Source organism: Beta vulgaris, chromosome 7 (assembly GCF_026745355.1).
Source record: "Beta vulgaris subsp. vulgaris cultivar EL10 chromosome 7, EL10.2, whole genome shotgun sequence".
In the NCBI taxonomy this organism is placed as follows: domain Eukaryota; kingdom Viridiplantae; phylum Streptophyta; class Magnoliopsida; order Caryophyllales; family Amaranthaceae; genus Beta; species Beta vulgaris.
The window spans coordinates 25,285,404-25,357,492 of record NC_079208.1 but is presented as its reverse complement, the minus strand read 5'-3'; the positions used below and the strand labels follow the sequence as shown (position 1 = coordinate 25,357,492).

The 72,089-nt window shown below is 39.0% G+C and overlaps 2 protein-coding genes across 2 annotated transcripts; both read right to left on the bottom strand.

Moving 5' to 3' along the window:
- Positions 1-25,898: 25,898 nt before the first annotated feature.
- LOC104899047 (monothiol glutaredoxin-S1) lies at positions 25,899-26,587 on the bottom strand. The gene has a single exon (XM_010686179.3). It carries the CDS (start codon positions 26,500-26,502, stop codon positions 26,194-26,196), a length of 309 nt encoding a protein of 102 aa, XP_010684481.1. The 5' UTR covers positions 26,503-26,587; the 3' UTR covers positions 25,899-26,193.
- A 32,989-nt stretch (positions 26,588-59,576) lies between these two features.
- Positions 59,577-68,461, bottom strand: LOC130589506 (uncharacterized). The gene is made up of 5 exons (XM_057390772.1): positions 68,157-68,461; positions 61,942-62,262; positions 61,761-61,860; positions 61,465-61,687; positions 59,577-59,644 (listed from the first exon to the last, which is right to left on the bottom strand). Exons 1-5 carry the CDS (start codon positions 68,459-68,461, stop codon positions 59,577-59,579), a joined length of 1,017 nt encoding a protein of 338 aa, XP_057246755.1.
- Between the last annotated feature and the right edge of the window lie 3,628 nt (positions 68,462-72,089).

The window sequence follows — 72,089 nt, the reverse complement described above, 5'->3', positions numbered from 1 at the left end:
TTACCTCATTTGATACAGTCTTGGGGTTTGGTACTTGAATGTATTTATTCTCTTAATTAATTCCTAAAGATCTCAAAACATTATTGCTAATATCAAAAGGAATCTGCTCAATCAACACAACTCACGTTTGACAAAGTTATATTGTAAGTCTTCGTTTATGTTATTGGAAGCATCTTATTATGAGACTAATAATGTCTACTTTTGCGTAGAGCTAACAAAAGCTAATCTCTCTTGAAAACCCGGGCCAAACCTTAACACGATTACCCTGCTTACTTAAACAATTAAGTCAGGGCTGAAATTTTCCACTGAAAATTAACCTATTTTTCAAAACCATTTATATAGAAAATTCCAATACATCAACAAATTTGAGATTTACTGAAAGTAAAAAGATAGGTGTGATATGAATTAGAAGTGTTATTTATGTAGAGTTCTAGTTCTGTTAGAATTCTATGTAAATTAGGGTTTTAATTACATTAGTCCTTTATTTTAATTAAGTGTTTAAGTGATAAAGGAATCATATTATACTTAGGAGTCTAATTCCTTATCATTGAGTTTTATTAATTATCTAGGCGTGTAGAATATTCTAGTCTACTTAGCATATTCTAGTTTTAATTAGCATATTCTAGTTTAGTGTTTGAAAATAGTAGAAACTCTTGTATCATATATATAGGGGTCGTGATTTTCAATAATACAGAAATATAGAGATTGATAAGATTAGAGTTTTAATTTTCTTTGTGAAAATTTTCGGACTTCTTTGTGATTTCCAAACCTTGAAATAATTACTTCGTGTTTGAGATTTAAGATTGATTGCTTAATTACTTTGTGTTTGAGAGTGAATCAAGACCCAATTCATGAGTTACTTTGTGTTTGATCGAATTGTTCTATCCTTAATACTTAAAGAAAACCCTAAAGATCCAGTCTTTCTTTCAAGATTCTTAGATTTCCATAAAACTCGACTAAAGTACATACACACTCATATCAAAGTGGTATCAGAGCTGGTCGAAAAAAATTCAAAAAAACTTGCAGTTTTTTCTTCCAGATTCAAACAGTTTCCAGGTGCATTTTGTTTATTTTCGTTCTCCTAGTTGGAAACGAATTTTTGGGTTATTCTTAAGCCTAAACTGGACTACTACATGTCTAGTTTACTGTCCAAAACTTTCGTAGGTATTGAAGATCGTTTCGTATAGTTTCGGGACGGTTTTTGTTCATTGGTCTGTTTTCGATTGAATCTGGCACGGTTGGGATAAAGTGGTCGTTGTGGTTGATATACTTGGAGTTTTTGAGTGAAATTTTGGTCGACTGCTAAAAACATATAGGACTACATCCTGACAAAATTTCATTGAATTTGGAGTTATATTTTATGAATTTTCGATCTTTAAATTGCATGGGTATGATTGACAGTTTTTGATGGACTATTTTGACACAAAATTATGGATGATTGGTATAGAACTATTAAAGCCATTAATAAAATTAGTCTTGAAGAGTTTATTGATATTTTAGTAGATCTCTTGACTTATTCTAAGCTAACAAAGACGGAAAGAGGCATTTATGAAAATGAATGGGCTATTCGAAGGCATGTCCAAAGAATCGAAGCAAGAAAAAAGGAACATGAGAGGCAACAAAAGGAAAAAGAAAACTTGGCTACCCTCATGGCGACACTTCAAGATTTGAATGATTTGGTTCAACTTCAAGAGAAACGACATGAAGAAAAACAACAACTTCTTATTGTTGAGGATGAAGAAAAGATCGAAACTTTTTCTTGTCTTGAGGATAAAGATTTGAACTTTGAAGTTTCTCATGAGGAAGCGGTGGTACTTAATGTTGATTTGCAAAGATATGAGCCTTTAGTTAATATTTCATTTACTTTGGTGCCTAGGGCTGCTGATGATTGTGGTTTTCCCAAAGTTTTACATGTTTTTTTTAGGAAAGATGAATTGCAACTAAGGAAAAATCAAGATTTAAAAAGCCAAAAATTTTGTGCAGCAGAAGAGGGTGATGAACGACGCCATATATTCATGGTGTATATTGTTGTACGCTTGATTTGGATGATTTCATGGATCACAATAAACTTGAGGCCAAGTTTTTTCGAAGAAGGGGAGTATTGATATGAATTAGAAGCGTTATTTATGTAGAGTTCTAGTTCTGTTAGAATTCTATGTAAATTAGGGTTTTAATTACATTAGTCCTTTATTTTAATTAAGTGTTTAAGTGATAAAGGAATCCTATTATACTTAGGAGTCTAATTCCTTATCATTGAGTTTTATTAATTATCTAGGCGTGTAGAATATTCTAGTCTACTTAGCATATTCTAGTTTTAATTAGCATATTCTAGTTTAGTGTTTGAAAATAGTAGAAACTCTTGTATCATATATATATAGGGGTCGTGATTTTCAATAATACAGAAATATAGAGATTGATAAGATTAGAGTTTTAATTTTCTTTGTGAAAATTTTCGGACTTCTTTGTGATTTCCAAACCTTGAATCAATTACTTCGTGTTTGAGATTTAAGATTGATTGCTTAATTACTTTGTGTTTGAGAGTGAATCAAGACCCAATTCGTGAGTTACTTTGTGTTTGATAGAATTGTTATATCCTTAATACTTAAAGAAAACTCTAAAGATCCAGTCTTTCTTTCAAGATTCTTAGATTGTTTTAAAACTCGACTAAAGTACATACACATTCATATCAAGGTCATACTTAATTCTAAATATTTAATCATGTATACTATTTGTAATGGTGTAGTAGTAGTTTAGTTAAAGCTACTCTAAGTTAAGTATTCAAGGTTTGAGCAACTCAAACTACAACTTAATTAACAAGTTCTTGACAAAGATATAATGATATATATAGAGAGAAAGAGTATAAGAAGAGAATACAAAGAATAAAAGGAGATCAGAGGTTTATTGATTAAATTTCTGAATTAATCTCAATTACATAGCTTAGGCTTATTTCTAGAAAATTAGCTCAACTAACTTAACTGATTTTCCCGCCTAACATACTATTGAGATTGTTATAACTGAGGCCTTGTTTGGTTGTATATAGGAAGTCATACTTCCTCGGGAGTTATTTTTTCCATGTATTTGAAATTCCTAGGAAGTGTAAAATTGTGTTTGGTTGATAATGGGAAGTAGAACTTCCTATGAGAAGCTCTACTTACCTAGGGGGACCTAGGTAAGTAACTTCCTCTATTTTGGAGGAAGTAGAACTGATAGAAATTAGGGAAGAGTGGTGGACTAATTCATGAAATAGTTTCTTTTATTCATTGCTTGAAGATGAGTTACATCACCTCTTGGGTATTTATAGACCCAACATTACATCATCTAGATTTTTCTACTAAGTTCCACTAATTAGATATTTAACTTAGATTTTTCTAGACTTTGATATTTCTAACACACACTAAAATATTCTAAACTTAGATTTTTTTTACATAGATATTTTACAAGATTTTTCTAGACAAATCTAAGACATGTATATAAGATTTTTCCTTACATTACATGACCTATCTAGAATTTTCTAGATTAACTTTCATCACTCCCCCTTAATCTTGAAAATTCTTATACTTCAATTTATTCTTCCGTTGATGCCCTTGTCATCAACAATCTCCGATCTTGATTTTTCTTTTTGTCTTTGTGTTGGTACTCTTGTCACCAACTTTAGCTTGTCTTCCTTTTTTATTATTTTTTCTTATTGCTACTCGTGTTACCATCTTCCTTACTCTTTCTTACTGATGCTCCTGTCACCAGCAATTCTGCTCCTTGAAATTGTCTCTTTTTTTGAATATTTTTGGTGCTCATGTCACCAAATATTTCTGCTAATGCACTCAACTTCTTTTATCTTGCTTCAACCTGGAAACTGTTTCTCAAAATCTTCTGCTATCTATGTAGCTTCTTTTACAATCATTCCTTCCCTCTGAACAAGATATTACACTTGAGCTATATTATTGTGCTTTACAAACCTAGCCATGGACGAGGATGGAATATGAGCTATTGCTGAAAGAACACCCCTAAACGCTTTCAATTGAGAGACATGAAAGATAGGATGAACATGAACATTTTCAGGGAGTTTGAGCTTTTAAAGCTACTTGATCAACCACACCAATAATCTGAAAGGGCCCAAAGTATATGGAAGATAACTTCTCATTGTTATGCACTTTGAAAGACTTCTGCTTATAGGATTGTGATTTCAGCCAGACCCAAGTACCCACTATAAAGCTCCTTTCACTCCTATGTTTATCTGCCTGCACCTTTTGCCTATGCTGAGCCCGTTTAAGGTGAAATTGTAACATCTTTATCATGGCTTTAGTTTCTCCAGGAAGATAGGGCCTATATAAGGGGGAATGGCTAATTATATACTATATCATAAGGGGTTGTATGGATTGAAGTGTGCTAATTCGTATTGTACCACCACTCAGCAAGTGGAAGCCATAAAGACTAGTCTTTAGGAGTCTCCCACACATACCCCTCAAGAAACTCTCCAAACACTTATTGACAATCTCAGTTTGATCATTAGTTTTGGGATGGTAAGCTGATGAAAGCGATAGGGAAGTTCCCTGAATAGGGAAGATGGCCTGCCAAAATTGACTGATGAAAATGGAATCACTGTCACTTACAATAGTCTTGGGGCAACCATGGAATCTAAATACTGAATCCAAGTATACTTGAGCAACATCCATGGCACTGTAAGGGTGTTTAAGGGACATAAAATATCCATATATATTTACTCAGTCTATCAACTACCACTAGAATAACCTCTATACACCAAGATTTGGGCAATCCTGTGATAAAATCCATGGATATATCAACCTATACTTCCCGAGGAAATGGAAGAGGGTGCAATAATCCAGGAGGAGCCACAATTTTCAGTTGGTATTTATATTACTTCAGTTACTGTAAAAAGTTTTCATTTACGCAAATGTATTCCAACCAGACTTATTATTTTCAGTTAACTCTACAAAGTATTCAACTGGTATTTATATTGTTTCAGTTACTGTTTAAATATTTTCATTTACAGAAATGTATTCCAATAACACAGTATTTTCAGTTAGAGTTTTACAGTTTTCAGTTGGTCTTTATAGTATTTCAGATACCTCTTTAACTTTTTCATTTAAACAAATGTATTCCAATCAAACTTATTCTTTTCAGTTAGTGTTTTTCACGAGAAGTTGTGTCAGTCTTCACCTTCTTCGACTTCGAACTGCATTAGAGTTACATCAACAACAACAACATCAGAAAAACACAACAACACACTAAAAATTTGAAAAAAAAATCGGCGAAAAATCCAACCACATTATACCTAGAAACTTCATCTCTGATCCTCTTAACCATATTTACGATGTAGTATGTTAAATCAATTTCCGACACTAATCAAATATAGAATTTCGAACAAAAATGGAGTAAATTAGAAGAGAAGAAAAGCAAAAAATAGAGAGCAAAAGTAGAAATAAGAAGAAATTTCGAAAGAAGAAGAAAGATTGAAATAAGAACAATGAAGAACGAAAGAAGTTTAAAAGCCGTATAAAAACCTGACTGTTCCGTTAAACAAAAACAAAGAAAAAAAAACCAAAAAATCCTGCGCGCGTCTCTTATAAGTGAAACTTTTGGGCTCAGCCCGTCCGACCAAATACATTGTGTTAGACGGTCTGACCCAATAATTTCACTAATTGGAATTGGACATACGAGATAACATTCCCCATAAATGATCAAATTTAATTAATCATTGTTTCATGAATCTTAAGTAGAATTTATGTTAACTCTCCTTAGTTAATTCTAAGAGAGATACCTATTGTAATTGTAGTGGTTGTTTGATAACGATTATTATCATTGTGGAGGTAAATGAAGATAGATAATCATAAAGTTTGTAGAAGAATATAAACTATATATTATTATGCAAGAGTATGAGCTAAGTGTAAGTGGTTTAGTAACTCTCGTTAGCTAATCCTAATTGAGAGACTTTTGTCATTGTGATGAATATGCTATTGAATATGATTGTGGTTATAAGTTTTATGATTGGAAATTGAGTTAAACATAAATGCATAAATGTAGTGAGTTCGAAATACGTATGAAGGTACTATTATTAAATGAGTATAGTTCTCTAAAGTAAAGTCTGTTAGTGTTATTGGCTGTTCAAAAGATGATAAGAATTACTACTAATATTAGATGAATTCTAACAATGCCCCATGGACTGTGAACCTTGGGGGCCCCACAGGAATTCCTGCCCATTGCTCCGTGAGGCGATAATCGGGCGATATATCAGATAATGTGAAACCTGTGGATGACTGATGAAATTAGCGAAAAAATGTACTCCGGACTAGTCGCGATTATTGGCCAAATGTAAAGCGAATGGTTGGGTGATGACCCCCACTGTCGAAGTGTAAGCTTTGTCTCCTCCACCGCGTTCTCTTTCCCACGTGTTAAAAGAAAGTTATCTCAGATTATGAAAGTTCTTTCGATATTGGATTCCCGATAAGGAATCGTATAATGGTAAGGTGTTTCAATATTGGATTTCCGATAAGGAATCATATTAGGTAAGTAATGAATTTTTATTCAATATTTGAATATAAATATCAATATTGGTTCCCCGTTAAGGAAGCATATCATGGTAAGTTATACTGATATTGGATTCTTGATAAGGAATCATATATTGATATTGGATTCCCGATAAGGAATCATGTCATGGAGTGTTGTCATGTTATTTAATTCCTAATTAGAAATTTTTTAATTTGTAGAAGTATAAGAAAATGATTGATATAGTATATGAGAATATAAGTTGGATTTCTAATAAGAAATCAATTCAAGGAATTAAGTTATGTAACCTAGATTTGGTTAACTTAGATTCCTCATAAGTAATTGTAATATGTTCAAAGCTTATTAAATGAAGCTATATGAAATACGTCTATGCTTTATTTGAATTATATGAACGATGGTGTACTATGAAGTGAATTGAATAATGGTGTACTATGAAGTGAACTGAATAATGGTATTGCATATATGTGTCGAAGAAGACTAATTATATACTTTTTTTATACTTGTATGATTAATTTGAGCATGATGAATGTTGAGTCGTTTTCAAGTAAAAGCCACTAGAGCATGTGTTGAGCTTATTTACGGGTTTAGTACTCAACTTTGCTGATGTGTGTATGTCGTTTTGTCATTTCTATGGCCCGTCACTTGGTGGTGGCAGTATCATAAATGTTTCAGGTTGAAGCTGTGAGTTAATCTTTTTAGAGTTGAAGGTAATATGATATGGAAGAATAACTGTAACGTTATATTTGATTCCATTGTGAGGACGCTTGACTTTGTAATAGTTAGTTACAATCTTTTGTTTTAATTCTTTATATTTAAGAGTTGTTAGTGCGCCTGATTCTCTGTGGGGTGTTGCTCCGCAAAAGCGTTGAGGTTGTTGAGTTCGGGGATTTGGAAATGTTTTATTTATTGAAATTGTAATAGGTTCATATTATTTCTCGCTTTAGAGTTGTCCTATTTTCAAGGGAAACTCTGCCAAATTTTCTATAGAAATTTATGAGAATAGAGTTTGAGAATCAGGGCATTGTTGTAATAGTTAATTAATTTGAATAGAGTTGGGAATTAACTTCCACACTCTCCGACGTAGTTCGATGAGTGTGATGGTAGTAGTTCAGTGAGGTGATGGTAATAGTTCGGGTTATCTCGACCAGAGTCTCTTTCATTGTGCTTAATCCTCTATAAGCTGGTCGGGATAATTCTGGTTATTACAATTCCTCCTCCTATTTATAGGGTAATGTTAAAAGGTTTTACAACTTGCTATAAATAAAAAACAAGACATGCTCATGCATCATGGAAATACCTTACGATTGAATCTCCACTTAGTAAAAGTATACTTTACAATAATTTCGATCATAATGATAGACAAAGCTTTGAATCATATAACCACCACAAATCATTAAAGATACTAATACACATAAGCATAAACTTAGTTCTTAACCTTCGACACCTATGAAGCCTTGGTGTCCATATTTATTCATAAGCGTTCCAAGTCAAGCCTTAGACTTGGTGAAGCGGCCGAACCTCTAGCTTATATAGGTAAATCTTTACTGTTTCGGTTAAAAACTTGTATTAGGTGGGATGGATCGAGATTAGGATTAATGAGGGTCGGATGCTCAGAGACAGCTGAGAGACCTGCAAAGGACGAGAGTTAGACTACCCCGGGGGTGGATCCGGGATCGCCCCTCCGACGATCAAGTCAGTTGATGTGTATTAATTGGGATTTATAGAGTGGATTGTCTAGAATTCCTTACCTTAATAAATGGGGATCTGCCAAGTATTTATAGGTGTTGAAATGTGTGAAGAATGTCTCTGCCATGCTGGCACGAAATTTAAGGCAGGTGGGTCCCACTAGAAGGCTTCCACACTGGCAGCAAGCATTGGAGCCTTGGAGCATGTAGTGGCCCACCTGGAAATATTGGGCCTAAACATTAGCCCCACACGAAATATGTGGGAGGGACCACTGTCGATGCCATGTGTTTTGCGGAAATTACCCGGACGCCCTTGATGGCCAGGTTACTGCGTGTTCCGTTCGGGTGGAAAGGGCTTGGCTTGAGGCCACCCAGGGGCCAACGATCCCGAGGTTACTCGATGAAGTTAAGAGACCTCGCTCGAGATTACTGAGGGGCCAATGAGCCCCAGGTAACTCGAGGAAGTTAAGAGACCTCGCTCGAGATTACCCAGGGCTAATGAGCCCCAGGTAACTCGAGGAAGTTAAGAGGCCTTGTTCGAGATTACCCAGGGGCTAATGGGCGCCAGGTAACTCGAGGAAGTTAAGAGACCTCGCTCGAGATTACCCAGGGGCTAATGAGCCCAGGTAACTCGAGAAAGTTAAGAGACCTCGCTCGAGATTACCCAGGGCTAATGAGCCCCAGGCAACTCGAGGAAGTTAAGAGACCTCGCTCGAGATTACCCAGGGGCTAATGAGCCCTAGGTAACTCGAGGAAGTTAAGAGACCTCGTTCGAGATTACCCAGGGGCTAATGAGCCCCAGGTAACTCGAGGAAGTTAAGAGACCTCGCTCGAGATTACCTAGGGGCTAATGAGCCCCAGGTAACTCGAGAAAGTTAAGAGACCTCGCTCGAGATTACCCAGGGGCTAATGAGCCCCAGGAAACTCGAGGAAGTTAAGAGACCTCGCTCGAGATTACCAGGGGCTAATGAGCCCCATGCAACTCGAGGAAGTTAAGAGACCTCGCTCGAGATTACCCAGCGGCTAATGAGCCCCAGGTAACTCGGGGAAGTTAATAGACCTCGCTCGAGATTACCTAGGGGCTAATGAGCCCCAGGTAACTCGAGGAAGTTTAGAGGCGTCGCTCGAGGTTACCCAGGGGCTGATGGGCCTTTAATAACTCGAGGAAGTTCTGAGACCTCACCCGAGGTTACTTGGGAGCCGATAAATCCCAGATAACTCGGGGAAGCGATCTCGCTCGAGGTTACCCAGGGGCCCCTTGTTCACTCGAGGGATATGACACCGTAGCGCTTGACAGGTGTTGATCTCAGTGGCGGCGGTGGCCGAGATATCCCCCACTCGATCTGGGTGAGGTGCCTAGAAGTGGGTCTTCGACCTCCATCTGGGCGTGCATTGCCCAGGGAGTTAGCTCCGGTGAGTAGAGGTTTTCATGATGGTGCAGCCACACTCCAACACTGGATTCAGCTAGGTTCCAGTCAAGCCTTGTGGGAGCTAGGGGAGACTGGACCAAGAGGCTGGCGTTTATTGGGCTTTTTAATAGGCCCAATGACGTGGCATCCTGAGGTGTCCCTGAGCCCGTCGGGATACCAACCGTCCTTTTCATGAAATCTATATAAACGAGGGTAAGTACTTTATTTTGTCTCATTTGTGTGCTCTAATCCTTTTGAGATTTCGCCTTTCTTTTTGTACGATCTCGAGAACCCTGAAGGTCGGTTGCTTTTCTTCGAGTCGGGGACAAATCTCGAGAGTACTTCCTTATTTAAGGTACGATCTTCTTTCCTTTGCTTTTCTTTTCTTTCTTATGGACCATTCTGGATGGAGCTCCTTGTTGGATGATACTAGGGTCTTACTAGATGGAGCCCCCCCTGTTAGAACCCTTATTCGATGGGTTTTTGATTGGAGGAGTCCCCGTGGTGTCCGCGGCCTTCGAGTGTCCGGATCCTACTCAGGTCCTCGACGCTCTACTGTACTCGAGTGTCGGTGCGTCCGTAGTTTCCGATGGAGTGAAGGAGTTATATAACCCCCTCACTCCGTTACGATTGCTCGACCCCGGGCCGTTAGGAGTTAATTAGATGACCTTCTCGATAACCAGATTGTTCGAGTGATGGAGGGGACCAGTGAGAGCAACTTTCTCACCGCGAGCATGAGCGGCCGAGACGAGGAGGCGGTGGACCTTCCCAGGGGGCATAGCCCATTTCCACCTTCGAGGGCCGTTTATGGACTTTATATCGGAAAACCTCCGGTTCCTCGAGAGCTCTTTCTTCATCAAACATCCCTACGCCCTTTACATACCAGAACCCACAGAGACTGTCTGCACCCCGCCGACGGGTTGCATCGCGTTGTATAAGGCGCACCTCGAGCTAGGGCTGAGATTTTCTTTGGACCCTTTTATAGTCGAGATGCTGTCCTCCTATTGCCTGGCCCTATGTCAGCTGATGCCCAACAGTGTGGGCTCGATGGTGGGGTTTTTGGCTATTTGTAAGATGATGGACGTCCAACCTTCCTTAGTTCTCTGGAGGAATATGATGAAGCTCGTCATCATGTCCGCTACCTCGAATGGAGAAGGTTGGTGGAGATTCCAGGTTCGCTACCCTTACAAAGTTGTTGGGGCTATGCCCACGAACCAACAGTTCTTCCGTACTGAATTTATGTACGTGTATCGAGCTGAACAGTGGGACTTTCCTGTGGTCCCCCTACTCGAAGGCCCCAATTTATGGCTGAACAGATGTGTGCCTCGAATGACTGAAGATAAGGCTAGGGTAGCCATTTACTGTCAACGTGTTACCGTGGTCGAGAGGGGTGACATGAAGCAAGTTCCTCAATTTGGAATCCCGCTGCGGAGGATCTGAGCAACGAGCATTTCTTGTCAGCGATGGGATTGAGCCCGGCCTATGCCCAAGGTAGGGACTTTGTATGCTTAAGGCACTCGACCACCATTCCTTGTTTTCTGAAATGATTCTGACTGTGCTTATTTATTTTGCAGTTATAGGCCGTCGAGAGCTGAGTGACGAGATGTAGAAGAGATTAATTGCCAATCAGAGGGTTCAGGAATAACTCAAGTTGAAGTTATCGAAGGGCGATACCAAGGTTTCTCGAGCCCCAAAGGTAAACTTTACTTCTATAAGCGATCGCGTTTTGTACACTTAATTCCTCCTAACTTCTTCCCTTTTTTCAAAATCCCTCGAAGAGGCCGAAGGTCCGCCCCCTACCAAGTCGGCTATTGTGGTCGAAGACGACGATAAGAGGGATGTGGTCGCGGATGTCCTTCCTCAACCATCAGGGGATACCCCGAAATCTAAGGGGAAGTCGGTTGAGACAGTGGAAGAGTTCCCTATCTCAAAGAAGAGGAAGGCGTCGGAGCCCGAGGCTGACACTCGGGACTTCACGCAGAATTCCACCATCGAGAAGGCCGCTCTTTTTGACTCGGTGGTTAAGAGATTTATCTCGAAGCCGGACCTGAAGGTGATCCGGGATCTTACCGAGGAAGAAGCGGTCGAGCAGCTCCATTCTTCCTGGATTGACGTAAGTTAGCTCCTTCTTGGTTTATTTGCTATGCCACGATACATCACTAACATCTCTTTCTTTTAGCACTCGATTTGTATGGTGATAATGAGCCATTGTCATACTGCTGGCTTTCGCAAGCTTCGAGCGGGGTTGAAGCAACAAACTGAGCTGGCTGTCGAACGGGGCAAAGAAATCAAGGGGCACAACAAAGGCTTCAAGGAGGAGAGGGAGCTTAGGGCTAAGGATAAGGCCGTTTTGGAGTAGAGGATCCGGGACCTGGCGAGCCAACAGGACAGTAACCTGCGCAATTGGGACCAGATCATCGAGGAGTGGAAGACCTCGAAGGCCGGTCTGGAGTTTGCAGCGGACATGGGCCTGGAGGCATCCGAGGTAGCTGCTCGAGAGGCCTTGGAGAGGTTCCAAGATGCCTTTAGGAGGGTATACCCCCAGGCTGACTGGTCTTCGATCGAGGCGGAATATAATGCCTCTGTTAATGCGACCTTTCACGAGGGTGGTGATTCTGACCCCGCACTCGAGGCGGATGACGCCATCGACATCGACGATATTCTTGGGGAGGAACTCCAGCAGGTCGAAGACCCCTTAGCCTCTGGGGAGCCCACTGTTCAAGGAGAGGAAGTACTTGAGGAAATCTCGAATGATCGAGCGGACTCGAGTTACAGCTCTTCTGAGAGTGGGGATGTCGAGGCGGTGTCTGAGACCTCGGAGAGTGACGCCTCGAGGAGTTCTACCTAGCCTCTTGTATTTAACAGCTCTTTTGCTTTTTGTTTTATTTGTACTTAGTTGTGCCTTGCGCGGCATTTAGGTTGCCGTTTTTTGGTAGAAATGAAGATTCATTTTTAGCTGAGCCCTGGGTGGCTTTTCTGATGTACTTTGCACTTAATGGAAATGAAGATTCATTTTTTTGCTCATTTCCTTGTGTCTTGTTTTTATGCCGTTCGATATTGTACGCCTGTCGAGATTTGAGAGCCTTTATGGTCGAACCAGAAAACCAACGAATAGTGCGAGCGTGGGGCGCGTGAGGCCTTCTTCTTGGCCTTGCCACGTGGGAGCCCATTAGGGGTGAGCAATTAATGCCTTTTTGGAAAATTGTAATCGGTTCTGCCTATAAGTACGGACAATTAGCCCTGCAGATTTCATAACTATGTCTTCTTTTCTTCTCTCTCTAAACTTGATCTCTATCTCTTTGTTAACTTTGACCAACGATGTCTCAGCCTTTGATAACTGACGAGGCCCTTCGAGCGGCCTAACGTCGAAAGCTGGCCAAGGCCGGCTTGAGCTCGTCCTCGACCTCGGGGTCGGCCACGGGGGCCCCTTTGGTGATACTCGAGGCTGATCCCCCCGTCGGGAGGGGAAGCAACTTCCTTCTTTCTTGGCTCCTAAGCTTGAGCCAAAGGAGGTTAAGGCCGAGGCCCCAGCTTCGGTCAATATCGAAGATCCCCATGCCCCTTCAGCACCTGTTACCTCGAGTGCTGTCATAGTCGCGACGGCCTCGAAGAGAAAGCCTTGGCCTGACGAGGCTATGAGGTTACCCTTTTCTGCCCTCTCGAGGGCCGAAATGGCTGCGAGGTTTGACAAAGCCTCGGAGCATCTGGTGACAGAGCTGGACAAAAGGGCGTGCCTGACGCCCGATGGTAAGGAGGTCGAGGCTGTAAAGGCAACCATGACCGAGGTATGGTGACTTTCTTTGTTTATACTACTCAGAATATTTTAGCTTTTGATATTCTACTTGCTAACGTCTTCTTTTTATCAGCTGTCGATCAGGGTGCTAGCCCTGGTTCGAAGGTCTGTTCTTGGGATAGATGCTGGGTCCGTCTAGGGAAAGATGTCTTGGGATGAGAGAAACACTCTCGTCAATCGACTGCGGGTGGCCGAGATGCGACTCTCGGAAGCCCAGGACTCGATGGCCGGGTCCCTTAAGGCTTTCGAGGAGAAGAAAGGGGAGCTCGAGCAGTCTCTTGCAGATGCCATCGCGCAGAGGGACTCTGCCAGTAGGAAGCAAAGGGCGGCTGCTAAGGACTGCAAGAAGGCTGATCAGCGAGTCGAGAAGGCTCGAAAGAGCGCCGAGGAGGCTATTGGCAAGGCTCGGGAGTGCCGGAGGGCCGTGGTTCAGGACTACAAGGACTCCGACGAGGGGAGAGCCTTCCTCGAGGACGCCTCTCGGCAAGCCTCTGAGATAGGTTAGGCCGAGGCTCTCCGCAAGGTGCGGTTGGTCGTCGAGAGGCTTGCCCCCGGTCTTTCCTGGACCGAAGTCGAGGAAGGTGTCAAGGCACTTTCCCAGGAGGAAGGGTCTGGTGAGGCAGGCCAGGCTGAGGACCAAGTTCCTCCCCCCGCCGATCTCGAGGGGTGAACCGTGGCTCTTCTCCCCGTTTTCACGGCTTCAGCAGCTCGAGGGGTGGAACCTGGCCCTTCTCCTCTTCTTCACGGCTTCAGCAGCTCGAGGGGTGGACCGTGGCCCTTCTCCTTTTCTTCATGCTTTTACTTTTTCCGTATCTTCTTTCTAGGCTTTTCTTATGTCTCCTACTAGGGTAAACATTATACCCTTAGGCTTTCTTGTTTGATCTAAGTTTTTCTTGAATTTGTATTGTAGCGACTTCGATAGCTTGTACTATGATTAATGGAACAAAACTTCCGACTATTTGGTGCTCATTTTATTTGTTTATCCCTTCGAGCTTTTATGCCTTACATTTTGCTTCGGAATTAATGATGTGCCTGAGTAATCTTGAGGCCTTTTTAGTTTATACTTACTATATAAAAGATGAGTGAGCTCGAAGCACTTTATATAACAAGTAATTCACAAAAGGCAATCTGTTATAAATAATGGCCAAAAAGACAAAAGGAAAGTGACTTGCGATGTTTACAACGATCGACATGCTTTTCAGTGCCTTACAAAATGATTACAAGAGTGTCCATATGGTATGCCCCCAAGCTCGAGGGATAAACCATCTAGACATAAAATTTTCGAAGGTTGTCCGCGTTCCAGGGTCGAGGAAGGGGACGCCCATCTTGATCTTCGAGGCGGTAGGTGCCTGGACGGACTATCGAGGTCACGCGATATGGCCCTTCCCAGTTGGGCTGCAGTTTTCCCAAGCTAGGCTGTCGCCCCGTGGACTCGAACTTCCGGAGCACCCAGTCATTGACCTGAAAGGGTCTATGCTTGACTCGACGGTTGAACAACCGGGTGAGCTTGAGCTTATAGGAGATGACCTTAAGGAGGGATGTTGCTCGAGTCTCAGGAAGGAGATTGAGGTCAATCTTCTTTCTTCTTCGTCGTTGATATCTTGATCATAAAACGTGATCCGGGGTGATGGAATGCCCAACTCGACCGGTAGGACAGCCTCGCTTCCATATACTAAGTTGAAAGGCGAGTGGCTTGTTGCTTCCCTAACAGTTGTCCTGGTGGACCAGAGAATTCCAGGCAGGTCATCGATTCACGAGCCTTTTACTCCTTCGAGCATCGTTTTGAGCCCTTTCAAGACCACTTTGTTAGCCGATTTAGCCTGCCCGTTGGTCTGAGGTCGACTAACGGCGGAAAACCTGGTTTCACTCCCACATCTCGAACAGTAGTCGCGAGTAGGGCCACTGTCAAACTATCGGCCATTGTCTAATATAAGTATTCGAGGGACCCCAAACCGAGTGATCAAGTGTTGCCAGATGATTTGTTGAACTTGCTTGTCAGTGATGGAAGCCAAAGGTGCCGCGTCGACCCACTTGGTGAAGTAATCGACAACGACCAGTAGTAATCTTCGCTGCCTTGATGCTGGAGGGAAGAGTCCTAGGAGGTCCATACCCCACATGTCGAAAGGCAAGGGGGCTTGGATAGTGGTCAAGGTGCTTGCAGCTTGATGGGGTAAGTTGGCGTGCATTTGGCATTCTTTGCATTTTTGAACCATAGCTGAGGCATCCTCCCTCATGGTAGGCCAGTAATACCCTGCTCGAAGTGCCTTGGCGGCAATGGTTCGTGTCCCTTGGTGGCTTCCACATGCCCCTCGATGAGTCTCTCGAAGAACGTAGTCCCCCTCTTTGGGGGTGAGACAACGGAGGAGGGGGTGAGTGAATGATTTCTCATATAACTGCCCTTCGTGATAGGCGAACCAACATGCTCGCCTTTGAACTCGCTCTGCCTCGAGCTCATCTTCAGGGAGGACACCATCTCGAATGAACGCTATGATTTTGTCCATCCAAGTATGACTTTTGTTGAGAGTGGTCACTCCTCAATTGATGCTGGGCGCCTTCAGGACTTCCCACATTATGGGTTGAGGCGAGAGATCTTCTGCCGAACTCGCCAATCTTGACAAGGCGTCTGCTTGTTGGTTCTCTGATCGAGGGATGTGAGTTATAGTGAAGAGGGATAAGCTGGAAATTTCTTCTTTCACCTTCGTTAGATACATCCTCATACTGTCTTCCTTCGCCTCGAACTCCCCTGTTACTTGTCCAACGATTAATTGGGAGTCAGAGTGGGCCTTGAGTTCTCGAGCACCGGCCGTTTTGCAAAGCTGGATGCCTAAGAGCAGCGCTTCGTACTTGGCCTCGTTATTTGAGGCGGCAAAGTCAAACTTAACCGCATACTCAGTTCTCTTGGCCTGCGGATCGAGGATCAGGAGCCTAGCGCCACATCCCACTTTAGATGACGAACTATCGACGAAGGGGTTCCAGAATCCCTTTTCGATAGGCTCAGGCCGGGAGGTGTACTATACTATGAAATCAGCGAGGGCTTGAGCTTTTATGGCGCGTCGGGGCTCGAATTCTATTCCAAAGTCCGATATTTGGTTGGCCCAATCCGTAACCCTGCTCGACTGATTCTTCCCTTCGATCACCTTTCGTATCGGCTGGCTTGTGAGAACTTTAATAGGGTGAGCCTGGAAGTAAGGCTTAAGCTTCCGAGTTTTAAGAACCAGGGCAAAAATCATTTTCTCGATTGGGGGATACCTGGACTCTGTGCCTCGGAAGGCGTGACTCACGAAGTATACCGGGTGCTGATTCCTCTCGCGTTCGGCCACAAGGACCGCACTAATAGCGTGCTCAGATACCGCGAGGTACACGAAGAGTGTTTCTCCTGGTAAAGGTGAAACTAACTTGGGAAGACTTGCTAGATGATTTTTGAGTTGTTGGAATACCTGTTCCGCTAAAGCATTCCATTCGAATGTTGACTGTTTTAGAGCTCGAAAGAAATGGAGGCTCTTGTCGGCGGATCGAGAGAGAAAACTCCCTAAGGCCGCCATGCAGCCGGTTAGGCGCTAGACTTCTTTAACAATTCGAGGACTTTTCATCTCGATAATGGCCTGAATTTTGTCGGGGTTGGCCTCAATCCCTCTTTCATCGACAAGAAAGCCTAGGCACTTTCCTCCCCTTACACCGATGACACACTTCTTCGGATTCAGCTTCATGTTGTGGGTGCGCAGGGTGGAAAATGTTTCCCTTAAGTCGGAGAAGTGATCTTCTTCTTTCTTGTTTTTGACGATCATATCGTCGACATAGACCTCGACATTCCGTCCGATCTGCTTTTCGAACATCTAGTTCACAAAACGCTGGTAGGTGGCCCCGACATTCTTGAGGCTGAAAGGCATTACTTTGTCGCAATATACCCCTGAGCTTGTGGTGAAGGCGGTATGGACATGGTCTTCTGCGGCCATCGGGATCTGATGATACCCCGCATTTGCATCCATGAAGCTAAACAATGCATGGCCGGCTGTCAAGTCAACTAGCCTGTCGATCTTGGGCAGGGGGAAATCATCTTTTCGGAAGGCCTTGTTGAGGTCTATGAAATCGACGCACATCCTCCAGGCTCCGAGTTGCTTTCGGACCAGGACCATGTTGGCTAACCACTCGGTATATTGACACTCCTGGATGAAACCGGCGGCTAGCAACTTTTGCACCTCTTAGGAGGCCGCCGCATTCCTTTCGGCCCCTTGGTGCCTCAGTTTTTTGTTTGATCGGCCTATATCCTTCTCGAATGTTGAGCCGATGAACCATAAGCTTAGGGTCGATTCCGGGAATCTCGTCGACAGTATAAGCGAAGACATCTTGAAATTCCTTTATGACTTCGAGGATTTGATCCCTAATTCCCTCGGGGACCTGCTTGCCTATTCAGACCATGCGGCTTAACTCACTATCGATGCACACCTCTTCATCTCGATCTGCAGGACGAGGCCTCTCGTACCGCATTGGGTTATCGGCCATGTAGAGTCCCATCACGGGAAGAGGCTCCTCTGGCTCAGGGTACTTTTTTTTTCGGGAGATGCCCTCGTTACTACTTTTCAAACTGTTGACGTAGCATTCTCGGGCGGACTTCTTGTCGCCGAACAATCGAGCGACCTTCCCGTCATCCCCCTCGAACTGCAGGAGCAGTTGGTACGTCGAGATGACGGCCATTACTTTGTAGAGTGTGGGGCACCCTATGATCACATTATAAGGAAGGCTGGTGTCGACCACTAGGTAGTCGACGATGACATTCCGACCTGCCCCCTTCTCCCCCATTCGTGTGGGCAGTTTGACCGAGCCGAGGCGGTGAACGGATTGTCCCCCAAATCCCACCAGCGGCTGGTCGATGGGGGCAAGGTCCTTTTCTTCGTATTTCTCTTTCCTTAAGCAGTCCATAGTGATGATATCCGCAGAGCTCCCGCTATCAATCAGAACTCGACCGACCCGCAGATTGGCTATCTCCATTTCGACAACCAAAGGGTCGTCATGCGGGGTTTGTATGGGTCGATGGCTCTCTTTAAAGGTCATAGTCGGGCATACTGCGGAAGAGGTCGCATCACTCACGTGCTTCACGGTGTAGAGGTGTTTTTTGCGAGAGCGGCTGGTTAAGTCGCCCGAGGAGAACCCTCCCGCAATGACGTTAACACACCCCGCAGTCTCATCACTTCGAGTCTGCTTTTCTTGGCGGGGTTCGACTTTCTTCTCATTTGGGTCCTTCAGATATCGGTTCAATTTCCCTTCGTCGGCTAGCTTGTCTAGCGCTCTCTTTAGTTCTCGGCAGTCACGTGTAGTGTGACCACAGTCGTGATGGAACACACACCAGAGCCTTTTATCTCGCTTGTTGACGGATGTCTGGATGGGATTAAGCTTTGGCAGGGGATACTTCCCTTTGATATCCAGATAGATCTCTCTTTGATTCAAGTTATAACGGGGGTCATTTTAGTTGTTTTCCAATCGAGGCTTCTTGTCTTTTTCTTTTTGAGGGACATCCCTGGGGTTGTCCGCTCGAAGGGTGTATTCGTGCTTTCTCTTTCCGGAGCTAGGCTCCTCATGCGTTTTGTATATATCGGAGGCCTGAATGAACTTTTGAGCAAGATTCATGGCTTCTGAAAACGACGAGGCCTCGCTTTCCGCGAGCTTCAGTTTGAACCTGCTCGATGGATATAACCCGGACATGAGGGCGGTGAATGCGACGCTGTCCTGTAGATCGGAAACTTTTAGCGACTCTTCGTTGAATCTCTTGATGTAGTCGGCCAGGTCCTCTTCCCTCCGTTGTCTAATCGACATGAGATGGATGCTGGTCTTCCGATGTCTTCTACCAGCGATGAAGTTCTGCTTGAAAGCTGCCTCGAGGGCAGTGAAGCTCGATATGCTCCCGGAGGGAAGTTCGGTGAACCAGGTTAAAGCCAACCCCTTTAAAGTGGTCGGGAAGAATTTGCATCATGCCGCCTCACTACTGGTCTGAACACTCATTTGCGCTTTGAAAGCTGCCAGGTGGTCGATGGGGTCTGTCGTTCCATCATAATGGTCGATGGGGGGAACCTTAGTCTTTCGAGGGGTGAGGGCTCTCATGATGCTCTCCCCGAAGGGCGTTGAGAACCATAGGTTTCCCATTTGGACTTCTGACTCTTGGCTGGATTCGGAGCTCGACGCCCGCTGTCTATGACCGCATCGATGTCGAGGTTCCTTCTCCTTGCGAGGCTCTCTCTGCTCCTTAGGTTCCCTCTCTCGAGGTTCCCTCTCTCGAGGTTCCCTCTGTTCCCGGGTAAGGCTGGGAGGCGTATTCCTCTCCCTAGACTGTGCTCGCTTTTCGTTCAAGACTTCTCGAGCGTCACGGTTACCATTCCTGAGATGGTGCTCGTTGATCACGTGTCGTGCGCCCCCCTGTTGGGGGCGACCTGAGTCGCTCGTCGAGACACTCGTGGCGAGTTCGGCGGATCGAGGGCTATAACATGAGGTTGATCGAGGTTTCCTACTCGATTATGGTCAATTACCAGTCGAGGCATGGGAGGCAGAGGGGGCCTGTTCGAGGTCCCTTCTCCTCCTACTTGGAAGTTCAGTATCAAAGCTCAGAGGCCGCGCTCAAAATTGTCGCTGAGGCGGTCGGCTAGTTACTGAAGGTCCTACTGAGTGACCGGGTTAGGGCTGGTCTTCTCAAATTGTGGGGGGCCCGCTGGGGTTGGAGCTGTCCTAACTCGAGGCGCCCCAAGGTTAACTGCACTTGCAGCCTCTCGAGGGTTAAGCTCCTCGAGGATGTGCTGGTTGCGGGCCGAGAGAATAAGAGCCTGTCAAGGGTTCTCCGCCGTCTCGTCGGCCACCTCGTAGGACGGCGCTCTCGAGTGATGAGAGGGGACGGGAGTCCTTTATCAGCTCGATGTCCCCATAGACGGCGCCAACCTGTTTCGGGTAAAAAATTGTATTAGGTGGCATGGACCGAGATTAGGATTAATGAGGGCCGGATGCTCGGAGACTGCTGGGAGACCTGCACAGGACGAGAGTTAGACTACCCCGGGGGTGGATCCGGGATCGCCCCTCCGACGATCAAGTCAGTTGATGTGTATTAATTGAGATTTGTGGAGTGGATTGTCTAGAATTCCTTACCTTAATAAATGGGGATCTGCCCAGTATTTATAGGCGTTGAAATGTGTGAAGAATGTATCTGGGCGTGAAATTTAAGGCAGGTGGGTCCCACTAGAAGGCTTTCACGCTGGCAGGAAGCCTTGGAGCCTTGGAGCATGTAGTGGCCTACCAGACAATATTGGGCCGAAACATTTACGAACATGCTTCTACAATTGAGCACTTATCAAAGATTTATTAAGAAATTCATTCAACCTCTTCACATTGTAGAATCAAGCACTAACCTTGGATGTGTTAAACAAGTGCTTCCAACCTTTTGGAGAAGTACTATCCTCATGGAATTCGAGAGCTAACGTTGTATTAGATTTAAAATTGAGTTTTCCTTAACCATATGTTTTCCAATAGGCTTAAGACCTATCCCTTTGTTCATTTTGTTCACTAGCTCCCTTGGCAACCGTTTAGTAAATGTTCAAACTAGACCGAAGAAAATCAATAGTTATACAACCATTCCTTATCATTTCCCGCACATAGCTATGTCTAACTCCAATGTGCCTTGACTTGCCATTGTAGATTTCACTATAAGCTTTTTGTTATGGTTGTTGCACCATAATGAATAACAAAAGGTGACATAAGTTTGACCCACAAATCAACCTCCCTCAACACATTTCTTAGCCATTTCGCTTCTTGACAACAAGATGCCAATGCAATGAATTCCGATGACATAGTTGAATCTGTTATATATGTTTACTTCTTGGATGCCCATGAAATATCACCTCCTCCAAGAAGAAACTCACATACGCTTGTGGATGAATAATCTTCCGTATTGGAAATACAAGTAGCATCCGAGTAACCTTATAGAATATAAGGTTCTCCTTTGTAAGTTATGGCATAATCCTAGTTTTTATTCAAATACCTAAGCACTCTTCTCAATGCTTGACAATACGACATCCTAGGATTACTAGTATACCCACTAAGCTTACCAATAACAAAAGCTATATCCGGGTGAGTGCTAGTGATAACATACATCAAGCTTCCAATTAAACTTGTATACTCCAATTGTGAAATAGGAGTACCAATACTCGGAACCAAGTGAACAATAGGATCCATGGAGTAGCAAAATGAGTCGATTTCGATTCATTAAACCTCTTGATCATTTTCTCAATGAAATGAGATTCTGATAGAGAAATTAACCCTTTACCTCTCATTATTCTAATACCTAGAATAAAATCCGCTTCACCCAAATCTTTCATTGAGAAGCTAGAAGAGAGAAAAGTTTTGGTCTTTTCACTTGTTTCCAAATCAGTCCCAAAGATAAGCATATCATCAACATATAAGCAAATTATAAGTCCATTACTGTTATTATCAAATTTACTCTATACACACTTATCAGACTGATTTATTTTGAAACCACTAGACAAAATGACCTCATCAAATTTTTGATGCCATTGCTTAGGTGCTTGCTTAAGACATTACAAATATCTAACTAGTTTGCAAACCTTAGTCACTTATCCTTTGACTATAAAACCTTCAGGTTGTTTCATGTACACTTCCTCCTCCAATTCAACATTAAATAAGGCAGTTTTGACATCCATTTTGTGAATTCTAGACCATGCCAGTGCTATGAAAAGTCTAACGGTAGCTATCCTAGCAACCAGAGCATAAGTGTTCAAATAATCGATACCATATCTTTACCTAAAACCTTGGACCACTAACCGGTCCTTATGTTTTAGTATGTTCCATCGATCTTCCTTTTTTCTTACGAAAATCCACTTACAACCTAGTGGTTTGCAACCGGGAGGTAAATTAGCTAAAATCCAAGTATGATATCCCATTATTGAATCCATTTCATCATTCACAGCCTCTTTCCAAAAGGCAGAATCGTAAGACTTCATAGCCTCATCAAAGCACCTAGGATCCTCCTCCACATTGTAGCAATATGAATTTTGAGTCACAATTGACTCTCTTGACCCTTCAACTAATTATAGTTGAAAATCCGGTCCAAAATATTTCTCTTTTCTAATTCTTTTACTGTTTCTAATTTCCGGTATTTTAGTATCATGATTATTGTTAATGTTAATTATCCACAACATTGAAACTAGTACTAGGTATCATGTCCTTTGGTCTTGGAATCGATGAGAATCGAATCTCATTAAATATTGCACCTTGACTCTATCACGATGGAATAGAGACAAAGTCATTGGGCTCAATGACATAAACCTATAGGCTTTGCTATGTCCGCATAGCCTAAAAATGCAATCAATTCCTTTTTCACCTAAAGTTTTCCATTTAGGTTCCGTCAATTTGACAATTCCCTACAACCCCATACCTTAAGGTAATTGAGATTAGGCTTTTTATTACACCAAAGTTCATAAGGGGTAGTCTTATTCCTTTTATTAGGAATTCAATTTAATATATAACATGCAGTTATAATTGTATCACCCCAAAAACCGTCATTAGACCCGAATTACAAAGCATGGTGTTAACCATTTCTTTTAGAACCTTACTTTTCCTTTCCGCTATACCATTACTTTGAGGTGAGTATAATGCATTTTTTCATGAATTACACCAATGGAACTAAAATACTGGATTATAGTATTCACCCCCCTATCCGTCGAAGTCTTTTAACTTTTATTAAGTTGAAGTTCCACTTCATTTAAAGTCTTAAACTTTTCTAGTACTTCATCTTTAGTAAATAATAAATATATGTAACAAAACCTTTAATAATCATTAATAAAAGTCATTATAAATTTTTATTTCCCAAAGAAGGTGAATAATGAAAGTCACACAAGTCACTATGCACCAATTCTAGCAATACCGTTTGTCTACTCAAACTAAGATAAAGATCCTTTGTAATGTTATTTAGCATGCATGTTTTACACTTCTCTAACTTTAAATCGAAAGAAGGTATTAAACCTAGTTTAGGCATATCATATTATCTACGATAGTTTACATGACATAATCGATTGTGCCATACAGAAGAATCATCAAGCATGTAAATAAAACAAGTATCACTTGCATGAATACTAAATTTAAACATAACATTACAATAATATCTTTGTCCTACATAAATACCACCATTAGAAACAATAAACTTGTCCGATTTAAATACTACTTTAAAACCAAATTCATTCAAGAGACCTCCGACACTAGATTCTTCCTAACTTCCGGTACATAAATAACATCCCAAAGAGTTAAAGTCTTTCTCGAGGTTAGCAACAATTCTACTTGGCCTATGCCCTTTGCCTTCACCGTAGAATCATTCCCCATATACAAGATTAGATCATAATCCAATTCTTCCAAAGACTGGAAGAAGTGCCCATTATTGCATACATGTCTAGAGGCCCCCGAATCTATCCACCAAGAGTCATCAACCTTGGTTTTGACCAACACTAGGTTGTTCATTCTTTTTCTTCTTCTTCTTCTTCTTAGAAGGACAATCCCTCTTGAAATGAGGTCCATTAGATACCCAACAAGTGAGGGCCTTCCTCTGTTTGTTTGCAACATTGGTTTTTGAGTTGTTATTATTGGATTTCTTGGTCCCACTAGACCCACCAACCTCTACCATATTCACAATAGACTTAAGAACACTAGTAGTAGAATCCTTAACCCCATCTTGATATCCGTTCCTCAATAAGAAGATGAGTTCCTAATTGCTCCATGGACATATCCTCGTTCCTATATTTCATGGAATGCTTAGTGTCTTTGCAAGAATGTGGTCATTTATCAATGATTGAGGCAAAGGCAATGTCCTCATCCATCACATATCATATGATCTAATTTGGTTCAAAATATGTTGAATTTCATGAAATTGCTCTATAATAGGCCTATCATTAGTCATTTTAAATGAATTAAAATTACTAACAAGAAATTTCTTACTTGAAGCATCTTCCGAAATATACTTGGCCTCAAGAGCATCCCAAAGTTCCTATGCACTCTTAGCATACTAGTAAAGATCAAACAAAGTGTAGGTAAGAGAGTTGAGGATGTGACCTCGGCAAATGTAGTCATCATTCTGCCACTTTGTTTTCTTCCTTGTAGTCTCCAAGGTCTCTTCCTCTCCATCTTGTGGGAACGGTAGCATGGGTGTTGTAAGAACGTACACCACGTTCAAAGTTGTCAACAAGAAATATATCTTCTTTTGCCATCTCCGATTACCCACCCCCTTCGAACTTGTCCAACTTTTGTAAATTCATACTCATGTCCGAAAAGAAGAAAAATTAAAACTAATAGATTATCATATGTATGATGAACAAGGGAACCAGATATACCACTCCAAGGCACAAAAACTACGCTTTCATATAGTTTAATGTCGTCCCTCTAGGATCAACGGGTTAATACGAAATAACTAATGAGATACAATGGAGAAAACAATTCACAAGATGATATTCTATGTGAATCAACAAGAACTTTTGTGTTTATTGTTTGTGAAGAACACTAGAGAGAAAACATTGAAGTTTCTCTAAAGCAAAGAAAGTTTTGTGATATATCAAAAATGATTTTTCCACGCGTCATATGAATTATAAAGGTAGTATTTATATTACCTTCTTAGATTAGAGTAATCATTGTCTTAATATCCTTTTAGTCCTTTGCTTAAAATTCCCAAACGTCATTAAAAGGATAGCGTGCACAATACAACGGCTATAAACCGTTCACCCAAGTTTTCACGCTCCAAAACAGTAAGCATGTCGCGAGCCGCGACACAGATTGCGAGCCACGATTGCACGTTGGTCGCGACCCTCGACGGATATCACGACCATTGACGGCACCCGGGTCGCGACCTGTGATGGATGTCGTGACCAGTGACGACCATCCTGTTTCGCTTGAAATCTTAGCATACTAGACCTCCTCCTCTGCTAGTATAAAACCATATGAACGTATGAACCCATTTCATTATAAATGTTCCAACATAAGAGTGGCCTTGTGTGCATGGTGTCGCAATCTATAGTGCTTGAGGTACACTTATATATATATTTTGTAGTTGTTTCTGACTCTGAGAGTATTTGTTCACTTGAAGGTCTAGAACTAAGATGTCAAAGTAAGTGCAGCTTTTTTTTTTTTTGTAGGGATTGTAAGTTCAACTTCTAGCAAAGTAAAAGCAGATTTGTTTATCTCCCTGAAGTCAAAACCCTCACATATAGAGACAATTGAGGAAATATTTTTTCCCTTTTCGAGATTAAAAAAAAATTGCACTAAAAAAATAGGGTGACAATCCTAAAGGGGAATGAAGATCCATACTTGCAGCCCTGAGGAGGATTCTATGTAAGGATATATATATATATAAATATATATATATTTTTTAAGGTAAGGAGAATTTTCTTTTAAGGAAGGGGGAAATTGGGGATCTTTTTTGTAAGGGATAAGAATCGAACCCCTGTCACAAGGGTGGAAGGAGGACCTTACAACCACTAGGCTAACCTTGATTCTCAACTCTATGTAACGATATGGTTACATGCAACAGAACTATATTATTCTAATACTCATTTTTGAAGTCACATACTCTTTGCTTATGATACCTGTTTCAAATGTCCGGCATTATTTTATACTCATAATAATATATTACATTATGCTCATCAGCTACAAAACTGATTCCAACCCTGATCTGAGGACTGAACTAAATACAGGATTAAGAAGCTCTTTTTAAGTGGAGAAAGTGGGGGGAAAAGGCAGCTGTTAATAGATGGTAATTTCATACCCATATGGCCTTGGCTTCCCTTAGCATTGGCACTAGTCTTCCTTGCACTTGTAGGCTGATGATTTCTTTAGCCCCACCAACATACCTCTGGCCTATAAACAATGCAGGAACACTAGGTGCTTGCCCAAGTCTTTGCAATGCTTTCTCAATTTCGTTTCCGTCTGCAGTTTCATCGAGCTCATATACTGTTGCATTTGCTCCATAGCTGCTGATAAGTTGTTTCATTGAGTGGGACATACAGCAGGAAGTTCTGCTGAATATCACCACTGGCTTTTCTTCTACTAAGTGACGTAAAATCTCCATATTTAGAGACTTAAATCTTGGGCTTTGTTTTTCGGTGGAAGAGGTTTATGAAGTTTGAAATGTAGCTTCTTTTCAAACTTGTGGATGGTTTTAAGTTTTTTTGTCTTGAGAAAATCGAGTTGATACACCCATGTATTTATACTGCTCGAGTCTTTAGCCAAATTCCTTACATAGCTACCTCTTAGCGAAAGGATAGCAGGGTATTATCCTGTAATAAAATTATTAAGCCTTGTTATTCCCTAATGTGGACACCTCGACATTACTATGGGTAATCATATGCTCACCTTTTTACCAAGTTGATTTATAGGCATATCTAAGCATCTCACAGTAAGGAGCACTGGTGAATAAGCACGGTTTTAAGACCCAAGAAATTTGCATTATGCATCCAACATAGGTTCCCTATTTTCTTCCATATCCTTTCTCAAAAACGTTAAAGCCTAAACAAGCGTGAGATAAATAAAGGAGGAATAAAAGAAATGTTAATGTATGAGTACTACCCAAGTCCGCTGTCGGCCACAATGGTAAGTCCGACAGAGAGTGTCTTAGGACGCGACCTCATAAAAAGGGAAATAAGCGTACCTTAATATCTGATCAAGACTACTGTCGTGGCCATCAGAAAGGACAAAAAGCAACGAATCTTCCCTCTGACAAACTCATCACAGTCATACACGTGCCAAAGGATTACCTATTCTGTCGGGTGAATAGTACATCTATAAATATTTTGATTGTCATCCTATACAAGTTCTGACTAATAACCCATTAGACAAGGCTTTGCAGAAAATGGATACGTCAGACCATTTACTGAAATTGGCCGTCGAGTTGTCAGAATATGATATCCAATATAAGCCGCGAACCGCCATCAAGGCACAAACAGTGGCGGGTTTCATAACAGAGGCGTATGAAGAAGAAGAAGTAGATGAGAAAGAAGCATGGTTGCTCGAAATTGATGGATCTTCAGCAACAAGTGGGGCAGGTGACGGGATCATGGTGACTATCCCGAATTGGAACATATATGAGTATGCGGTTAAGTTTGCATTCCCGACATCAAATAATGAATCAAAATATGAAGCAGCTATTGTCGGACTAGAAATGTGCATAGCAGGGGATGCAATAAACGTATCTCTGAAGACGGACTCGCAGCTGGTAAGTGGTCAGCTTATAGAAGAGTTTGAGATAAAAGCAAACATGCAAAAGTATGTCGAAAAAACCAAAGAAGTAATTGCTTAGTTGGAACACTTTGAAGTTCAAGCCATCACAGGGCCGAGAACACAAAAGCAGATGCATTGTCAAAACTCGCTAGCTCAAATTTATTTAACATTGAAAGAACTGTGGTAGTCGACATCCTAAAAGAGAAGCACATTGTCGAGAGAACAGTTGTCGTCAACAGTATTAATCAACAAGGAGAACGGGAGCGCTCCCTGCAGACCAGATGTTCGCTAAGAACTAAAGTGGCTAGCAAACTGGTATATAATATACCAGAACTAATTGTACAAGAAGTTGTTCAACCTACCCTTGCTAAAGTGTGCAACAGCAACGGAGGCCACGAGGATAGTGGAAGAAATATATGAAGGGGTTTGCGGAAATCACATAGGAGGGAAGGCTCTAGCGTTGAAAGAACTGAGAGCTGGCTTTTACTGGCCAAGCATGCTGGCGGACGCCCAAAGCTTTGTGAAAAGATGTGATGAATTTCTGAAGATTGCTCCGGTGATAAACAGACCTGCAAATGACTTACAACCCATTTTATGTCCGATACCATTCGCCCAATAGGGAATGGACATGATGGGACCATTCACAACCGCGACTGAAGGTAGGCGGTTCCTTATCGTTGGAATTGATTATTTCACGAAATGGATAGAGGCCGAGCCGACAGTGAAGATAAAAGCAAATCAGATACGAAAATTCATCTAGCAAAACATCATGACTAGATTTGGTATCCATATCGGCATCGTTTTTTACCATGGCGTATAGTGTGACTGCCGGCCGATACAAGACTTCAGGGTCAAGTTTGCATGCTCAGCAGTATGCCATCCTCAGAGCAACGGTCAAGTCGAGGCCGCTAACAAACAAATCCTGAACGCTCTAAAGAAGAAGTAGACGAGTTCAAAGGCAGGTGGACCGAGATGGTACCGACATTACTGTGGGCGAACAGAACAATAGAGAGGGAAGCAACAGGGGAAAGCCCTTTCAAGTTGGCCTTTGATGTAGAAGCGGTGCTACCGGTAGAGGTAGGGCTACCCTCTTACCGGATTAAGCACCAGATCGTAGAGAAAACGATCAAGCACTAAGGGAACATTTGGATTTCCTCCCTGAAATAAGGCTAATGACGAAACTAAAAGTAGCGATGTATAAGGACAGAATCAGTGCCTACAACAAAAGAATCCTGGAAAGACCGTTATAGGTTGGTCACTTTATACTGAGAAGAACGACCGTCATGGGAAAAGCTCATGCAGAAGGAAAGCTGAGGCTTACTAGGAAGGCCCTTATGTTATAAGCCAAAAAGCTCGCTCCGGGTTCCTACATTTTGAATAATATGGATGACAAGGAGCTAAAGAGCTGCTGGAATGCTAGCGTCTTAAAGAAATATTATGTGTAATATAATTGGCCGAGAGCCACGATTGTCATTTAAATAATACAAGTAGCCGTAAGCGTTCCATATATTTTATTTACGTATTGAAGTCGTATTTCTGTTAAATTGGACAACGACCATATAACAGGCCAAGTGCAAATAAAGCCAAAATGACAGCCTCTAAAGACGCTAACGGTCATATAACAGGCCAAGTGCAAATAAAGCCAAATGACAGGCTCTAAGCACGCTAACGACCATATACAGGCCATGTGCAAACACAGCTAAATAACAACCCCTAAGCACAATAACGGCCATATAACAGGCCTAGTGCAAATAGCAAAATGATAGGCTTTAAACATACTAATGGCCATATAACAGGCCTAAGATGATGACGGTCATATGACAGGCCTAAGACAATCAATACCTGGATAAATGCAAAAAAGTTGTTATCATAAAATTGCAATAATTACTAATGGATCGACATTGTGTCTCGGACAACACTAGTCGCAATAAAAAGAAAAAGCAACATTAAATTACGGATTACTGCATGGCAGCCAACTACAGGCAAAAATGTAGGCAGCCAGTAAAAGAAGGCACTTATAAATTCATAGCAAAAAATTACAATTAAAAAGTGTTTACATGCTATCAATGGCTGAATTCTAAAAATTACAAAGGAGAATTCCAAAGCTATTAGAAGCTACAGAGGAGCCTGGAGATGACCGCCAAAACCATCAAGAGGATGGCGCTTCTTCATCCCCAGTGACAGGAATAATGTTGACAATGACATCCTGAAAGCAGATGTAGGGCTCGCCATCGAGAGGACGCAGGTGAGCGCCTTTAGTAAAAGTAGTCTCCATCTGCTCCCAGTCAAAAGATGGATGGGAATGGCAGACACATCACTTCGCGGCCACCCACCCGCCATCATATCTCTCCCCGAGGAGCCCAATAAACTCCTCGGACCTCTTGAAATCTACCAAGGTAAGACAGTCGACATCAGACTTTACCTTTTCTACAGCAGTAGTCGCCTCTTCCTTAGCAGCCTTTAGAGCCAGCTCGAGCTCTTCTCTTTTCTTCTCGGCCTCCTCCAACTGGCCGACTTTTACACGCAGATGCACCACCTCTTTGTCAATCTCGGCCTTGGCCGCCTTCTCAGCAGTCAAGTCCGTTTGTAGCTGGTGGCATGAGCAACAGTAGCATCGCGATCAGCCTGAAGATCTCTTGCTAGTCGTCCAAAGCTCTCGACCACACATTGATACTCGATGTACTGCACTATTAGCTCCACAACAGAGTTGTTGGCCTACAAAAAAGGGAGAAGAGAGAGAGAAAAAAGAGAAGTATCACTTACGACTGCCAAGTCATGAGCAACTTGGGCCGCGGGGGCCACAAGCTTGTCAGCCGGACAATCTATGGGTAATTGGAGTCCTTTGAATAGATGGTACCCCAGAGTGCCGCCATTAGCAGGGATGTCTACATAGAGAGACTCGTCTTCTCTCACATCCCAATTTGGTCGGTATAGTTGATCGGGAGTAGTTGGGGGGCGAGAGAAGACAACCTTAATGGCGGCACATAGGGGTACCTCCTTCGTCTCAATCCATTCTCGGACCCGAGAATAAATTCCCGGACCCATATCCGAGAGAAAAATAGGAGCACGGACAATCTCATAGATCCTCTAGCGCCAGGATGAGCCGGATCCAAGTGTTGTCCCAATGCTGCTTATAGCAACATCAAGTGGAGATGTCCGGGGAATGACAGGAGTGGACTACCGGACATGAGAGCTAACCCGAACTTCAGGACCGGTAGCAGGCACCTCAGATGTAGAACTAACTTCTACAGTTTGTCGTTTTTGAAGGCCCTTCGCCTCAGCTTCCCGACGACGCCTTTAATTGGTACTATCGCCGCCCTGTTGACCGACACCTGGACGGCCGACCGGGAGGGAGTCTGATCCCCCTGACCTTGCATCCGCCCAACACGTCGAACAACTCGGCCAACGGTACGACCACTGCGACTGGCATCGCGGTCAGCACCTCGTGGACCAGCAGTGAGGCCATGAACGGTGTCGTAGTCGAAATTGGCTCTTCTGGAGTCTTAGACATTGGTTTTAAGTTCTCGTCTAAGCCCAACTCCTCGAGATCCAAGCTGCACGCACCTATAAAAACGAGTCAATCAAAAACAGATCAACATCAATGGTAAAAAACAAAATGATTAAACATTCACAAAGTCCTATGTCGGACCAAAAGTCAGGTTACACACCTTCTGGGTGAGTCCGGCACAAGAAAAGTGCAGACAGAAGCTCGTTGCCGAGATTGTCCTTGGTGTGTGGAATCCAAGTACAAGGAATCAGTGTCTCGGACTCTTCATTACCCTTAACTTCTGGCTCAAACTCGAAATAGTGCCGCGGAGAGGGAAGTTGGCCAGGACCTTTAGCCAATAAAAAGTTGGCTGACATCCTTTCAACCCCTTCCTCATATTCTGGGTCTTCAATTTGTCTTTCCATTTGGCGTCCCTCCTGAGAAAAGGTCCACATTCTCTTTAGCGGGGTACTTTGAACCCCTTCCTCGTATTCTCTTTAGCATTGCAACCAGTCATAGCTGTCATGCGCCTACGAACTTGGCCACCCCTGGCATTAGGAGTAGGGGTGTTATTAGGCTGAGTACCGTCTTGCAACATTTGGATAAAAGATGCTACAATTTGTAGCTGCTTAGGGGAGAATTGACTGAGTTGATTCAGGTTGAATGATCCGCCACCAGTGTTGACCTGAGATACATTGTTCTCAGGGGTTTGCTGCTCGTTATTGTTCCTGGTCCCTCTAGTTGAGAGCTGAGGTGCACCGATAGGTCCGGTAATAGCTGGCTGAGTAGACCCTTGTACAGTTTCGAATCCTTGTGGACCACGTCCGTCATTGCTTGCTCTTTCCATGTTAGCATTCACAAAGATGGGAAGTCCCCTCCTTCCAGCGCCAAGTTGTTTCGGTTGTGAAACGGTTGACGACCTCAAGGGATGTTCACCAAAGATCTGGGAAGTAGAGTCCCTTAGTGAATAGCTGCACAACAAGCAAACGTGAGCTACCTTCGGGGTGGTTGAGGAAACCTCGTCCGACGCTCAAGTCAGTGTTTGTCCAACTAGGATTTAGAAAGAGAAATGAGAGAGAGAAGTTATTTTTAGTATGAAAGAGAAGGTACATGCAAAATAGTACTAGTGGGGTATTTATAGAAGTACTATTCCTCTGACATGGTGTGTAATCCTTTTGACACGTGTATGGCTGTGACGCACTTAACAGGTGGGAAGATTCCCCTGCTTTTGTCTTATTAGGCGACCGCCAACATTCTCGGACTGCAAAGGTGAATTGACTTGCTAGAGATGTGGATGAGACTTGTCTCGCTCTCGTCCTAATTAATGTTCACGGACTCGCCATGTTGGTCCGCCAACGTACTTGGGTTATACCCATACATGTGGTACTCCTAAATCAGGTTTTATAGTGCATTTATTCCCCAAAATTCATTGAAGCGGCAATAAAACTGTTTATATCTCCTATGTTGGTTTGATTTCAGCTATGTGCATATATTTGGCTAAAACTTTTAAATACAGGAACATTTTGTATTTCCCTTTCACGTTAAGTTCATATATATGCACATTTGTGCTGACTCGTTTGCTATCTCTTATCAAAGTTGGATATGCATGATTTCTCTTGCATTTCCATCTCTTTTTGTGAATAGTGTCAAACGCTTCACCATAATTATGGTTTACCTTTACGTAAAAACATGGTATAGTAAAGGAAGACCTAAATTTGATATACTTTCTCCCGAGTGTCGAAATCAATTTGATTTTTTTAAATAACTTTTTATGTTGACAGGATTTTCCTGGGAAAAGTAGATATATGCCACAACTAGGAAAAAACTTGCAAACATGACTGCTTCACACATTCTGATTACTTATTAAGAAGGTGATCTGCATCAAAGGTGTTTCAAAATATTATGGTGCGTAATATATATTCTTGACACCAGAACAAAAAAAGGGTAGAACACACACTCATCTTAATGAACTTATTTTTTTGCTTGCTATCATGTAAGATATAGTGAACTTCAATAACTTAAGCGAAGTACACCCTAACATATAAGTGAAGAAGCGATACTCCACTTCGTATGTAGTAGATGCTTCAATAGTGGTAAGTCGTAAACGTTTTTTATCAGTTTGGAATAGTGTAAGGTTCCGAATACTTCCAATATATCTTGTCTTTTTTTTTGTCTTTTTTATTTCCATTTAATTTTTTTTGATGAATGTTCTTGTAGCCTTTCATTAGTCCTTATTCTTTTCTAATCATTTTTAGTTTCTTGTTTTTATTATCTTTGGATTTGGACCAACCAAACGTACCATTACTCTATTGGTAGTGTAAACACACTCTAGTTCAGATGTAACAATGTTATAGAACAAGCTAACTATTAGTGCAATCTGCATGTTATTAGTAAACTAACTTGCAATTCTGAGGGAAAAGATGTATTACAATGAATAGTCGTAGCTAGAAAGTTGAAGGAGAATGATCCTGATAGGTGAAATGGATTATTCCCTCATCATGGCTCCAGGAATAATCTTTATGGGGAAAAATAAATCTGAAATGACTAGCATCCTATAGCTTACCGACCTGAAAATGGATGATTCTCTTAGAAACTAAGATCCAGTGATTGATGCCAGTATGAAATGGTAGGAATAAAAATATTACCTACAGAATTGTGAAGTCATCTAAGGAATCAAAATTTTGAACAATCTGCGTTAATGTCATTAAGGTTTTGGCATTGTTGTTGTTGTAAACAAGGTTTCCCCATCTCCCCTTATATATAGTTAGAAGATGGAAAAGGTTTCGGTGCTGCATCATATATAAATATGTAAGCCAGTTAGGAAACCATTGTTAAAGACTAGTTGGTTTTTGGATGTAGCTTTTAGTAGAAATGCATTGCTTATCTTTATCAAACTAAATTACATTGTACACCTTGATAAATTCGGAACTCAGGACTCGCAACAATTTGATCTATAATCGTTACTTGAGCTATGAGTATTAACCCTCTGATAGGCTGGGAATGAAGCGCAGCAAGAATAGGAGAAAAGAGGAAAAAAGAGCACACAAAACAGATACGAAGGAAAAAGTTGGGATCCTTTTATCTAAAGTCTTGAAATTTGACACATTTAATTCCTTTTAGATTCATGGTAATAGTAACACGATCAGCTTTTGATAGAGCTAAGGGACATATTACTTTAGGGACAACTACCCTCCTCTTCACTAGGAAAATAATCAAAATATATGCAGGAAGAGAATATTCTGGCTAAGAGTGATTTGACAGTACATTTACAATTTACATGGACCGAAAGAAAACAAAGATATTCTATTCTTTACTGATCCATGAAGTGAGAGTGCAGGGTCTGTTTTCCGCATCACAGAAAGATTTTTTATTTTATGCCCTATATTGAGTATATTAATATGTGGAGATTGATGTAGTTAATGATCCACAATCTCTGTTTTCCGCATCACAAAAAGTTGAGCATGCATATTGCATATCTTTTGTATGAAAGTCCACTTATGCATCATATTCTTCAGTTTGATGTGGCAGCTTGGTATTAGAGTAAATATATGTAAATATATTTTCTATCCTTGTTTAGAGTAATGTATCTATGTTAAATATGTAATTAAGTGATGTAGGTTATCTTGTACTCCTGGTATATATTGTTAATACAATACCTAAGCCTCCTTAGGGAGTTATTCTATCATCTTACATGGTATCAGGCCATTCTTGGCAGCCGGTTTTTCCGCCTCGATCAGTATATCGACACCTTCTTCCTCCCATTCTTCTCCTCTTCTCCTCCATCATGACCAGGGATGCTCACAACAAGAACGTCAGCCTTTAGCGTCTAATGAATGAAAGTTAGCGTCTGCTATGGGGCCGGAAGCTAATTAGCGTCCGACGCCGTAGTAGACGCTAATAAGCGTCTTTTAAGGCAGACGATAATTTCCAAAAAACGGTCGCTAATTGCTCGACTTCTTGTGAGATTCACTTTGCATTGAGCGGACGCTAATTTCATAAGGCGGACGCTGCTAGTTTCATTTTTTTTTTATAATAACGTTAATCGTGTTTAGATAGTTTTTAACCTGTTTCATTTTCCAACAAAATATACTCAAGCCGTCCGCTAATGCGCCGAATTCTGCACTAATGACCTGTTTGCATTAATTAAAAATTGATAGATACACTAACATAAATTCATACATACATAAACATAAGTTAACGGTCTTAACTAAATTATATGTTCTCACGTCTCGAAATATATACATGATAGATATTGTAAGAAATCGTAGGAGCCTAAGTCGCAAACGCATCACCACCACCGGTGGGGGGGTCTCGAGGCCCGGTAAAGGGGAAGGAACCACCACACTGGCTCATCATCTGGTTGTTGGTCTCCAAAGTCGCCCTCATCTGCGCCAGGTACTCCTCATGCACTCTGCGCTCCTCCTCTCTCTCCATTTGTCTAGCGAGGCGTCCCTCTTCTCTCTCCTTCTGTATCCGCTCACGTTCTCTTTGCAACTCGGCTGTCTCTACCTCGAACCTCGCAGACAACTGAGAAAACATGGAAGGAGTGCAACTGGAGGACGGACTACCTCCCCCCCTCGAAGACCTCACAAAATAGAGGTCTGCACTCGTCCCAAACCAGGAACCCACCCTTTCTTTCTGCCACCAACAGTCTCAAAGAAAATCTGGTTCGGGGACTTGGTTTCCCCTCTTTATTCACATTAAGTAAGAGTTTTGTCGTAACTTTCCTGCAAGAATGGTTTTAGCAAGTTTAAGACACTTAGCCATTGAAAATGATGGAAAGTAAGCCATTTCGAGCCCTTTGTTGGGTTTAATGTTCCTATAATCCAACCTATATGTCTATTTCAAGTTCTAATGCCTCATGCAAGTCTTACAATACTCATTTAAGCTTTCTATTACTTAGTTGTATGATTCTAAGCAAGTTTAAGATATTTAGCCAATGAAAAAGAGTGAAAACTAAGCCATTTCGAGCCCTTTGTTGGGTTTAAGTTCCTATAATCCAACCTATATTCCTATTTCAAGTCTAATGCCTCATGCAAGTCTACAATACTCATTTAAGCTTTTATTACTTGGTTTATGATTCTAAGCAAGTTTAAGACACTTAGCCAATGAAAAGTAGTAAAACTAAGCCATTTCGAGCCCTTTGTTGGGTTTAATGTTCCTATAATCCAACCTATATGTCCTATTTCAAGTTATAATGCCTCATGCAAGTCCTATAATACTCATTTAGCTTTCTATTACTTGGTTGTATAATTCTAAACAAGTTTAAGACACTTACCAATGAAAAGAGTGAAACTAACCATTTCGAGCCCTTTGTTGGGTTTAATGTTCCTATAATCCACCTATATGTCTATTTCAGTTCAAATGCCTCATGCAAAGTCCTACAATACTCATTTAAGCTTTTATTACTTGGTGTATGATTCTAAACAAGTTTAAGACACTTAACCAATGAAAAGGAATGAACTAAGCCATTTCGAGCCTTTGTTGGGTTTAATGTTCCTATAATCCAGCCTATATGTCTATTTCAAGGTATAATGCCTCACGCAAGTCCTACAATACTCATTTAACCTTTTAATTACTTGGTTGTATGATTCTAAGCAAGTTTAAGACACTTAGCTACTGAAAATAAGAGAAACTAAGCCATTTCGAGCCTTTTTTTTGGGATTAATGTTCCTATAATCCCATCTTTATGCCTATTTCAAGTTCTAATGCCTCATGCAAGACATACAATACTCTTTTAAGCTTTCTATTAGTTGGTTATATGATTCTAAACAAGTTTCAGACACTGAGCCAATGAAAATGAAAATAAAACTAAGCCATTTTGAGCCCTTTTTTGGGTTTAATGTTCCTATAATCCAACCTATGTGCCTATTTCAAGTTCTAATGCCTCATGCAAGTCCTACAATACTCATTTAAGCTTTCTATTACTTGGTTGTATGATTCTAAAAAGTTTAAGACACTTAGCCAATGAAAATGAGTGGAAAACTAAGCCATTTCGAGCCCTTTGTTGGGTTTAATGTTCCTATAATCCACCTTATGTCTATTTCAAGTTATAACGCCTCATGCAAGTCCTACAATACTAATTTAAGCTTTCTATTACTTGGTGTTATGATTTTAAACAAGTTTAAGACAATTAACCAATGAAAAGGAGTGAAACTAAGCCATTTCGAGCCCTTTGTTGGGTTTAATGTTCCTATAATCCAGCCTATATGTCTATTTCAAGTTATAACGCCTCATGCAAGTCCTAAAATACTAATTTAAGCTTTCTATTACTTGGTGTTATGATTTTAAACAAGTTTAAGACAATGAACCAATGAAAAGGAGTGAAACTAAGCCATTTCGAGCCCTTTGTTGGGTTTAATATTCCTATAATCAAGCCTATATGTCTATTTCAAGGTCTAATGCCTCATGCAAGTCCTACAATAATCATTTAATCTTTCTATTACATGGTTGTATGATTCTAAGCAAGTTTAATACACTTAGCTATTGAAAACGACAGAAACTAAGTCATTTCGAGCCTTTTTTTTGGGTTTAATGTTTCTATAATCCCATCTTTATGCCTATTTCAAGTTCTAATACCTCATGCAAGTCCTACAATATTCATTTAAGCTTTCTATTAGTGGTTATATGATTCTAAAGCAAGTTTCAGACACTTAGCCAATGAAAATGAGTAAAGTAAAACTAAGCCATTTTGAGCCCTTTTTTAGGGTTTAATGTTGCTATAATCCAACCTATATGCCTATTTCAAGTTCTAATGCCTCATGCAAGTCCTACAATACTCATTTAAGCTTTCTATTACATGGTTGTATCATTCTAAAAAAGTTTAAGACACTTAGCCAATGAAAAGGAGTGAAACTAAGCCATTTCGAGCCCTTTATTGGGTTTAAGGTTCCTATAATCCAACCTATATTCCTATTTCAAGTTTTAATGCCTCATGAAAGTCCTACAATACTCATTTAAGCTTTCTATTACTTGGTGTTATGATTCTAAACAAGTTTAAGACACTTAACCAATGAAAAGGAGTGAAACTAAGCCATTTAGAGCCATTTTTTGGGTTTAATGTTCCTATAATTCCATCTTTATGCCTATTTCAAGTTCTAATACCTCATGCAAGTCCTACAATACTCATTTAAGCTTTCTATTAGTTGGTTATATGATTCTAAACAAGTTTCAGACACTTAGCCAATGAAAATGAGTAAATTAAAACTAAGCCATTTTGAGCCCTTTTTTGGGTTTAATGTTCCTATAATCCAACCTATATGCCTATTTCAAGTTCTAATGCCTCATTCAAGTCCTGCAATACTCATTTAAGCTTTCTATTACTTGGTTGTATGACTCTAAGCAAGTTTAAGACACATAGCCATTGAAAATAAGAGAAACTAAGTCATTTCGAGCCCTTTGTTGGGTTTAATGTTCCTATAATCCAACCTATATGTCTATTTCAAGCGCTAATGCCTCATGTATGTCCTACAATACTCATTTGAGCTTTCTATTACTTGGTTGTATTATTCTAAGCAAGTTTAAGACACGTAGCCAATGAATAGGAGTGAAACTAAGCCATTTCGAGCCCTTTGTTGCGTTTAATGTTCCTATAATCAAACCTCTATGCCTATTTCAAGTTCTAATGCCTTATACAAGTCCTATAATACTCATTTAAGCTTTATATTACTTGATTATATGATTCTAAGGAAGTTTAAGACACTTAGCCAATCAAAATGAGTGAAACTTAGCCCTTTCGAGCCCTTTGTTGGGTTTAATGTTCCTATAATCCAACCTATATACCTATTTCAAGTTCTAATACGCTCATATAAGTCCTACAATACTTATTTAAGCTTTATATACTTGTTGTATGATTCTAAGCAAGTTTAAGACAATTAGCCAATGAAAATGAGTAAAACTAAGCCATTTCGAGCATTTGTGGGTTTAATGTTCCTATAATCAACCTATATGTCTATTTCAGATTTATAAGACCTCATGCAAGTCCTCAATACTCATTTAGCTTTCTATTACTTGGTTGTATGATTCTAACAAGTTTAAGACACTTAGCCAATGAAATAGGAGTGAAACTAAGCATTTCGAGCCCTTTGTTGGGTTTAATGTTCCTAAATCCAACCATATGTCTATTTAAAGTTCTAATGCCTCATGAAGTCCTAAAATACTCATTTAAGCTTTCTATTACTTGGTTATATTATTTAAGAAAGTTTAAGACATTTAGCCATTGAAAATGAGAGAAACTAAGCCATTTGAGCCCTTTTTTGGGTTTAAGTTTCCTATTAACCAATCTTTATGCCTATTTCAAGTTCTAATGCCTCATGCAAGTCCTACAATACTTATTATAGCTTTATATTACTTGGTTATATGATTCTAAATAACTTTGAAAATGAGAAAACTAAGCCATTTCGAGCCCTTTTTTGGGTTTAAGTTCCTATTAATCCAAACTATATGCCTAGTTTAAGTTCTAATGCCTCATTGAAGTGCTACAATACTCATTTAAGCTTTCTATTACTTGATTGTATAATTCTAAACAAGTTTAAGACACTTAGCCAATGAAAAGGAGTGAAACTAATCCATTTCGAGCCCTTTGTTGGGTTTAATGTTCCTATAATCCAGCCTATATGTCTATTTCATGTTATAACGCCTCATGCAAGTCCTACAATACTCATTTAAGCTTTATATTACTTGGTGTTATGATTCTAAACAAGTTTCAGACACTTAACCAATGAAAAGGAATGAATCTAAGCCATTTCGAGCCCTTTGTTGGGTTTAATGTTCCTATAATCCAGCCTATATGTCTATTTCAAGTCTAATGCCTCACGCAAGTCCTACAATACTCATTTAACTTTTTATTACTTGGTTGTATGATTCTAAGCAAGTTTAAGACACTTAGCCAATGAAAATGAGTGAAGCTAACCATTTCGAGCCCTTTGTTGGGTTTAATGTTCCTATAATCCAACATCTATACCTATTTCAAGTTCTAATGCCTCACACAAGTCCTATAATACTCATTTAAGCTTTATATTCCTTGGTTATATGATTCTAAGCAAGTTTAAGACACTTAGCCAATCAAAATGAGTGAAACTTAGCCCTTTCGAGCCCTTTGTTGGGTTTAATGTTCCTATAATCTAACCTATATGCCTATTTCGAGTTCTAATGCCTCATGCAAGTCCTACAAAAATCCATTTAAGCTTTCTATTACTTGGTTGCATGATTCTAAGCAAGTTTAAGACACTTAGCCAATTAAAATGGGTAAAACTAAGCCATTTCGAGCCTTTTGTTGGGTTTAATGTTCCTATAATCCAACCTCTATGTCTATTTCAAGTTATAATGCCTCATGAAAGTCCTACAATACTCATTTAAGTTTTCTATTACTTGGTTGTATGATTCTAAACAAGTTTAAGACACTTAGCCAATGAAAAGGAGTGAAACCTAAGCCATTTCGAGGCCTTTGTTGGGTTTAATGTTCCTATAATCCAGCCTATATGTCTATTTCAAGTTCTAATACCTCATGCAAGTCCTAAAATACTCATTTGAGCTTTCTATTACTTGGTTATATGATTCTAAGCAAGTTCAAGACATTTGGCCAATGAAAATGAGAGAAACTAAGCCATTTCGAGCCCTTTTGGGTTTAATGTTCCTATTAACCAATCTTATGCCTATTTCATGTTCTAGCCTCAGCAAGTCCTACAATACTCATTTAAGCTTTATATTACTTGGTATTTTGTATTCTAAACAAGTTTCAGACACTTAGCCAATGAAAATGAGTAAAACTAAGCCATTCGAGCCCTTTTTGGTTTAATTCCTATCATCAACTATTATGCCTATTTCAAGTTTAATGCCTCATGCAAGTCCTACAATACTCATTTAAGCTTTTTATTATTTGGTTGTTGATTCTAAGCAATTTAAGACATTTAGCCATTGAAAATGAGTAAAACTAAGTCATTTCGAGCCTTTTTTTTGGGTTTAATGTTTCTATAATTCCATCTTTATGCCTATTTCAAGTTCTAATACCTCATGCAAGTCCTACAATACTCATTTAAGCTTTCTATTAGTTGGTGCTATGATTCTAAACAAGTTTCAGACACTTAACCAATGAAAAGGAATGAATCTAAGCCATTTCGAGCCCTTTGTTGGGTTTAATGTTCCTATAATCCAGCCTATATGTCTATTTCAAGGTTCTAATGCCTCACGCAAGTCCTACAATACTCATTTAACCTTTTATTACTTGGTTGTATATTCTAAGCAAGGTTAAGACACTTAGCCAATGAAAATGAGTGAAGCTAACCCATTTCGAGCCCTTTGTTGGGTTTAATGTTCCTATAATCCAACATCTATACCTATTTCAAGTTCTAATGCCTCACACAAGACCTATAATACTCATTTAAGCTTTACACTACTTGGTTATATGATTCTAAGCAAGTTTAAGACACTTAGCCAATCAAAATGAGTGAAACTTAGCCCTTTCGAGCCCTTTGTTGGGTTTAATGTTCCTATAATCTAACCTATATGCCTATTTCGAGTTCTAATGCCTCATGCAAGTCCTACAAAAATCATTTAAGCTTTCTATTACTTGGTTGCATGATTCTAAGCAAGTTTAAGACACTTAGCCAATTAAAATGGGTAAAACTAAGCCATTTCGAGCCTTTTGTTGGGTTTAATGTTCCTATAATCCAACCTCTATGTCTATTTCAAGTTATAATGCCTCATGAAAGTCCTATAATACTCATTTAAGCTTTCTATTACTTGGTTGTATGATTCTAAACAAGTTTAAGACACTTAGCCAATGAAAAGGAGTGAACCTAAGCCATTTCGAGGCCTTTGTTGGGTTTAATGTTCCTATAATCCAGCCTATATGTCTATTTCAAGTTCTAATACCTTATGCAAGTCCTAAAATACTCATTTGAGCTTTCTAATACTTGGTTATATGATTCTAAGCAAGTTCAAGACATTTGGCCAATGAAAATGAGAGAAACTAAGCCATTTCGAGCCCTTTTTTGGGTTTAATGTTCCTATTAACCAATCTTTATGCCTATTTCATGTTCTCATGCCTCACGCAAGTTCTATAATACTCATTTAAGCTTTATATTACTTGTGTATTTTGTATTCTAAACAAGTTTCAGACACTTAGCCAATGAAAATGAGTAAAAGTAAGCCATTTCGAGCCCTTTTTTGGGTTTAATATTCCTATCATCCAAACTATATGCCTATTTCAAGTTTTAATGCCTCATGCAAGTCCTAAAATACTCATTTAAGCTTTTTATTATTTGGTTGTATGATTCTAAGCAACTTTAAGACATTTAGCCATTGAAAATGAGTAAAACTAAGCCATTTCGAGCCCTTTTTTGGGTTTCATGTTCTTATAATTCCATCTTTATGCCTATTTCAAGTTCTAATACCTCATGCAAGTCCGACAATACTCATTTAAGCTTTCTATTAGTTGGTTATATGATTCTAAACAAGTTTCAGACACTTAGCCAATGAAAATGAGTAAATTAAAACTAAGCCATTTTGAGCCCTTTTTTGGGTTTAATGTTCCTATAACCCAACCTATATGCTTATTTCAAGTTCTAATGCCTCATACAAGTCCTAAAATACTCATTTAAGCTTTCTATTACTTGGTTGTATGATTCTAAGCAAGTTTAAGACACATAGCCATTGAAAATAAGAGAAACTAAGTCATTTCGAGCCCTTTGTTGGGTTTAATGTTCCTATAATCCAACCTATATGTCTATTTCAAATCTAATGCCTCATGTATGTCCTACAATACTCCTTTAAGCTTTCTATTACTTGGTTGTATTATTCTAAGCAAGTTTAAGACGCGTAGCCAATGAATAGGAGTGAAACTAAGCCATTTCGAGCCCTTTGTTGCGTTTGATGTTCCTATAATCAAATCTCTATGCCTATTTCAAGTTCTAATTCCTTATACAAGTCCTATAATACTCATTTGAACTTTATACTACTTGGTTATATGATTCTAAGCAAGTTTAAGACACTTAGCCAATCAAAATGAGTGAAACTTAGCCCCTTCGAGCCCTTTGTTGGGTTTAATGTTCCTATAATCCAACCTATATACCTATTTCAAGTTCTAATACCTCATATAAGTCCTACAATACTTATTTAAGCTTTATATTACTTGTTTGTATGATTCTAAGCAAGTTTAAGACAATTAGCCAATGAAAATGAGTAAAACTAAGCCATTTCAAGCATTTTGGTGGGTTTAATGTTCCTATAATCAAACCTATATGTCTATTTCAATTTATAAGACCTCATGCAAGTCCTTCATACTCATTTAGGCTTTCTATTACTTGGTTGTATGATTCTAAACAAGTTTAAGACACGTAGCCAATGAATAGGAGTGAAACTAAGGCATTTCGAGCCCTTTGTTGGGTTTAATGTTCCTAAAATCCAACCTATATGTCTATTTAAAGTTCTAATGCCTCATGAAAGTCCTAAAATACTCATTTAAGCTTTCTATTACTTGGTTATATGATTCTAAGAAAGTTTAAGACATTTAGCCATTGAAAATGAGAGAAACTAAGCCATTTTGAGCCCTTTTTTGGGTTTAAAGTTCCTATTAACCAATCTTTATGCCTATTTCAAGTTCTAATGCCTCATGCAAGTCCTACAATACTTATTATAGCTTTATATTACTTGGTTATATGATTCTAAATAACTTTTGAAAATGAGGAAAACTAAGCCATTTCGAGCCCTTTTTTGGGTTTAATGTTCCTATAATCCAAACTATATGCCTAGTTTAAGTTCTAATGCCTCATTGAAGTGCTACAATACTCATTTAAGCTTTCTATTACTTGATTGTATAATTCTAAACAAGTTTAAGACACTTAGCCAATGAAAAGGAGTGAAACTAATCCATTTCGAGCCCTTTTTTGGGTTTAATGTTCCTATAATCCAACCTATATGCCTATTTCAAGTTCTAATGCCTTATGCAAGTCCTACAATACTCATTTAAGCTTTCTATTACTTGGTTGTATGATTCTAAAAAAGTTTAAGACACTTAGCCAATGAAAAGGAGTGAAACTAATCCATTTCGAGCCCTTTGTTGGGTTTAATGTTCCTATAATCCAGCCTATATGTCTATTTCATGTTATAACGCCTCATGCAAGTCCTACAATACTCATTTAAGCTTTATATTACTTGGTGTTATGATTCTAAACAAGTTTCAGACACTTAACCAATGAAAAGGAATGAATCTAAGCCATTTTGAGCCCTTTGTTGGGTTTAATGTTCCTATAATCCAGCCTATATGTCTATTTCAAGGTCTAATGCCTCACGCAAGTCCTACAATACTCATTTAACCTTTTTATTACTTGGTTGTATAATTCTAAGCAAGTTTAAGACACTTAGCCAATGAAAATGAGTGAAGCTAACCCATTTCGAGCCCTTTGTTGGGTTTAATGTTCCTATAATCCAACATCTATACCTATTTCAAGTTCTAATGCCTCATGCAAGTCTTACAATACTCATTTAAGCTTTCTATTACTTAGTTGTATGATTCTAAGCAAGTTTAAGATATTTAGCCAATGAAAAAGAGTGAAACTAAGCCATTTCGAGCCCTTTGTTGGGTTTAAGGTTCCTATAATCCAACCTATATTCCTATTTCAAGTTTTAATGTCTCATGCAAGTCCTACAATACTCATTTAAGCTTTTTATTACTTGGTTGTATGATTCTAAGCAAGTTTAAGACACTTAGCCAATGAAAATCAGTAAAACTAAGCCATTTCGAGCCCTTTGTTGGGTTTAATGTTCCTATAATCCAACCTATATGTCTATTTCAAGTTATAATGCCTCATGAAAGTCCTATAATACTCATTTATACTTTCTATTACTTGGTTGTATAATTCTAAACTAGTTTAAGACACTTAGCCAATGAAAAGGAGTGAAACTAATCCATTTCGAGCCCTTTGTTGGGTTTAATGTTCCTATAATCCAGCCTATATGTCTATTTCATGTTATAACGCCTCATGCAAGTCCTACAATACTCATTAAGCTTTATATTACTTGGTGCTATGATTCTAAACAAGTTTCAGACACTTAACCAATGAAAAGGAATGAATCTAAGCCATTTCGAGCCTTTGTTGGGTTTAATGTTCCTATAATCCTGCCTATATGTCTATTTCAAGGTCTAATGCCTCACGCAAGTCCTACAATACTCATTTAACCTTTTTATTACTTGGTTGTATGATTCTAAGCAAGGTTAAGACACTTAGCCAATGAAAATGAGTGAAGCTAACCCATTTCGAGCCCTTTGTTGGGTTTAATGTTCCTATAATCCAGCATCTATACCTATTTCAAGTTCTAATGCCTCACACAAGACCTATAATACTCATTTAAGCTTTACACTACTTGGTTATATGATTCTAAGCAAGTTTAAGACACTTAGCCAATCAAAATGAGTGAAACTTAGCCCTTTCGAGCCCTTTGTTGGGTTTAATGTTCCTATAATCTAACCTATATGCCTATTTCGAGTTCTAATGCCTCATGCAAGTCCTACAAAAATCATTTAAGCTTTCTATTACTTGGTTGCATGATTCTAAGCAAGTTTAAGACACTTAGCCAATTAAAATGGGTAAAACTAAGCCATTTCGAGCCTTTTGTTGGGTTTAATGTTCCTATAATCCAACCTCTATGTCTATTTCAAGTTATAATGCCTCATGAAGTCCTACAATACTCATTTAAGCTTTCTATTACTTGGTTGTATGATTCTAAACAAGTTTAAGACACTTAGCCAATGAAAAGGAGTGAACCTAAGCCATTTCGGCCTTTGTTGGGTTTAATGTTCCTATAATCCAGCCTATATGTCTATTTCAAGTTCTAATACCTCATGCAAGTCCTAAAATACTCATTTGAGCTTTCTAATACTTGGTTATATGATTCTAAGCAAGTTTCAAGACATTTGGCCAATGAAAATGAGAGAAACTAAGCCATTTCGAGCCTTTTTTGGGTTTAATGTTCCTATTAACCAATCTTTATGCCTATTTATGTTCCATGCCTCACTCAAGTCCTACAATAATCATTTAAGCTTTATATTACTTGGGTATTTTGTATTCTAAACAAGTTTCAGACACTTAGCCAATGAAAATGAGTAAAACTAAGCCATTTCGAGCCCTTTTTTGGGTTTAATGTTCCTATCATCCAAACTATATGCCTATTTCAAGTTTTAATGCCTCATGCAAGTCCTACAATACTCATTTAAGCTTTTTATATTTGGTTGTATGATTCTAAGCAACTTTAAGACATTTAGCCATTGAAAATGAGTAAAACTAAGCCATTTCGAGCCTTTTTTGGGTTTCATGTTCCTATAATCCAACCTATATGCCTATTTCAAGTTCTAATGACTCATGCAAGTCCTAAAATACTTATTTAAGCTTTTCATTACTTGGTTGTATGATTCTAAGCAAGTTTAAGACACTTAGCCATTGAAAATGAGAGAAATTAAGCCATTTCGAGCCCTTTGTTGGGTTTAATGTTTCTATAACCAACCTATTTGTCTATTTCAAGTTATAATTCCCCATGCAAGTCCTACAATACTCATTTAAGCTTTCTATTACTTGGTTGTATGATTATGCAAGTTTAAGACACTTAGCCAATGAAAAGGAGTGAACTAAGCCATTTCGAGCCCTTTGTTGGGTTTAATGTTCCTATAATCCAACCTCTATACCTATTTCAAGTTCTAATGCCTCACACAAGTCTTATAATACTCATTTAAGCTTTATATTACTTGGTTATATGATTTTAAGCAAGTTTAAGACACTTAGCCAATCAAAATGAGTGAAACTTAGCCCTTTCGAGCCCTTTGTTGGGTTTAATGTTCCTATAATCCAGCCTATAAGTCTATTTCAAGTTCTAATACCTCATGCAAGTCCTACAATACTCATTTAAGCTTTCTATTAGTTGGTTATATGATTCTAAACAAGTTTCAGACACTTAGCCAATGAAAATGAGTAAATTAAAACTAAGCCATTTTGAGCCCTTTTTTGGGTTTAATGTTCCTATAATCCAACCTATATGCTTATTTCAAGTTCTAATGCCTCATACAAGTCCTAAAATACTCATTTAAGCTTTCTATTACTTGGTTGTATGATTCTAAGCAAGTTTAAGACACATAGCCATTGAAAATAAGAGAAACTAAGTCATTTCGAGCCCTTTGTTGGGTTTAATGTTTCTATAATCCAACCTATATGTCTATTTCAAACTCTAATGCCTCATGTATGTCCTACAATACTCCTTTAAGCTTTCTATTACTTGGTTGTATTATTCTAAGCAAGTTTAAGACGCGTAGCCAATGAATAGGAGTGAAACTAAGCCATTTCGAGCCCTTTGTTGCGTTTGATGTTCCTATAATCAAATCTCTATGCCTATTTCAAGTTCTAATTCCTTATACAAGTCCTATAATACTCATTTGAACTTTATACTACTTGGTTATATGATTCTAAGCAAGTTTAAGACACATAGCCAATCAAAATGAGTGAAACTTAGCCCTTCGAGCCCTTTGTTGGGTTTAATGTTCCTATAATCCAACCTATATACCTATTTCAAGTTCTAATACCTCATATAAGTCCTACAATACTTATTTAAGCTTTATATTACTTGTTTGTATGATTCTAAGCAAGTTTAAGACAATTAGCCAATGAAAATGAGTAAAACTAAGCCATTTCAAGCATTTTGGTGGGTTTAATGTTCCTATAATCAAACCTATATGTCTATTTCAATTTATAAGACCTCATGCAAGTCCTTCAATACTCATTTAGGCTTTCTATTACTTGGTTGTATGATTCTAAACAAGTTTAAGACACTTAGCCAATGAAAAGGAGTGAAACTAAGGCATTTCGACCCCTTTGTTGGGTTTAATGTTCCTAAAATCCAACCTATATGTCTATTTAAAGTTCTAATGCCTCATGAAAGTCCTAAAATACTCATTTAAGCTTTCTATTACTTGGTTATATGATTCTAAGAAGTTTAAGACATTTAGCCATTGAAAATGAGAGAAACTAAGCCATTTTGAGCCCTTTTTTGGGTTTAAAGTTCCTATTAACCAATCTTTATGCCTATTTCAAGTTCTAATGCCTCATGCAAGTCCTACAATACTTATTATAGCTTTATATTACTTGGTTATATGATTCTAAATAACTTTTGAAAATGAGGAAAACTAAGCCATTTCGAGCCCTTTTTTGGGTTTAATGTTCCCATAATCCAAACTATATGCCTAGTTTAAGTTCTGATGCCTCATTGAAGTCCTACAATACTCATTTAAGCTTTATATTACTTGATTGTATAATTCTAAACAAGTTTAAGACACTTAGCCAATGAAAAGGAGTGAAACTAATCCATTTCGAGCCCTTTGTTGGGTTTAATGTTCCTATAATCCAGCCTATATGTCTATTTCATGTTATAAGCCTCATGCAAGTCCTACAATACTCATTTAAGCTTTATATTACTTGGTGTTATGATTCTAAACAAGTTTCAGACAATTAACCAATGAAAAGGAATGAATCTAAGCCATTTCGAGCCCTTTGTTGGGTTTAATGTTCCTATAATCCAGCCTATATGTCTATTTCAAGGTCTAATGCCTCACGCAAGTCCTAAAATACTCATTTAACCTTTTTATTACTTGGTTGTATGATTCTAAGCAAGTTTAAGACACTTAGCCAATGAAAATGAGTGAAGCTAACCCATTTCGAGCCCTTTGTTGGGTTTAATGTTCCAATAATCCAACACCTATACCTATTTCAAGTTCTAATGCCTCACACAAGTCCTATAATACTCATTTAAGCTTTATATTACTTGGTTATATGATTCTAAGCAAGTTTAAGACACTTAGCCAATCAAAATGAGTGAAACTTAGCCTTTCGAGCCCTTTGTTGGGTTTAATGTTCCTATAATCTAACCTATATGCCTATTTCGAGTTCTTAAGCCTCATGCAAGTCCTACAAAAATCATTTAAGCTTTCTATTACTTGGTTGCATGATTCTAAGCAAGTTTAAGACACTTAGCCAATTAAAATGGGTAAAACTAAGCCATTTCGAGCCTTTTGTTGGATGTAATGTTCCTATAATCCAACCTTTATGTCTATTTCAAGTTATAATTCCTCATGAAAGTCCTACAATACTCATTTAAGTTTTCTATTACTTGGTTGTATGATTCTAAACAAGTTTAAGACACTTAGCCAATGAAAAGGAGTGAACCTAAGCCATTTCGAGGCCTTTGTTGGGTTTAATGTTCCTATAATCCAGCCTATATGTCTATTTCAAGTTCTAATACCTCATGCAAGTCCTAAAATACTCATTTGAGCTTTCTATTACTTGGTTATATGATTCTAAGCAAGTTCAAGACATTTGGCCAATGAAAATGAGATAAACTAAGCTATTTCGAGCCCTTTTTTGGGTTTAATGTTCCTATTAACCAATCTTTATGCCTATTTCATGTTCTCATGCCTCACTCAAGTCCTACAATAATCATTTAAGCTTTATATTACTTGGGTATTTTGTATTCTAAACAAGTTTCAGACACTTAGCCAATGAAAATGAGTAAAACTAAGCCATTTCGAGCCCTTTTTTGGGTTTAATGTTCCTATCATCCAAACTATATGCCTATTTCAAGTTTTAATGCCTCATGCAAGTCCTACAATACTCATTTAAGCTTTTTATTATTTGGTTGTATGATTCTAAGCAACTTTAAGACATTTAGCCATTGAAAATGAGTAAAACTAAGCCATTTCGAGCCCTTTTTTGGGTTTCATGTTCCTATAATCCAACCTATATGCCTATTTCAAGTTCTAATGACTCATGCAAGTCCTAAAATACTTATTTAAGCTTTTCATTACTTGGTTGTATGATTCTAAGCAAGTTTAAGACACTTAGCCATTGAAAATGAGAGAAATTAAGCCATTTCGAGCCCTTTGTTGGGTTTAATGTTTCTATAACCCAACCTATTTGTCTATTTCAAGTTATAATTCCCCATGCAAGTCCTACAATACTCATTTAAGCTTTCTATTACTTGGTTGTATGATTCTATGCAAGTTTAAGACACTTAGCCAATGAAAAGGAGTGAAGCTAAGCCATTTCGAGCCCTTTGTTGGGTTTAATGTTCCTATAATCCAACCTCTATACCTATTTCAAGTTCTAATGCCTCACACAAGTCTTATAATACTCATTTAAGCTTTATATTACTTGGTTATATGATTTTAAGCAAGTTTAAGACACTTAGCCAATCAAAATGAGTGAAACTTAGCCCTTTCGAGCCCTTTGTTGGGTTTAATGTTCCTATAATCCAGCCTATAAGTCTATTTCAAGTTCTAATACCTCATGCAAGTCCTAAAATACTCATTTAAGCTTTCTATTACTTGGTTATATGATTCTAAGCAAGTTCAAGACATTTGGCCAATGAAAATGAGAGAAACTAAGCCATTTCGAGCCCTTTTTTGGGTTTAATGTTCCTATCATCCAAACTATATGCCTATTTCATGTTTTAATGCCTCATGCAAATCCTACAATACTCATTTAAGCTTTTTATTTTTTGGTTGTATGATTCTAAGCAACGTTAAGACACTTAGCCATTGAAAATGAGTAAAACTAAGCCATTTCGAGCCCTTTTTTGGGTTTCATGTTCCTATAATCCAACCTCTATGCCTATTTCAAGTTCTAATGCCTCATGAAAGTCCTACAATACTCATTTAAGCTTTCTATTACTTGGTTGTATGATTCTAAGCAAGTTTAAGACACTTAGCCATTAAAAATGAGAGAAACTAAGCCATTTCGAGCCCTTTTTTGGGTTTAATGTTCCTATTATCCAACCTATATGCCTATTTCAAGTTCTAATGCCTCCTGCAAGTCATATAATACTCATTTAAGCTTTGTATTACTTGGTTGTATGAGTCTAAGCATGTTTAAGACACTTAGCAAATGAAAATGCATGATCCTATATTATTTCAATACCTTGATTTGTTGGACTTCGGCTTTGATCGGCACCTTCTTTCCAGACTCATCCCTTATCTGTGTGTCCATGAACAAGTCCAAAGCGGATGACAGCACCCCTCTACGCTGTACGGCCTACACGTTCAAACGCATTAATTAAATAAAGCTTCTGGACTAAATATATTCAAGACAAGTTACACTTACCAATCTCTTAGCGCGCTCTGCTAAGGAAATGGAGCCCTGACAATGAGAATGAGGTACGTTGCTGGTCAAGTCACCTCCTCGCCGGTTCTTGCTGGCCTTTTGAGATCGTGCTCTAAACTCCTTATCTTGAGCATTCTTCATCATTTGCTCGTGAATGCTCACAGACAACCACGTCGGACATACACCACCCTTCTTCTTTACTATCAAGTGGTGATTATCTTTCAACCTTTTGGCTACTCCTCCTCCTTCGTTCACTCATGTCTATCAACTTGCACTAAGCATGACTAATGTGAAGGCTTTAATCCTCTTGGTTCTTGACGTTGACAAGGTTCAATATACTCCTTGAGCCACGCTCTTCCGCAGCACCGCAAAGGTCTATAATGTTCTTGACCATATATATCCTAAGATCAAGAAACCCACGAATGTTGATGCTAAATTGTGGGACCAGTTGGATGCTATCGTGTGTCAATGGATGTATAGCACCATTTCTACCGATCTTCTTCTCAAAATATTGGACGGCAAGTCCACTGCCATGGAAGCATGGGAACGTTTGCGCAATATTTTCCAAGACAATAAGCAGCGAAAGCAAAGTGAACTCCAGTAGTGGGCTGTTTTCCAGATCTCAATCCCAAAACATAAAAAAGTACGCGTATAATGCACCTTGAAAAGCAGTTTGGTATAATATTCATCTCAGGCAATTTTCTTCCCTTGGTGATTATGGTCAAGCCCTGAAACACTTTCCACTCAACTTGCTGCTATTAACCACCCTATTTCTGAGGAAAGAATCGTTCTTCAATTTGTTGGAAAATCATATTCCAACTACTGTATGGTTGCAACTCTTATACAACAATCTACCCCCCTTCCTTCATTTGACAAGCCTTGTTCAATGCTTGAATTGGGCAGGGTGAGTCGGGAGAAAACTGAAACTACTCTTGCTCCTAGTGATACGGTGTTGTTACGTTGGTGGCTGATGGTGCTGGTCACAAACTTGCCCAGACGGCACAAGGTGGTGGTGGTCACCGTTCGAATAATCAGAATAAGGGGTATGGGAATAACAAGTATAAAGGAGCGAAAAACAAAAATAAAGGGTCTGGGCATAATAATTAGTGTGAGACTACATCTCACCCAGGCCCACAACACATGTTTTTTCCCACTTGGGGTCATCCTTGGGCTCAGCAAATGTATTACCCACCATGCCCATATCCTACCCAAACCTTTGGTCACTGCCACCCAAACCCAACAGCAGGGTCTATTGGGCTCATCACCTACTCCTCCTAATGCAGCCCAATAACAGGCCTTATTGACTTCTGGCAGCTTTCAGCCCACCGAGTTACCCACCTTCTTCAATGCATCATCTTTTCAACCTCCAGACTCCAATTGGTATATGGATACCGGTGCTACATCTCATCCCGTGAATAATTCAGGTATGACTTCCTCTATTGTCAATTGGCGTAATTTTGATTCACAGATTATGGTTGGTGATGGTTTTAAAATACCAGTTAAGGGTTCGGGCACATATTCTTTTGCTTCCTCCTCATTCCCTCTCACTCTCAAAAATATTCTCTATGCTCCTAAAATCATTAAAAATCTTGTTTCCGTTCGTCAATTCACATTTGATAACTCTGTTTCTATTGAAGTTTACCCTTCTGGTTTTTCTGTGAAGGACCTTCAGACGGGGCAAATCTTGACCAGGTGCAATAGTGTGGGCAATCTTTATCCAGTCTTTCCTACTCCATCATCTTCTTCATCTTTTATCTGTGCTGTTATTTCTTCAGAAATATGGCACAACTGTTTGGGACGTCCTGGAGATCAAGTTCTTAGTTTTCTTAGGACAAATAGTTTTATTCAATGTAATGATGAGAAAACTCTTTTTGTTTGTCATGGTTGTCAATTAGGCAAACATTCTCGTCTTCCTTTTTCTATATAATTAACTAAGACTTATGCTCCTTTTGATATTATTTATAACAATTACAGGTTTTCGTTATTATTTGCTTTTTCTTAATGACTATTCCCATAATTTATGGGTGTTCCCTCTCAAACATAAATCAGATGTTTTTTCCACCTATGTGCGCTTTCATGCTTATGTCAAGACTCAATTTGGCATGTCTATTAAATCTTTACAATGTGATAATGGCCGTGAATATGATAATGCTCCATTCACTTTTTTCCTCATTCGTCTTCCCAAAATGGCAAGGCGGGACGTAAGATTTGGACTATTAATGATATTTGTTGTTCTCTCTTATTTCATGCTTGCATTTCTCCTTCTCTTTGGGTTAAGTCATTACATATGACAGTTTATTTATTAAATATCCATCCTATTCACCTTCTTGATAACCTCACTATGGTGCATATTCTTTTTAACAAGTCCCCTTCTTATGATCATGTTCGTACTTTTTAGGTGCCTTTATTATCCTAATCTTTCTTCTACCTCTCCTCACAAAATGGGTGCTCATTCCACTCGTATCATTGCTCTTCTTAGCTCTGAGTTCGCTATGAAAGATCTTGGTCCTGTCTTATTTCCTTGGTATTTTAGTCTCTCACACCAAGGATAGTATGTTTCTTTGTCAGCGTAAGAATGCTATGGAGATTCTTGTGCATGCTAATATGACTTCATACAAGTCAACTGCTACTCCTGTTGATACTAAGTCTAAGCTTAGTGCCACTAGTGGGAATCTTTTTGATGAACCTACTCTTTATCGTTAGCTTACCGGGGCTCTTCAGTATCTAATTAAGTCAAGTAGGTTACCTTGTACTCTTGGTATATATTGTTAATACAATACCTAAGCCGCCTTAGGGAGTTATTCTATCATCCTACACTTAGAGGTTTGATTTCTGAAGAGTATATTTTCTTTATGTTGGTGATCAATTTTTCTTTCTGCTGCACGAGCTTCTCCATTCACTTAATATGTATTCTTCTCCAAAGTATTAATTTTTTACATGGAGAATTTAGATCATCAATTAGACTGACAACCTCTTTTAGGTAGTTTCATACTTATATACAGATCTATGCAACTTAGACTCCACTACTAGTGTGAAGTGTCAATAGGAATTGGAATTGGCTCAAATGGTGAACTTTTCCATCTTCTCTAACAAATTCCAGGGTTCTATTCACACCATGTAATTACATAAGATATTATTAGTTATATTAATCTAGCTCATGCTGCTGACTCAGCACAAGACAACAACCATAACAAACCCCCTAACTCTTGTAATAGTTAGTTAGAAAGTAGTTAGCTCTCTCTGTTTTCTTTCTCCTCTCTCTGTATTAATTCTGGTGGTTAGTTTAGTATTTTATCTTTCTTTCTATAAATAGAAGCCTACATCTCTCATTGTATTCATTCAGAAATAAGAAGCTAGCTATATACAAAACTTCATTCTCTCTCTACAAAGTTTACTGTTTTGCAATGAATGATGATTGTTCTTCTAATGAATTGTAAGTTTGTTAGAATAGGTGGAGATTAGATCGTATCATGGTATCAGAGCAGGTTCATAATTCCCGACTCTTCTTTATTTTGTTTCCGCAATTATTCTTCTAATTTTTCTTTCGTTGATTGTGATTCTTCTGATATTCACAAACATATTCTGGCTGTTTTATTTGTGCATGCTAAGTGTTAGATGTTTTTCATCTGATTATTTTGGAGATTAGTGAAGTGTTGTTAAGTAAGATTCATAGAATTCTGGTGTATTGTTGATAAAATTCATGAAAACTGATTGAAATCTTGATTTTATCATCTTAAAATTCAATGTTATTGTTAAAATCTTGATTGAAATTATCTTCAATCATCTATTCTTTCTGAAATTCTTATTCATTCTTCAATCAATTTGATTTCATTATAATTCTGAAATCATGTTTGAAACAAATTAAAACAAAAAAAAATAATTCTACTCTCACACCTAATCAAGATCATACAAGTTCATTCTATATTCGTTCTTCTGATATGAACTCTTTGCAATTGGCTTCAACTAAATTCAATGGAGTTGCTTATGGTGATTGGAAGCAGAGTATGACTATAACCTTATCAACCAAGAATAAGCTTGATTTTGTTACTGGAGAAATTGATAAACAAATAAATACTGATGATCCTAACCTGAAATCTTGGGAAGACTGTAATGACATGATAATTTCATGGATTTTACACAATGTAGACATTACTATAGCTAGGAATGTACTGTATTTCAATTCAACTTCATAAATTTGGAAAAACCTCGAAGAAAGATATGGATATACTTTTGGACCTCAACTTTATTCTCTTGAGCAACACCTCTAAGAGCTTTCACAAGGAGAAAGTAGTAAAGCAGAGTATTAATGGTGATTTAAAAAATAACTATTATCCATTGTGAACACAAATTTTGCACCTTAAGACTAATGGAATTTAATTCATAAAATTACACTATTTATGGAGATATTTAAAATAGGAACAATGTATTGAAATTTCCCAAGGAGGAATAGAGGTTCAGCAAAAGAAAACAGAGATAGTATTAAATATTAATTTACTACAACTTCGATGTAAAAACATACAACTCTACAAATTAAATATATAAACAAAGAAGTAATAACATTGCAAAAACCTAAGAATAAAAACTTAACCTTTTTTTAGAGTGTTTATGGCTATAAATAGTATTGTATCCATTCATTAAATTTTTGAATGATTTTTTTTAATGGAAAGTGACATTTGAACATCAGCATATAATTATGAAGAACATATTTGATGAATTCTAGTAAATATGAAATAAACAACATTTTTTATGCTTTCTAATAATTATAAGAAATGAATGATAAAAAATAAGAATTGGAAAAGTAATGAATACAAAATAAAATATTACATAATGTAAGATGACAAACATATGATGAAAATTCAGAATTTGCTTTAAGTATAAAGGTTACTCCAACCATGAAAGTATAAGTAGTACTATATATGAGATAAAATAGAACAAAAAGTGGTAGGATCACTATAGAAAAATGGGACTATTAGAAATTAATTTATATTTATTTTACAACGTAAGATATGATGACACAAGACTATAAACTGAATATATAAAACAAATAATATTGTTTAGTCTCCTTGGCTGGCAAATAAACTCCTTTTTTTAATATGTTCTTCTTTAGAGACTTGTACAAAGATATTGAATTTAACAATATGAACATGAGCTCCGTTCCCTAACCTCCAGAAAAAGAAACCCACCCGGGTTTGGGTGGTGGTTCTCCCTCCGAAACTTAAGTCAGATACCAAGTATAGAAAAGGAGAGTAGAGATAAAGAGTGAAAGTGAATATTTTACAAGAGTAATGTCATATTGTTCAATGAGCTACCTATTTCCTGATTTCAAGAGGACTATTTATAGTGTTTTGGATATGAAATTTGTCACTTGAGGGCACCTGATTGGCAGAGGAAGTTATCTCTTTTTATAAAAGAGCAAAGACACGCCATTTTTTGGGAACGTTACCGGTCATTTTTATCCGGTTCAGGAGTTACCGGTCGTTTCAAACCGGTCCAGGTGGTTTTTTTTCACCCCTATAAATATGCACTTTGTCCTTTATGAAATCGTTTCTCACCTTGAGAATTTTCTTTCTAGGTAGAGATAATGTGTATATGTTCTTTAAAGAGAGGTTATGCGCATACAGACTTTGTTTTGTTCCCCGAACGTCAAAGCGCTCATCAGGTTTCTCGCTCTTTCTTCTTTGTTCTCCATATTTTTTTTTCCTTAAAAAATCAATAGAATAAATTCCTCCTCGTCGTCAAATAATCCCGCCCATTCGAGAGTTTTGCTTGACGCTGTAATGGATAATTATTCTTCTTCGACGCATTCTAGGTTTGGGCCCATTCTGGCCGGTCATGTATATAATTTTTATGGTTTTTGCCAATAATGACTAACGATCCACTCTTTACGTGTGCTGGGTAATCTGGCGTGCGTCAAGTAAATGGTCCGTCTAAGAGGAAGAGTAGCTCTTCAGACCTCTAGCTCTGAAATGGAGGAATCTACTTTACGGGTTCTAGAAGATATAAGGGACACTTAAAGTGGTTGCACATGGCTGAGCCTTCTTCCTTAGTAACAGCAGGAAGGAGAATTTCGAACAAATACACTCAAAGGCTAGCTCGTCTGGTAGGGATATTAAAATGATGATGTTGACCAGGCCAAAATGAGGGTGATTATAGCTCCCCTGAATAATATGATTATCCCTCTACTATGTCGTCCGAAATCAGGAGACGCCTAGGTCCCTTATTTGACCCTGGTTAGAGAAAGTTCGCCATAACCCCAACCACTTATCCTCGGCCATGCCCATGCCGAGCTATTCTTTTCTAATTCCATACGAAGAGGCTACAATTTTGAGCGCCCCCTAAGATCACTTTGTTGTTTATAAACTGGCCTTAGACATCGGGTTGAGATTTTCCCTTTCACAACTTTGTCGATAAAGTGTTAATGTATTACAACATGGACCATAACTAGTTGGTGCCAAATGCTTTACACAACGTTCTTACTTTCATAGCTGTCTGCGAATTGCACGGCCTAACTCCTTCATTACCAGCCTTCTCCCAGATACACTATGTATCTAAAGTTCATAAGACCGTGGATGGGGGTTGGTTCAGCGTGTGTAATTGCTTCGGGTTTATCATAGCTTGGTATAAACCCTCAAAGTATGCACGAATGGAAGACTGACGTCATCTTCGTCTTGGCTCCTAGTGAAGATGTTGTCGGGAATTATTGCTATTATAGCGGGGCTGCGACAAACACCAGACGAGGATCATCTATCCTTGACCTGAAAAGTAGATCTGACAAAGAAGTTGTTGAATACTTCAGATTAGCCGAGTATTCTAAGCCAAAGAATCCCATCATGAAGGAGCCGTCTAAATGGATTCCTTTCAAGGAAATATTTATGATGACAACTTCCTGGTCGCGGCTGGCTTGTGGTTGGACGAAGATAGAGATATAACACCAAAACTCTAAGTAAGATGTACCATCCAATGTATGTGTCTTACTAACCATTTTGATTTTTCTTTGTAGACGCAGCCAGAGCACTTATAAAGAGATCTTGGATGGGAAATATAAGCATACCTAAGTTCATTGAGAAACTTTTGAAGGAATTCACTAAGTCAGGGCATGAGAAAAGGGTTAATACTTTTGTAAGTCGAAAAACATAATTCTTTTTTTTTAAAACAAGAAAGAAAGAATCTCATCATAGTAATTGCTTGAATCAGTCTTTACGCTATAAAACAAAAAGGAAGGCAAAAAGGTTTCAAAAAGAAAAAAAGAAATAATGAAAAGTAAAACAAGGAAATAAAGGTAAACAGTACAAATACAATAAAGAAAGGAAAAGAAAGAATTGTTCCTCCAAGGAAAACAGAAAAGCTCACACTAGAAAAAGAAAGAAGAAGGGAGAAACAAGAAAGAAGGAAGAAGCACTAGGGGAAAAAAACAAAAGGGCTGCGTTTTTCTAAAAACGCAGCCCTTAATAGTGAAGGGTTGCGGTTAGCCCAAAATCCGCAGCCCTTCACAAACGAAGGGTTGCGGTCAATAGAAAAACGCAACCCTTTAAGTAATAAAGGGCTGCGGATTTTTAAAAACGTAGCCCTTTAAGTATTAAAGGGCCGCGTTTTTTAAAAAAACACAACCCTTTACAATTAATTCTCGCGGACTAATGGGATTAGGTTAAAACAATGCAACCCGCGCTTTATAAGCAATGAAACTCTGTCATGCATTATTTTCATTGAGCGTCCCTCATCGTTCTCTCTCCTCACTCTAACAAATCTTCACCACAATCTCCTCTTCGCCGACGACGCTCAACCTCCTTCGTCACTCGTCTGCATTTGCGCACACCACCAGTTAGTATTCTGGCATTATTTCATCCTTAACCATCATCAGAACTAGGTTTGATGGTTAAGGATGAAATTATGCCAGAATAATGACTGGGAAATGAAATTTTATGAGCATTCACAGAAAAATACTCGTCAAATTTGTCAATTTTTGTTGCGGAAATATGGTACGCACTAATTTAGTTGCCATGTTCGTTTTTTTTTCATTTTCGTTTGTCTTTTCATTCTTTTTTTCATTTTCGTTCTTTCTCTGGTTGATAATGTAATTTCGTTTTTTTTTTATTTTATTTTTCAGATCTATAAATTTCGACAATAATTTTTTTTTTAGATCTATAAATTTCGACTGTTCTTGTTGTTATATAATTTCGGTTTTTTCATTTTTGTTCGTTCTTGTTGATATATAAATTTTGAAATTGGTGAGGTAAGTGCAGTGGTTCCGCAAGAGGGTGAGGAGAATAAAAGTCATGGACCAAATTTTAGTGTGGAACGTAAGAGGTCTTAACAGACCGAGTAAGCAGAAGGAAGTGATGAACTTCCTATTGCAACAGAAAGTAAGGTTGGTTTGTCTTTTAGAAACAAAAATAAAAGCTGTAAACTTTGGTAAACTGTATTCATGTATGTTTTAAAATTGGTGTGTCTCTACCAATTTTAATAAACATAAGGGTGGGAGAATAATGGTAGCTTGGCTTGACAACAATTTTAGAGTTGATGTCCTATTCTCTTCGGCTCAGTGTATGAATTTTTCAGTTTGTTATATGGCTCATAATAGTTAATTTTTTTTTGTTTTGGGTCAAAAGGGCTGCGGTTATGGTAAAAACCGCAACCCTTTGCACAACGAAGGGTTGCGGTTTAAAATCGCAGCCCCTTCACTTTTAGTGAAGGGCTGCTACGGAAAGGACTGCTGGCCGAAAACGCAACCCTTAGGCCTGTTTTAACTGCAACCCTTCCGTTTTTTCTCCACTAGTAAAGAAAATTAGTCGGCCAGCCAACCAGTGATATCGGCGATGACAACGGCGGCGGTACAACAGAACTGGCTGTTCACAACTCTTTTTTTAAAAAATTTGGTTTCACAGTGAATTCTTACCTACTAAAATTCGAAGTGAAATGGTGTTTGAAATGGGTAGAGGTCCGGTATTTATAGTCATGGTAGAGGGAGAGAGAACAACTCAAAAAGGAAGGAGGAAGATCTGAATGAAATTTGAGAAAGGTTAAGTGTGATTGAGAGAACTTTTGGGCTGATAATTGCTTGCGTAATCAATTTGAGGGATTTCGTGTAATTAATTTGACAATTGTTGTTGGAAAAATTGTTTTAAATAAGTCAGCTAGCCTTTGCTCAGTCTTCCCATTTTAAGTTTACCTTATAGGTTACGCTTGTATACTTATGATACTTTTTGCAACATCCCGCCCTACCCTCGCCTGTTTTAGAGGAAGGGACATTTTAACACGTATCATAAGTAACCTACTAAATAACTCATAAAACAGGTTAAAAACTCAATGGAAGGAAACAAACATACAAGCCTAACTCAATCAGGGATAATAAAAAAGTAGACTTAACATGGAAGGACCGCGCAAAGGTTGACTTAGTTAAAACAAATTTTCATTTGTTTTTTTGATTTAATTGACAAATTTTTGGAAAGAAAAGATCTTGTGAGTTAATGTTTTATTCAAAACAATTTTCGTTATTTTTAAAATCCGAAATTCAAATTTCCAAAAGTAATAATTTAAGTATATATATATATATATATATATATATATATATATTACTAAGTAATAATATGAAACATTAAAATAATAATAATTATTTGGTATGGATAAAATCATGAATTTCATAGGCTAAAAAAAAATATCATTAATGAATAATAAAAAATTTCGTGATATTACAACCATCTATGTAGCTTGGGATCTTGTTTAAATTAGTTTGTAAACTTTTGAACGAATATCAATTAACATTTTCTTGTTACAAAACTTCTTTCGTCCAACTTAGTTCGTCCAAAAGGGAGCTCGTCGTAAGACTGGTTGATTAACGAACTTGTCATATAATCTGGACGATCTTTGAACTTTAAGCAAATATGCCCAAATTCAACGGGATACGGCGCGGTATCAACTCTTTCCTCCTGGAGAACATCCAAATCAACCGGGGCATCAACTTCGGACCTTACCTTCGTTTTAAACACAACCCACCATTGCATTTTATCCCTCCTAAGACTGGGATACGGCGCGTAGTATACTTGGCTAACTTGGTACGACAATACAAACAGATCATATTTTGGGTATTTCTTGGTGTGATTGACTTCCACAAGTTTGTACTGTTCATGAATGTTCATACCCTTGTCCGAGTCCATCCAATTGCACTTGAACAAAATTGTCTTATAAACAGCCAAATTACCATGGTACATCAGTTCAATAACCTCCTCCAAAATGCCAAAGTAATCAGCTCTATCAGCAGCTTGTACACATACACCATAGTTCATAGTTGACTTATTCTTGCCATATTCCTGTTTATGAAAGTTATATCCATTCACAAAGAACTGATTCCACGTTCTCACTTGTCTGGAAGGACCCATAGCAAGAGCTCGAGTGACATCGTCACTTGTCATGGCACCAAGGACCTGATTTTAGGGACTAATAAGTTAATTCATGAAGGAATCTCAATGGTTATAACAAATAATGTACGAAACTCACATTTGTCTTGAACCAACTAGGGAACTCGGCTTCGCATTTGCTCCACACATCATCCTTAGCAATGTTCGGTCTTGAATTGACAATATAATCCTCGAATCGCCTTGAGTAAGTAATGTCACACACGTTAGGCAAAGGACAAGTAGAATGTAACACAATGGGTCTACAACTTCTCACGAATTACCTTTCATAATCACTTAAGATGCCACTGTTTGCAAGTACGTAAAGATGTGCTCGATCGTACTCCTTGTCTTGCAACCATCGCAAACGTCCATCTGTTCCCGGTCGACCGCAGTCTTCCCTGAACAACTCGGGGACACCAAGACCATGTGTGCTAGCGACATCAGGATTGACATTTCTTCCTAAGTCCCTTGATTTTGTGTCAACCCCGGGCTGAAAGTAGTTGGAGCAGAAGTTCGCTATCTCCTCAGTTACGTAGGCATTGCATATTGAACCTTCAACACGTGCTTTGTTTCCCACTTTACGTTTTAAGTGGTTAAGCAACCTGTCAGTAAGGTGAGGATTAGCATTTTATGTATGAATTCAGTATTGTATGACACTTAAAACAAATTCAATTACCTTTCGAAAGGGTACATCCATCTATACTGGACGGGCCACCAACTTTTGCTTCATAAGGCAAGTGAACCGGCAAGTGCTCCATTGAATTAAAAAATGATGGAGGAAAGATTTTTTCCAACTTGCATAAGATCTCAGCGATGTTGTTCTCTAAGCGCTTCATCTCACTGACTTTGATTGTGGACGCACACAAGTCTCGAAAGAATTGACTTATTTCGGTTATCGCCTTCCAAACATGCAAAGGAAGCAATTCTTTTAGACCAACCGGCAACAGCCTCTCCATGAATACATGACAGTCATGGCTCTTCAATCCTTGCAATTTACTACAACTAAGAACCACGCATCTACTCAAGTTCGATGCAAAGCCATCTGGAAACTTCAAGTCACGTACCCACTCACAAAATACCTTTTTCTGAGCCTTGTCGAGTGTGTAAGGTGCTTTAGGCTTGGCCAAATTCCCCACACCATCATCAACAAGCTCCAGTTCCCGGCGTTTGCAAACACGTGCCATATCCTTTCTTGCACTAAGGGTGTCTGAAGTTTGACCCTTAACATCCATCACAGTGTTAATGAGTTGGTCAAAAAATTCTTCTCAACATGCATGACATCTAAGTTGTGACGGATAATCAAATCTTTCCAATATGGAAGCTCCCACAAAATATTCTGTTTCAACCAACCTTTTTTATCCTTCTTCAATCGGTTCAGCGCCTCGGGACCATCAGTTGCTTTAGGTAAGTCCTTCACGCACTGCCACAGTTCCTCTCCAGACATTATGTGAGGAGCTACGCCATTCTCAACCTTATTCTTACAAAAAGCAGTCTTATTCCTTCGAAATGGGTGGTCAGAATGAAGAAATTGTCGATGACAATCGAACCATGTCACTTTACCCCCATGTTCAAGCCAGAATGCCTTGCTTTTATCCATGCAATAAGGACATGCCTTCTTTCCAGCAGTAGACCATCCGGACAACATACCATACGCAGGAAAGTCACTAATTGTCCAAAGCAGCGATGCTCGAAGGTTGAAATTTTGCTTCCTTGAAACATCATAGGTCGTAGCCCCAATATGCCACAACTGCTTCAACTCTTCAACTAGAGGCTGCATAAACACATCCAAGTTTCCTTTGGGATTTTTAGGTCCCGGAACGAGCAAAGAAAGAAACATGAATGGTTTCTTCATGCACATGGATGGAGGCAAATTGTATGGTGTGAGGATAACTGGCCAGCATGAATATTGCCCTCCAAACTTACCATATGGAGAAAATCCATCGGTGCACAGCCCGAGTCTAACATTTCGAGCCTCAGCGGCGAAATCGGGAAAGGTTCTATCAAAGTGTTTCCATGCTTCACTGTCACTTGGATGTGCTAAGGTACCCTGCATTCGAGGATTGTCGGCATGCCATTCATTTTCTCAGAGATATTCTTAGTTGCAAACAACCTCTGCAACCTCGGTGTGATTGGAAAGTACATTAACACTTTTGCAGGAATAAGTTTGCCCTTAGAAGTTTTCTTGTACCGATCACTACCGCATACACTATATTTATCTAAGTGAGCATCGCCCTTCCAAAATAACATACAACCTTTAGGACATGCATGTATCCTCTCATGAGGAAGCTCCAAACCCTTTAGAACTTTCTTTGTGTTGTAGAAAGTTCTTCCCATGTTGTTGTTCTGGGGTATCACCTCATTCAATAAACTAAGAAAACCATCAACACACCTGTGTGGTAGGTTATACTCACACTTTAAACTTATGATTCTAGAAGCCATCTCCAGCACGGACATCTTGCTCCCTTCATACAAGGGATTCTCGGCCGCCTTAAGAAGGTCAAAAAATTCTTTGCTTCACCATTCGGTTCTTCTTCAACTGAGTTTGAACCGCAAGCATGCATGATCTTCAGTATTCCCTAAAGCATCCACAACCATATCCATATATGGATTTGACTGAGCAGAAGATGAGGAGGACCCCGTAGCACGTTCACCATGACATAACCAGTCAAAGTAATTCGGTTTAAAACCCTTTTTCTACAAATGTACTTTGACCGTGTCCACATCCAAATAACGCAAGTTATTACACCTCATGCATGGACATTTTATCTTATCACCGTCATTTAAATGAGGATGTTGTAAACAAAACTCAATGAACTTATCAACTCCTTTCACATACTCAGTTCTAAGGGCACGCCCATCAAGTCTTTTATACATCCAGCTACGTTCTTTCCTTTTCATAATTTAAAACTCTACATACAACTAGAAAGTATCAATTCACTATATTCACTACTTGTTAATGGAAGTACGTAAGATATGTAGTAGACAAATATTAAACAATTTATGAATAATTAAGAATTACTAAACAAATCCAAAAGATTAACAACACTATATAATAAATAAATTCACAAATATACAGTGAACATATACTAAATATACACTAAGTCTATTATACTAAACAATCAATTCAATTCGATACAACTAAATATACGTGTAATAAATTAATCACTCAATTTACCTAAAGCATGTAACATTAATAACATTACTTCACTAATTATTATGAATAAATCAAAACAATTTGATGAACAACACCAATACTAAACATGTTCTTTCATCAACAACAACACTTAACATATTTAATTATCAACAACACTTAACATGTTCAATTATCAACAACAAATTCACTTAACAACAACAACAACAAATTCACTAAACAACAACAACAATACAATTAAGAACAACAACAAATTCACTAAACAACAACAACAATAACAATACAATTAAAAATAACAACAAATTCACTAATCAACCACAACAATACAATTAAAAATAACAAATTCACTAAACAACAATAACAATACAATTAAAACCAACAACAACAACAATCATCACACACAACAACAACTATACATCAAAAATACCAAAACCCCCCAACTAACAACAACAAATTCAAGCCAAAAATCAACAAAACTAAAGTATAAATTCATACCTTAAACAACTATAGAAGAGAGAGAAAAGACGGCGGCGGCGGCGGCGTCAGTACCTGATCCGGATCTTTAACCGTAGAAGAGAGAGATGACGCTGTGAGTTGGCGTCCTTAGAGGCCACGTGAAGGTGGCGCGAGACAGGATATCGGAAGGCGGCGATTCCGGCAGCGGCGGGGGTCCGGCGAGAGTCTCCGGCGACAAGGAGGGCAGCGGTTCGCTGGCGAAATTGGGGAGGCTAGGTTTTTGTTTCGTTGATGAGAGTTGGTGAATGTTAGTCGAAAGATTTTGGGAAGGGGTCGAAATTCTTCTGGGTATATCCGCCCATTTACCGTCCACCAAGGGACTTTAGCGTCCGCTTGACGGACGCTAATTTGCGTCTGCCACGTAAGCGGACGGTAAAAGTACGGTGCGGACGCTAGTTTGCGTCTGACACGTCAGCGGACGGTAATTTGACCTATATCGTCTGTTTTATTAGACGAATGCTAACGTCAGACGCTATATACACGGATTCTTGTTGTGAACCTGAACTCGTCCTAGGATGATTATTGAATTTTTGGAACAAAAGAGAATAAGGTCAAATGGGAATCGTCCAAAATTTTGGATGATTAATGAACTTCAAACTATTTTGCCCAAGTTATGTTGATCTCATCCTAAGGTTCTTTGACGATTAGTGAACTTTAACTATTTTGCCCAAGTTATGATGAACTAGTCCTAAGATTATTAGACGATTATGATACTTTGAACAAATTCCCCAAATTCAAATGGAACACTTTCTAATTTTCAAACAACCATCGAATTTTTTGACAAATGTCTAAGTCAACTGGAACTCATCCTAAATGATTGTCTTAGAAGTGTTATGGCTTGGTTATTTCCCCCCCTTTTTTAAACTGAGCTTGTCCTACTATTCTGGATGAGATGTGTTCCAAGAAGGAGAACAACCACTATAAGCTGAACATTTGTATGACTCTGATCTAGGATGAGCTTGGATATATATACACTTGCCAACGTTGTGAGATATGATTGTTGTTTCTGAGCTTACCATTTCATGGTCGACTTCCTTTAGGATGTAGTGTTCGTCTTGTAGTAATGGTTCCATTCTTAGGGATATTACAACTTGGTTGACCTTGCTTTTGAAAGTAAGATACTTTTACAAAGGTGTGCTTATTTCTGGTCGGCTTCGTTTAGGAGACCATAATATTTCCCCTACTAGAGAATATTAGTATTTAGCTAACCATATATGTAATCTATCTTTTATTAGGTTTATTACATTTTGGCCGACCTCCTTGAGGAAGTAATGTGCATCATAAGAATGATTATCCCTTGTTGGGGTGACTCATTCTTTTAGCTTGATTTTGGTTGCTTATTGTTTTTTCAAGTTTTTATCTAGGTTAATGTCACTTTAAGACCACTTGGCTAACTAGTGCAAAAAAATGCCCCAAAGTGAATGACTTAAGTAAAATAAACAATGACGAGTATAGGAGAAAGTAGAAATTGTATTATATGATTTTTGCTTGGCGAACTACCAAAGCACATGTGTACATTTCTAAATCTCGTTTTGTGCCATGGAACTATTTATGCTTAAAGTACTAGCATTGTTTCATATTGATTTGGATCAGACGTGGTATTTTTTCAGAGTGTTTGAATTCCAAGTCTGTTGGATTGGTCGTCGATCTATGTCATGGAGACGAAAAGTTCACTTCTTACTTATTTGACAATCACATATGGACCTTTCCAATTTAGTGTCATCTTTCCAATACTTTAGCTCATCCTACGGCTTTCATCTTTCTGAGAACCAAATCCCTTACTTTTAATGGTCGCATATCGACTCTCTTGTTAAAATCCTGATCCATTCTCAACTTGTACAATTGCAATTTTAACAGTGCATTTCCCCTAACCTCTGGTACTTTGTCCAAGGCAGTGCGCAAAGCGACCTCATTGGCCTCTTTTTTGTATAACATGACTCTTAGGGTTGATTATTAAATCTCATTGGACAAGCTAGCCTCAGTGCATAGGCCAACATGAAAGGTGTCTCGCCCGGTATAGTTTTTAGCGGTGGTTTCGATTGACCATAGCACTAGTTATAGTTCTTCAACCCGTCCCTTGGCGTTGTCCAACTTCCCTTTTATGCCATTTGACATGATCTTGTCAAAGGACTCTACTTTCCCATTGGCTAGTTGGTGGGCTAATGCAGCAAATTGAGCTTTGATCTCTCTTTCTGCCAACCAATCTTTTAGCATTGGCGTTTCAGATTGTGGACCATTGTCAAAAGCTTATGGGTGGGGTACTGCAGTAAAATGAGCTTTGATCTCTCTTTCGTCCAACCAATCTTTCAGCTTTGGCGTTAAATATTGTGGACCATTGTCATAGACAATGACTACGACATGAAGAACCAGGTTATGAAATTCTTCCAAATAATGCTCTTGACCTCATGTGTAGTTATGCCTTGCACTGCATCCGCTTCTACCCACTTAGTAAAGTAAAGTAGTCCACAACTACGATTACAAACTTCTTTTGTCCAATCACCACAGGGAAGGGACCCAAAATGTCCACGCCCCATTTGGTAAAAGGAAATAGGAACAAGATGAGGGTTAAATAATTGGACGAATTTTGATGCAAGTTTCCATGCTTCTGACAACAATCACATTAGTTTGCAGAGGCAAGAGCATATTCTTTTGATGTAGGCTAATAATACCCAGTCCTCAAGGCCTTCTCTCCTAAGGCTCTTCCACCCATATGAGATACACATGCTTCTTGAGTTCCTTCAACACTTTCAGTCCATCCTCTCCAGTAATACACTTTAGAAGAGGACAATTGAATGACTTCTTGTACTGGGTTTCATTCCATAACTCAACCGCTTGTCCCTGGCCTTGACATACTTAGCCTCCGCAGGGTCTGAAGGTAATTGATCGGTCTTCTTCAAGTTTATAATAGGCTCCATCCATACCGTTACTCGGCTAAGAAACATAAATTTTTCTTCATCAATACTCTTATTTGGCTTGACTTCCCTAAATACTGTCCTTGGTACATCATAGTCAACCAAGCTAGCCAGCTTTGTGAGAGCATTAACTTTATGGTTTTTTGATCTTGGTATTTGGTCCAGCACAAAGCGCTCTAAAGGCTCAATTTCATATTTGATCAGACGCATGCATTTTCTCATTGATGCTTCCTAGCATTCATAATCTCCACAGACTTGGCTGACGACTAAGAAAAGTCTTATTCAACCTCAATCTCTAAAGAGCCAGTCGTTTCGCACATCTTGATCTTAGCCATTAGGGCCTCGTACTCGGCTTCATTGTTGGATGCCTAACTGAAACCTTAATGCATATTCAAACTTATCCTTTTCTGGAGACTGACAAATGATTCCTGTCCCACATCATTGACAGTCAACAATCCATTTACCATGAGCGTCCAGTGGTTCTTGCCTTCAGTCGGATCAACTATTAGGGCTATAGTTGGCGAAGTAAGTTCAGCTATAAAATCTGCTAAGGTCTGACCTTTGATTGCTTTACTTGGCTTAAAGATTATGTCAAACATGTTTAACTCGATGGCCCACTTCATCACTCGTCTAGTAACCTCCATTTTTTGCAAAACTTGCTTTAATGGTTGGTCGGTATAGACTTATATGTTGTGAGCCAAGGAAAAAAAGTATCAACTTCTTGCTGGCCATGACTAGTGCCAATCGAAACTTCTCAATCGAGGAGTATCTACATTCTGCATCCTTGATCACATGACTCATAAAGTATATTGGGATTTGCACTGACTTTCTTTTAGCTAGTAGATTAACACCCACAACCTGAGGAGATATAACTAAGAATACAAACAATTTTTCCCTCTAGGTTGGACGGACCAACCTAGGCAACTAACAAGGTAATCCGTGAATTGTTGAAGTGCTTTTTCAAAGATATGTTATCCATTCAAACATATCTTTATTCTTGATTGTAGCGAAAAAATTATTACAATTATTACCCGACATAGAGTGGAAGCGTCCAATAGCCGCCAAGGAGCTTGGTAGATGCTACACTATCATAATCCTGGAGCCTTATCAGATGTTGCACTATCAGACGCTGAATCTTTTTAGGATTTGCTTCTATTCCCTTCTCATGCACTAGGAATATCAAGAACTTCCCAGCCAAAACTCCAAAAACAAATTTTTTGGGATTCAACTTTAGATTGTACTCCCTCAGAGTCTCAAAGGTCTCATGTAAATCACTAACATGGTCTTTTATTTGCTAACTCTTTACTATCATATCATCAATTTTACTTCCCGATTGAGGCTAGAAGACCGTATTGATCAATCTTTGGAAGGCGGTTGGTACATTCCTCCAGCCCAAAGACATCCTCAGCTAACTATACAAACCTTACCTGTAAAGATGGGTGTCTTGGTCATCCAACCACATGGGAATTTGATGGAACCCGGAGTAAGCGCTCATGAAGCTCAACAAAGCATGGAAAGTCGTGGAATCAACCAGCTGATCCAACTTAGGCAAAGGGAAATGTCCTTGTGACATGCGTTGTTGACATCGGTGTAGTCCACACACATTCTACATGTACGAATGCCGAATGGGTTTTCGCATCATGACTATTTGGATCAATTTATGTTTTGAATCGAGTTTCCGACAATCTTCGTACTGGCTTAGGCCACTGCTGGATTTCTGGCCGGCCCTAGATGTCTCTTCTTTTGACGAATTGGTTTCAAACTTGGGTCAACATTTAGCTGGTGAATGGTTATATCTGGATCAATTTTGGGCATCTCTTCAACACTATAGGCAAACGCATTTTGAAATTTTTCGAGTAAATCAATCAAAATGCCCCTCAATTCACAGGTGAGAGAAGATCCATTCTTTCGGACGAGCATCATCCAAACCCATGATGGCCATCACTTCTTAAGACGAGGGAGGTTCCTCTTTGACGGCCACATACTTTGTTTTCTTGCTCAGAAGGATTTCAGACGTTTTCCGTGCGGGAGAAAGCTGCGTTTGAGGACTCTCAAAGGTCATTCTCAACGAGGCCACCCGATCTTTCACAATTTTGGCTATTTTCCTTTCACGAGCAACTTGTGTTTGGTCCTTCTCCTCAGTCTTCCAAGACGATGGCTTTAAAGTAGTTACGTAACACTCCCTAGTTTCCTGCTGATCTCCATACAATGTACTAATTTTTCCTTTGTCACATTCAAACTTCATGACCATAAAATGAGTAACTATCACTACTTTAATATGATTCACAAATGGTCGTGCATGACTGACATTGTAAGTTGTCAAGTCTCGGACAACCAAAAACATGATGAACAGAGTCCGGGAGACATCCTTCTCTTGTACTCGGACTAGCAAAGTAACCATCCTCATAGGATGGATAATTCCTGCCCCAAACCCAATGATAGAGTGGTGGACAAGGCTAAATTGTTCTTATGAAACTTCAACCTGGACAAATAATATACACTGATGATACCTGTCCAACTTCCACTGTCAATAAAAATTCAATTATTATTATGTTTGCTATCTTTTTTCCACAACCAAACGGTCATCACGAGAACTCTTCAACTTAGCTTCCCTCGAACTTGCTCAATATCGACTACCTTAAGGAAGGGCTCGGTCTTTCTTTGACCAGTTAGAAAAATTTGCTTGAGCTACCTGAGGTAGTTTTTTTGGCCCAGATTGGTTGGGTCTCTAGCTGTAAACCCACCTTAGAAGATAAGAACAACATCTTTGTTAATGCTTTAAGTCTCTCTCTGACGATTATCCTTCCTCTGAAACTTCCTTCCCCCTTGGGGTAAGTATGAGTTTATCTTTCCTTTTTGAGCTAACTCCTCCAAAGCCATCTTAATATGTTTACAATCATTGCCCTCATGTCCACAATCTTTACGAAAGTGATAATACTTGCTCTTGTCTATGTTCTGGAAGAAGTCTTCTTCTCAGCTGGGGCCTTAAGCTCATATTGATACTATATCTCCATAAGGATGGACTATTCATCCTTGTTAAATTCTATGTGGAGGTTATTTTGCTAGTCCCAGCCTTCGTAGGCTTGTTCTTTTTTGTCTTAACCACATGTTCAGGCTTCCTGGACTCAGGATGCTTAGCCTCAAAACAAACTTCAATCGCATCTATGAATGCTTCAGCCTCCTTCAAGTCTTCTGTAAGAATGGTGATTTTATTCGTAACAAGATTAAACTTAAAGCTTCTTGTCTGTATTCCTCTAACGATGGCGTCTAAGGCAATGTCATCATTAAGATCTTTAATTTGCAATGATTTTAAATTAAATCTCTTAAGAAAACATCGAAGGTCTTCTTTTGGTCCTTGGAAGACCTTGCCAAAATGCATACTTGTCTTTTGTTCTTGTCGATTAGATACTAAGTGACTTGTGAATAGATAATCGAGCTCAGTGAAATTGTTTACTGAATTAGAAGGGAGCTTGTAAAACCACTTTTTAGCTACTTCTTTATGAGAAGCGGGGAAATTCTTGCACCAAGTAGTATGTTCTATTGCTTGGACGTACATTTGATGCTTATAAGCGGAGAGAGTTTAACCTTTGGTAAGAGCAACCCTTCCATGATCCTAGCCAAAAAAGGGTTGGCCAGTTGATCCAGAGTTTAACCTTTGGGTATGAACTCCTTACGATACTCCTTTAACACACGATTAGATGAGGTGTTTGCTACGGCTGCACGCTGATAAACAATCGCCTGCACCACTGTTTTCTCTTGTCTTGGATAAATAAGAGAAGGACACAAACTTCTTGATTATGTCCTGAAAGGTATCCTAAAAGGGGATCTCTCAAATACGATGCACACCCTG

Bases quoted from the DNA above. Each gene is read 5' to 3' on its own strand.
- LOC104899047 (XM_010686179.3), bottom strand. From the start codon at position 26,502: ATGGAGATTTTACGTCACTTAGTAGAAGAAAAGCCAGTGGTGATATTC.
- LOC130589506 (XM_057390772.1), bottom strand. From the start codon at position 68,461: ATGAGAAAATGCATGCGTCTGATCAAATATGAAATTGAGCCTTTAGAG. The intron at 61,688-61,760 runs GTGAGTTTCGTA...CCCTAAAATCAG, and splicing joins CTAGTTGGTTCAAGACAAAT to GTCCTTGGTGCCATGACAAG. The intron at 59,645-61,464 runs GTAATTTGGCTG...TGTTTCTAAAAG, and splicing joins TATTGAACTGATGTACCATG to ACAAACCAACCTTACTTTCT.